Source organism: Cavia porcellus, unplaced genomic scaffold (genome assembly GCF_034190915.1).
Source record: "Cavia porcellus strain 051 isolate PalLab524CR breed Dunkin Hartley unplaced genomic scaffold, mCavPor4.1 scaffold_5, whole genome shotgun sequence".
NCBI lineage: Eukaryota > Metazoa > Chordata > Mammalia > Rodentia > Caviidae > Cavia > Cavia porcellus.
The window spans coordinates 76,420,163-76,492,251 of NW_026947488.1; the positions used below are offsets into that span (position 1 = coordinate 76,420,163).

At 39.9% G+C, this 72,089-nt stretch overlaps 1 protein-coding gene across 1 annotated transcript; it reads right to left on the reverse strand.

Annotated features, from left to right (window-relative positions):
- Positions 1-10,428: 10,428 nt before the first annotated feature.
- Positions 10,429-53,620, reverse strand: Clrn1 (clarin 1). Its single transcript, XM_003476285.4, has 3 exons — positions 52,693-53,620; positions 28,140-28,319; positions 10,429-15,036 (listed from the first exon to the last, which is right to left on the reverse strand). Exons 1-3 carry the CDS (start codon positions 52,943-52,945, stop codon positions 14,771-14,773), a joined length of 699 nt encoding a protein of 232 aa, XP_003476333.1. The 5' UTR covers positions 52,946-53,620; the 3' UTR covers positions 10,429-14,770.
- Positions 53,621-72,089: the final 18,469 nt, after the last annotated feature.

The following is a 72,089-nucleotide window of genomic DNA, read 5'->3' on the forward strand; positions in this document are numbered from 1 at the left end:
ATATCTAAAAATACCTGTGGTCTTATGTTGAATTAAAAACTATCACTGCTTCAGGCCCCAGAAGCCATCTAGTCAATCTCCCTGTGCCATGTTCCTGACAGCTGGCCAGCCAGGCACCTGTTTCTCTGTGAGATCTAGTCATGCATTTGTGAGTCAGGGCATACTAGCCCAGTGTTCCTCCAACCCTTGCTGCCTTGACACCTGTCACCTGCCTTTCAGGCCTGCAGTGTATGTGGGGCAGGATAGGGGAAGAACTCCTAACAGAGAACTGAAACCAGTGGCAGAGCTAGACTTTGTGCCACTCTGGGAAGTCCTTTGATGCAAGGGCCGAGGCGCGTATGGAAACCTCTCAGCACAGCTGGTGTGTGAGCAGTCAGGTGGCTCGAGATGCTTCCATGCTCAGGTACGCATAGGAAACCTTAACTCGACATCAAATATAGTTCCAAAGAACCATAAGTTATTATTCCATAATTTTCCTTTTGGTCAGTAATGCTGGCCAAAATATGTGCTGCCTGGGGTAAACCATCCCTACCCCTAGCTACACCACAAGAGCAGCATTCAGTTTGCTCCTAAATTAATAATGGGTTATACTTTCATCAATATGTAGTTGCTCATTTAAAATTGTAAAGCACACCCCAAACCATATTAATTCCTGTTGCTTCGGATCACACAGCATTCTTAAGTGTGGTACTCATTTCTTTTGTACAAAGAAAAAACAGTCACGTGTATTGAGCCACTAACCTAAGAACCACATTCTACAAATGACAGGTCTGAAATTCACCTCCAGTGACCTGTACCCTACCCTCGGTCTCTTCGTTCCTTACCATTTTAACAAATGCTGTTTTCTCCTATTTTCCTGTATTATATAATGACACAGAGTTGTCTCTTCCCATTTGTTAAAACACCCACAACGACACCCACAACGACTCATCCTGTTGGTGTTTCTTACCTCTCCACTTGCTGATTTCAGATGTATCTTAGGGGCTGATCAGGCATCAGAAAGGTCCTGAGGCACTAAGTGACAAAATCTGGTTTGTTCACTGTGTTGTGTTATAGTACGTAAGTCACTTCCCCCTCTGGGTCCAAAGAGGTAGATATAATGCAGGCTTGGACAATGCTACCTAATCTTTGGGTAATCTTTCATGGTTTCCAGGTTCTAATTATTACCTGATTTGCAAATTCTGCCTACCTCCCCCTGAAATCTTTGGCCTAGGGCCTATGAGATCTCTTCCGTTTATAGACTACTTGTGGTTTTATACGGTATCTCACTGTCTCCTGGTACTCTGAATTATTCAGCTTCCTATGGAACCCAGAAAGCCCCTCCAGAAGCAGTGGAATTCATTCTCAGGAGCCTGACTCCAGGAGGCCGAAGCAAAGTAATGCTATCAGAGGGGGAAAGGGCAGGTGACCAGCAGCCACTACTGTAATGGACACAGTGCCTTCTTCCCCGCGGAGCCTACATGGACTCCCCCGTCATTCTGGTGCCCCTCACCCCATCCACCGCATCTGCTGGGGGTCAGTGATCGCTCTATGCAATCCCTGTTATTAGTAACAGGAGGAATAGTGTATGCAGCTTCTTTGCTTTCTCCTAAGTCCTGGCAGCTTGGCTGTGAGATCTGTGTCTATCCTACGATGGTCGATCAGGAGTTTCCTGGCTCTGGTAACTAAATATAATCAAATCGCTTACCCTCTCTATTGGGAAATAAGTTATAAATAACAAGTCAGAGCAATCTTTCATCAGCGTGGCTGTGGTTACTAGGAAACAGGCGCTACTCTCAGGCTCCCTGTTTCTATGTGTCCGTACGGTGTAGTATAAAGTGGTTCCTAGTCTTTGGCCTTTCAAATGGTCCTTGGATGTTCTATTCTTGCGCATTAAAGAATCTGTGTATTAAAAAGATCTGTGTATTTTAATGGACGAAGACTTGAGATCTAACTTGGCCTTTGTCATTGATTTGCTGTGTGCTTTTGGCTGAGCTAATTCACCTCTCTGGTCTTCAGTTTAATTCTCAGTAAAATTGATGAGGAATTTGGGCTAGATCATTGATTGACAAACTGAAACCCACAGCCCAACTTGGTTTGCCATCTGTTTATATCTGACCTGCAACTGAAGAATGATTTCTGTATTTTTTAATAGTTGAAAGCAAAATAATATTTTATGACATAAATATGCTATAGCATATACATGTTAACATATAATTAGGATAATATATAAGGTATAGCATGTGATTTTTATAATAAATTCAAGTTTGTGTGAATATGATTTTAAAAAATTAATCCATGTTTGTAGTACGTAATATTTACATTCTTCATGTCGCATTGGTTACATGTACGTAATATATCTTAATTCCATTTTTAAGTCCCCTTTCCCTCCTGTCACCCCATCTCTTAATCCCCTTCCCACTTGAGAAAGATGTTTGCTTCCTATTGTCTATCTTTTACTTTGCTCTTTATAGTTTGGATTTCTCATATAAGAGAAACCATGCAATATTTAAACTTATGTGTCTAATTTATTTCACAAACATTATGCACAAGGTGCCTCCATTTTTCTACAAATCATCCAGTTTATCTTCCTGTATGGCAGAGTAGTACATTTTGTGTAAATACATTTTCTCCATTCATCTGTTGATGGACATATAGGCCCCTTCCAAGGCGTAGCTACTATGAATTATGCTGTGATAAACCTGAATGTGCGTACATCACTGTAATATGATACCTTTAATTGGGAAAACACTTAGAAGGGGAATACCTGGGTCAAATGGAATTTCCCATTGGCATGTTGTCTACTATGTTTTTCACTCAACAGGAGAGTATTACAGTAAAGTATTTGCTCTGTGGCCCTTTACAAAAATAGTTTGCTAGTTGACTTAGCAAGTACTTGCAACTCCTTTGCAAATTGCTTAATTCCCAGCATAGATCTTCCTCAGTCTGGGAAAGAAATCCTGGGCCAGTGGTGGCCAACTATTTAGAGCTTTCAGCGATACAAATAGCCTACTGTGGCACATGGGCCACAGGTTTGTCACCACTGTGCAGGCTTTGATTCAGTTTTGGGCCACTTACAGAGAGAATGTAGTGCTTTTCCAAATTCTGAAAAGCACTGAGAAATGTCTTAGCCAGAGAAACAACTTCACAATGAATAACCTTGCTCTCCTCTGAATCAGGCAGGGTCTAGTGGCCAGGGTATGAACCTCAAGCTTGCCTTGAGAGCCAGGGCAGCAGTAGTTCTAGGCCTAGGACATCATTGCTGTGATAAAGAGGTCCCAAGATAGTAACACCTCAAGTCAGAAGTTCATTGACCTCTCCATTAAAAGCCCAGGTACCCATGTATTAAAAGAGACATATCAGTTGATTATAATGTATGAAATTTATCAGTTTTGTGTAATAAAACTTACTATGATTACATTTTTAGAATATGTTACAATATTCAGGGATGAAATGATATGATGTATAGGATTTGCTTCAAAATAATCCAGATGTGGAGGTTGGAAGTGGGTAAGGCCACACGGAAGTTGGTTGTTGAAAATTTGTAAAGGGTACCTAGGAATTGATTATACTACTTTTTTTAAAAAATAAAAGTATGTACTTATAGTCATGGTAGCTATTTTTAACAGAAAATCTGGGAATACCTTCCTCTATAAAAACAAAATTCCTCAAAGAAGAAAATTTTTGCCAAGTATTCTAAATGTTTAAAATTTGATTGATGGAATATACTTTATTAATAATTTTGTTATTGATACAAAGTCACTTAAAATTTTTGAAGGTTAAATATCATATGGTTTCTGTTAGGTGAGAAACTCAAAGTATAAATAATTTAAAGATCAAACTAAAAGATAAATGATAAGAAATAGGAACTTACAGACCTTCTGGACCTGGGAAAGGAACCTAGGGATGGAGAGAGAAGGGGAGGAGGAGGGGAAAGAGAGAGTAAAAAGATTAAGATGTACATGATATGTACATATACCAATTCTCTATGATGAATGTATTCATTACATACAATAACATTTAAAAATATACCAACCTTGAGGAAGCAAGCCCTGCCTGGGAACCAGTGCTACACACAGGCTGCTGTTGGACTGAAGACGACTAGACCCTAGTCCCTTCAGGTGCACGGGCTGCCAAACAAGAGTGATGCCCCATCCCTCGCAAGCGACCAGCTGATCCAGAGAAACACAGGCTGTGATGATAGCTATTGAGGGAAATTGCAATTGGATGCTGTGGTTCTTTGATCTTTCACTGACTTTGCAGGTCTGGGGCCAGTGGTCTGATTATAAGTTCAGAGGATAGGGGTATGCAGTGTGACATCTGGGGGATCTCCTTCTGAGGATTGTAGCCATTGTTGATTCCCTATGGTTTTGTTTTGAAGTCCTATGTCATTTTCATCATTTTGTTGGGTTGGGTTTTATTCTCTTTTGTTTTGTTTGATTATGCTAAATCTGATGGCAGGGGCAACTATTTCAAAGATAGAAAGATATAGTGTGGTAGCAGTTTTGGATTTACTGTTGGCTTGTTTGAAGTCCTTTTTTGCATTCATTGTTTTGTTTTTATTAATTCTATCCTAATCTATTCTGTTTGATTTTACTATGTCTGAAGGTATCTGCAGCTATTTTGAAGACAACAAAGGGCATTATGGTAACTATTGTTGATTTTGTAATGTTTTGAAATCCTGCATCACTTATACTGGTTTGTTTTGATTGGTTTTATTCTGTTTTATTATCCTTGATTTTGTTCTCTTTAAAATAAAAAAAACACCAACTTTTAAAAAAAGATTTCACATTTGTAGTAAATCTAAAGAATATATAAATGTATTTACATTTTTTTAAGTAAATAAGAACAGAGAAATTACTATGGCATACGTCCTTGGTCAAATACATCTAGAATTTTTCTGCTGCATTTTTAGCATATCATGATCTTGAAAACATTTAGCACCTACAAGATGCTTAAGCACGACACATAGCATTTTATTATTCATTCAAGGTGACACTGCTCCCTTCTTTCCCCCCGGCTCTGTGCTGCCTCTGTGGGCTGCCCTTGCACACTGGACTTCCCCCAGGGGCACCATGCACATCTCCATGGTGGAACAGGCAAAGTGCCATGCTCCACACGCTTTCCTTAGGCTCCGTCAGCTTGGGGGAATCCACACTGCCCTCCCTCCCTTTAACCAGAATCCCGATAAGACCTCAGCTGAAGGCAGTGATTAACTTGCCTTGGAATCTGAAGTGTTTACAGCTCGTGAGGTACTGAAGATACAGCTTTGTAATTCCTAAATAGGGAGCAGATTTGGAAAGCTCTCAAGGTGTCTGACAGAAACCTCCAGCTCCAACGTGGCTGTTTAAAAACTGTGATATACAGCTTTCACTGATGAAAGAATAATGAAAAGTAGCACTAATATAAAAGAAGAAGAAAAATGGGAAGAAAAAGAGATTAGAATTAAGGAATAGAGAGGCTTAAAATACTGACTTCCTAGTTTGCTGTGTCTTTGTTGGCTTGGGAGTCATATACAGAACAGACACATGAATTCCCCTGTGCAAGTCAGCCAGGTTAGGCCACACTCTGGCCCCTTCTGCCACCACTGCCCTTGATGTGCTCATGACCTGGAGGTGCAGTGTGCCCAAGGTGGCACTGGGCTCCTTGCAGCACTGGGCCTCCTTAGCTGGGAGGGTGGATCGCCCCTCTACACTGGACAGACCAGCAGTGGGCTCCATTCTGACTCCACAGAATATGGACTAGGGAATCTTCTAGAAGCATCGATCCAAAACTGATGAGAATTGGTAAGTGTGAGGCTTCTCCTCTTTGGTTGAAATAGGGAATTTAGCAATAAGATGCCTGGAGAGGAGAAAATAGGGACTTGTGACAAAAGAAAGCAATCATGGCATCCCCATTGCAAACAAGAGTGAGCGGCACTGAAGACAAGAGTGGGTCAGTGTGGGCAATGGGCTCGCCCCCCATTTTGTTACAAGTCTCAGAACATTCTAGAATGCTAGGCTGCACAGCACTCTTCGGGAACAATTGCTTTGCCTCCACCAAGCAGTTTTCTCATGTGGGTCTCAGAGGCAGTCAGCTGTGAGCTGTCTTTGTTTGGAAGCTGAAATGACAAACTTACTTCTGAGGATCCAGGAGGATATAAAAACTTCCACAACAAAATGGAAGAAACAGAAGGAGAGAGAAAAGATGAGGAGCAATGTCTGGCTTTCTGTTTGGAGGAGCTGTTAAGAGGCATCACGAAGGCTAGTGTGATTGTTACCTGTGTACTGGGAAGCCAGGAGATGTTTAGATGAGTGAACAGAGAAGAGGGAGGTAGATAATGCCACAGTATCACATATCTAATGAGTGGGAGAGTTTGGGCTTAAACCTGGTCTCTTCTTACTTCATCAAGCACGTTCAACTTGAATTTGCTTCTTGAGAAAACTATCTGTATTTTACACGCAACACAATTTTTGTGACTTTTGGAAACTGATTTTGAAGGATTGTGACCTTGAATTCATAGGCTATTACCCATTCATCTCTTTCCTGAAGGGCACGTAGTTGAAAGTTGGGTCAGTATATTACTGAGCCATTTGATCCAGTCATCAGAACCAGAATCAACAGCTTCCCTCCAGGGGTGTGGAAATAACTGACAAAGGATTGAGAGGATGTGGCAGAACTGAGATCTGATATCTCAATATAATCCCTTTCTTCAAAAGGAAGGGTTGGAGGCTTTAGCTAAATGGAAATTGAAGAAGCTGTAAGTGCAACCATAAACCTAACCCTAACCAAGTCCTGGCCAGGCCCGTCTGTTACCTGAACTGGCACCTTGTATGTGTGTGTGTGTGTGTGTGTGTGTGTGCGGGGGGAGGTGGCTGAGTTTAAGAACTTTAGCCACAATTTGAAGCTTTCAGGTCTCTAACTAGAAAGGATTGAAAGTGAGCCACAGTCAGTCAAGAAAGAGTTATCAAGTGTCTCACATATTAAGCAATATTCCAGGATTCAGCTGTGGGAAAAACAGAACTGACTTACAGTGAAAGAGTTTTGTGTCTCCAGTTAGGTTTTACCTATATTGCTTCTTAGTCCTGTGTAACCCTGGTATAATGGTAAGACTTGGATTTGTAAAATGTGTGTCTTACCTTGTTCTAAAAAACATGTAACTGACAGAGGTAAATGGGACTCGCAGATAGATTATAAATTGAAAGTAGAAGAGAGAGATGAATCAGTTATTAAATAAAAAAATACCAGATCTCAAACCTGAGGCAAGAACAAGATTAGCTTCTGTCACAAAATGCAGCCTTGAGATTGCAGATGCTGCAGTAAGTGAGCTGCATATGTGGGTTTAGTCTTTCGGTGACTAAACTACAGCAGTGGTAATGCCACCCACTGGAGCAAACAGACAAAGAATAACAAAAATAAAGGCAAGCGCCTTGAAGAACAATTAATCTGGAGACCGGAAGGAGATGTCTAAGAATTCTATAAAAATAGGATACTTAGTGTTATAAGACTGCATCTTGAATAAGATGCCTCTCAGCAGAGGCTGGAAAGGCTGTGACCTTGATTTAGTTGGCAGAGTCTTTGTGAGTGGATAGGGGAGTCTCCAGGCAGGGATGCCCAAGGTAGCTGAGTCCCTGTGGCTTGAGGTAGCAAAGACATTAAATAAAAGGGAAAGGTGTGGCCATTGATCCTGACTGTGTCTCCTGAGATAAAGAACTTTAACATGATTGATGGGATTTCTAGAGGCAAGGAGGGAGGGAGATAAGGCCTGATGTTGTGATTTACAGAGGAATATATGTTTGCAAACATAGTCAAGACTATCTCGGCTCAGGCCAATCGATTGACCCTGTTCTTTCTATACTTGTGCTGCTACGAAGACTTGGGAAAAGATGGGAGCATTCTGTTGAGTTTGAATAGAAGGAAATTTCTAGCAATAAAACAGCTTTGCCTAACTCAGAGAAATCCTCTACAGGTGCCTCCCCACAAGTAAGTGCTATTGTTACCTTGAATATTTATGACTGAGACACACACAGTAAGCTATATGGAAAATTACAGTGTCTTTGTGATTTTGCAAAATAATAACGAGGTAGAAATTGTGATGATGATATGGTCAGTCATTGTAAAGCAAGAAACTGAATCAAATAATTCTAGAGTGACTATTAATGTATAAGATGCAGGGTCACCATCCCCTCCCCTTAATCAGATGTGATCAACAGTTTTGTGATGCCTGCCAAACTCTTCTGTGCTATGAGCCCACCCACCCCCCATCCTTTATATCCACTCCCTGCCTCCCGATTTCATCCCTCCCTCACTTCAGTTATATGGCACTAACAACAACAATATTTATTAGGGGACTCATATAAAGGTTGGGCTATTATTCTGATTCTCTTCTTTACCACTGGAAATGAGCAACAGAGAGACAGAGGCACTGATAGCAGGTCAGGGCATGATGCTGGGCCCAGATTGGAGAGGTTTTCATTCTCATTCTTTGCAAAAACAAAGAACTCTGGATTGCAGAGAGATCTGCAGTGAGTTTGATTCAGAGATGTAGAGGTAAGCAAAGGCCAGAGGCATATATTGCCTTAGTCACACACACACACACACACACACACACACACACACACACACACGCACACACGCACGCATGCATGCACATACAAACAACAGGCGTGGAGTTACACACACACACACATGCCAAAACATGACAAGGGAGAGGAAAGAAAAATGATGGGAAAGGAAGAAAAATCTGGCTCCTACTGGCTCCCCAAGTCCTAGACCTGCTGTTTCACAAGCCCTGAACATACTACCTTAGTGTCCTAGCATTACATGAGATGACACTGTAACTGTGTGTCTAAGATAGCTTGGGTTTTTGTTTCTCATATTAAATACCCCTGGCCAAAACACTAAAAAGAATAGGCAACTTTTCTTTTTTTGTGGTAAAGGATAGAGAGGTAATTAACATGACGTATTTAAGGGGGAGAAGCTGTGAAGTTTGTCTTCAAAATCTGAAGAAAAGATTTCTCATTTAGTATTAGTATTTCACTGATTCTTTTTTTGTTGTTGTCATTTTTGTTTTTTGTTTGCTTTGTGACACAAGGTCTCACTCTGGTAGGTCAGACTGGTCCTGAACTCACTATATAGCCCAGTGCTGGGATTACAGGCATGCGCCACCACGCCTGGCCTTCTCTGATTCTTTTGTTTTAATTCTCCATTCCCCAATGCTTATTTCACTTCACTGATACTCCACAAATCTCTGCATAGCCCAGATAGCTGAAGAAAAGGGAGTGAGTCAGATTCAGAGAACAAAAGCGATTTTTAAGTTTAATCATTATTAGTTAGCTTCCTAGTACTATAAGAAAGTATCTGAGGCAATTAATATATTTTAAAGAAAAGAAGATTTATTTTGGCTCATGGTTCTGGGGGTTTTAGTCAAAATCAGGTGGCCCCATTGCTCTGGCCCTCTAATGAGAATGACACGTCATGGTGGGAGTATATGTGGGGTAAAATCCCACTTACATCATGAATCAGGAAGCAGAAAAAGACTGAGAGCCAAGAGTCTCACATCTCTTAAAGGGCAGGCCCCCAGTGATCCAAGAACCTCCCACAGGGATCCACCTCGCAGTAGCACCCACCTGGGGAACAAAATCTTTAACCCAGGGGTCTTATACTCTCCACACCGTAGTCCCTGGTGCAGCATAGGACAGGGTCACTTACATTATTGTAGAGTGAGTTTGGTTTTGTCTTCAAACTACCTAGAAATTCCAAGGGCTGAGGATGATCAGGAGGGAAAGAGTAAACTGAGAATCTGCCATATCAAGGACCAGTTTTCCCAGCCCTAGAAAGCACAGAGGCCACTGTGTCAGTGCCTAGTACCTCTGTGCTGTTTTTTAGCTGACAGCAAGGAGCCTTCTAGACACCTGCCTTGAGGAAGGACCCTTCTCTGGACTTGAAATGTAGTCTGATTCAGATCTGTGGGAAATCTACCATCCAAATACTGACCTTCAGAGGGACTCAGGAGTAGCCTTATGTCTTAGAGAGAACCAGGTGCAATCCTCAAATCTGTACAGTGATGGCAGGCTCCTGATGCCCTGACAGCTCTTTCAGATTCATTTTTAAACTCCTTAGTATTATTTAATTAAATAGAAGTTCTTAGGAAAATTGAAACTCTAGAATAACTTTTAAATGATTTATATAATTAAAGTTTTTTTACAGTATTTTTTTCCTGGAAAAAAATCAAACTATTTAATAATAAATTGAAGTTTTAAAGAAAATAGGGAATCTTGAAGGATATTTGCATCTGCTTTCAACCAAAGATAAAAAAAAAAAGTTTTTTCTGACTCTTGTACTAACCTCCTCTAATCTTCAGTGCCTTACAGTTACATCACTAGTAGATGCAAGATATGTCCTTCTTGAATAATGAAAAAGCATACATTAATCCACATATGGAAAGAATCCCGAGGGACACCAGCAACATATGCAAAAACATTTTATTTACTCTTTAGATATTTTTTGCAGAAAATCTGCTCTTCAATCTCCACTTCAGTAACTGATGGATAATGTGGCCAGAGGGTCCCACACATTGCTGTGGCATGGGACTGCATTAAGTAGGGAGCTTGGGGGAGTGGAAGTTGTACCTGGCCTCCTATTGTATCTTGAGGAACCTGGACATAAGAAGAAGAACTCTGAAGAGCTGGGCTGGTCAATCAGGCTGAGGTAAGCTAATCTGCAATAACTAATAACCATCAAAGCACAGTGGTTTGCCAGAAAAAGTTTATTCCCTGCTCTTATCTCACTCCAATGCAGGTCAGGAAGCCTGCCTCTCCCCTGCAGTCTCCTACCTGGAGGCTGTAGCCCAGGGCAAGAGAGCTGGAGAATTGCATAGGGCATTTTTCAGAGCCAGGCCTGAAACTGGCCTAAGTCCCCATTGAAACAGCCTCTCTCACATGGCTCTAAAATTGAAGGATGCTGAGAAATGAAATTTAGCTGTGTGCAAAAGCAGGAAACTGGGTGAGCACGTAGCACTGTGTCTGCCATGGAGTCAAAGGGGAGAGTGGAACAGCAAAGAGAGGGATTCAGGGAGGCGATAAATGTTGGCACATGAAGGGTTACACACCAGCTTCCCCAGGGGCTGGGGCCTGGGACATGTGACACCTGGCATCCTCTCAAGGCACACCATGTGTTATACTTAGCTACATGGAAAGACTGCACTAAATGCAATTGAGTCATCTGTGGCATCCTGGGATCCATGGCTCTGATTTAGGTACATCACACTTTTTTGTGAAGGTGAGGTCCAGGATACAGTGGAACCTAGAAGCTCACAAGGAGAGGACGAGCAGCTTGTGTGCTCTGGAAACCATGTTCTTTGGGGAGCCCAGACTTCCTCCTCCGTATACCCACTAAAAACCAGACCAGAGGAGAATGGGGGCAGGGTCTCTGCTTCTTCAAACCTGGATTCATAACCTTACAACAGGAAGGGGGATTTCTACAGCTCATTCTATCTACCACTTTCTGAGTGGGTTGAAATCTGTCAGATCAAGGTTCTAGCAGAGAAACACGATCCCATAAGGCATTGCCTTTTCAGTAACAGTCACGCCCTACCCCACTCAGTTCAGACTTTACAATTGTCTGAGACTCCTCATCAGCACTGGCAGGGAGACTTTGGAGATTTCCATTGTGGATCTTTAGACTTTCCAGAGAGCCCAGTGTGCACCGGTTCCAGGTATAATACCTGCAAGTGTTCCTGGTTGTGTCAGAGGGCAGCAGCAGCAAAGTTTGTACATCAAAATCTAATTTAATTCATTTTACATCAGTGTTTTCACGAGCAAGAAGACTTTTCCTAAGGGAGAATCTTGGCCCACAAGCCAAGGCCCATGTCCTGCCCAGTATTTCCCTCTGCCCTTTAGCATTCAGGAATGAACACTGTTTTTTCTCAGCTGACCAGCATTGCTCTGTCCTGTGTCACTTGTGGGCAGCCATCAGCCTTGAATCACAACCAACTTCCATGCTGAAGGGGGAGGAGAGAGGAGACATCACTAGCGTCCACACTGCATACTGTGATAGTACAGGAACCACCTGCCAGGATCCTCTGAATTCACCCAGGTACACTTAGGTGCATGGGTAAAAGTATCAAAATGCACCGTGGTGGCAGGCAGTGAAATGGGGCAGGGATTGGGACAGGTTTTAAGTCAGTGTTTTTATAACAGCTGCACTGTCTTTAACTATTACTGGCTGTCACTGAGGCAAGCCAGCACCTTGCTCCCACTTCCTACCCTTCAGGCTTCCCTCTCCATTGGTTCTGACTTAGCTTTCTCCGGGTCAAGGTGGGATGACTGTGTATGACACCAGTCAACCATGCCTACCTTGGAGCTGGTGTACCCGAAGTTACCAATGCACACCCCCTTCCTCACCAGAGGAGGGAGGGGCAGCCTCGTTCCCCTCCCTTTCCACCTTGCGATCCCTGCCTCTGTCATCCTAGACTTACATAAATGTGTGAGTCACAGCCAAACTGATCACTTTCAAACGCCTGCCAGGTGAGGGTCAAGCCACTTCTCTGATGAACAGATGGGACCAGGGCACAAGACTTGAGAACTGGAGGTACCCAGTTATCTAAAGGGTGGGGTGCTGCCCAGTTAATTCTGTACTGCCAGTTAATCCTCCTGGGAGAACTGAGCACAGAAGCATTCAGACTTCTGTCGCACAGCATCACAAACGTTGGTATTTGGGTGTCAGGTGACAATGAGATGGGTGCCCTACCCTGGCATGGTGCTTGCCGTCCCAGAGCCAGCAGGGGGCCCCGTGTCCATGTGAGAATGCTGCCACCACGGAGAGATACTGATCACAAAATGTATGCTAGTTCTGGGCCTCTGATCCCTCAGACAGAGCCACGGAGCAGATACTGACCAGACTTCTGCTATAAGGGTCACAGAGCATTTTATCTGTGAGAAAAGGGAAGGAACCATTGTGGTTTTGCATTCTGCACAATCTTCAGGGGAAGATTGTGGGGATATCTGGACAGGCTGATTCTACTGCTCTTGGAGGAAATACTGTTGGTCTGCCTCTAGGTCAAATTAGATTTTCAGCAGCTGCTCTTTCTCTTTGTACAGAACAGAGAATAGCCAGAAACTTGTTTTCTACAGAAAAAAGTTGCTTTTAGAAGTTTTCTAAGCCTCTGAGAAAAGAGATCACGGGAGAGCTGGGTTGAGGAGAGAAGCCAGCCTTTGACCCAAAGATCCCTGTCTTGCTTCTGGGTGGCCTGGTATTTCTGGCTCACACCAATCACCAAAGCTTGGAGACCCACCATTTCAGCTTGAGGTTTGCGTGCCTACCTGCCCCTCTGCAGCCAGACTGACATGTAGATTTCTAGACAGTCTCAAATGTGCTGCAAAAGGCAGTGTGTGTGTCTACGTGCGTGCGTGCGTGTGTGTGTGTGTACAGTGCACCTGGAGACCTAGGTGTGTTTTGATGGCTGCCCGTGAACCTCAATCCACCACCTCAATCATTTAGTGGGTCTACCATTAGTCGTTTTCTTCCTTCCAAATCATTCCAAAAAGAAAAGCTATTTTGTTTTAATTATCACTTGCAAACCCCATCTCTGAGGGTCTTTAAGTAGCTAGCACCTGTGGCCAGGACCCCCCCCCCCCCCGCAAGCGTCCAGGCCCAGACCTGGCAGTGTGTTCTTAATGCACAGCACCTGTGGACGGGGCCTGCTGCGTGGCGTGTTTTTCCTCCTTTTCTGCTTTTTCCTGAGTGCTCCCTTGAGCCTGAGAAGATTGAGGTTGAGGAAGGGTCAAGTTGTGGCCTTTGGCCAACTGCAGGTCAAATTCATTGTAACTCAGAAAAAAATGTCTTCAAGTGGTGGTTTGTGACTGCTCATCCAACACGACTCCATGATATCATTGTAATCTGGTATAAATGCACTTTTTATAATGGGCAGTGAGGGCTCATGACCGTCAGCTAGAAACAGCAGCCCTGATGAGTCCTTTTGTATCATCTGTACCATCCAGATTATCCTGCATTGTTCCAGCAATTACATTCATTGAAAGTTGAGTGTAGTTTTTGATTGTAGTTGTGAGTATAGTTATGACTCAAACACAGGAGAGAAAATATCTTTCTTTTTTTGCTTGCTTTCAGAGGTTTGTAAATTTTCACCAAAGGATCGACTACGTTTTAAACCTTTTATTTTAAAAAGTAAATTAGTTCATTTAATATACTATTATTTGATAAAAGCAATTCCAGTCTGTTTTATGATATCTGTGGCAACAAATACATGGACATACAGATATAGTATTTGTCTCTAATAACATATATTCTTTGTGCCTGCCAATTCTCTTGGTGATGGTAAAGGTACCTTGTTTTTTCTTTCTTTTCTCTTTCTTCCTTCCTTCCTTCCTTCCTTCCTTCCTTCCTTCCTTTCTTTCTTTCTCTCTCTCTCTCTTTCTTTCTTTTGAGATACCATGTAGCCCAGACTGCTCTTGAACTTGTGATCCACCTGCCTTAGTCTCCCAAGTGCTGGGATTACAGGTGTGCACCAGCATGCCTGGCTGGCATCTTGTACTTTGATATGTATGCAGAGTAACAATTTGTCCATTCTAGGCAATTGTTTTGACTACCTGGGTTAAGGACTTCCCACCAGGTAAACAAGATTACAAAGAAGTTTCCCTTACTTTCCATCCAATGTCCTTAGTTCATAATTTTTAAACATTGTTGTGGAGGGTTTTGGTGCTTTACACAGCCTGAAAGGATGGATAAAATTAACTCTGTTAGAGTGGCCAAAGCAAACCCACTTCCTTCGTCGGAAAATGACAATGCTTGCTTCTCAGTACATTAAATCTGCGGCTACATTTGTTGTCTCTGCATCTTTCGATTTTGAAAAAGGAAACTGAAATCCAGCAAGTCGTATTAAAAGCCCATTCAGCAAATGAACAAAAAAGCAAATGAAAACGACCCAGAAGGAGGTGGTGTATTTTTCATTTTGCGTTTTGTATGCATAAGTCCCTTCATTATAATTTGCAATTTTTTCTGAGAGGTGGTGGATTTTCACTTCAGAGGCAAACAAAATCATGACAAGACAGCCACAGGAGCCTGCAATAGAAGGAACAAACAAGATGTTGGGAGAAATATTTCTTGATTGTAGGGTACAGGAAAGAGGACTGATGAACAAACCAAATCAACTCTGTTACCATAACCCTCATTTATACTCTTCTGCAAAAACATATTATTGCAGTTAAACCAGGTGTGGTGACACATGCCTGTAATCCCAGCACTCTCACTCAGGCAGGAGGATTGCTGAGAGGTCAAGGCCAGCTTAGGCTACATAGTGAGTTCAAGGCCAGCCTGAATTGCAAAGCAAAACCCTGTCTCAAACCCCTACCCCCAAATATAATTGCAAATGTGTCACCATGAGACTGATTTCTATGAGTGGTGGTGCTTAAGTTATGGCTCTGAGTGAGGAAGACTGGGGTGAGTAGTGAGTGTGATTAGAATCAAGCTGATCTCACAAAGACTGAAGGTTGAATGGCTGGGACACTTAAAAATTCAGCAGTAGAAGCAGACTGTAATGCAGCCATCTCTGTGACATGGCTTCAAGAGAATAAATTTCTCTGTAGTTCACAGGTGATGCAGGATGTCATACAGTGTGTGCAGTCATATATCAGTCATATAGTCACTTGTTAGAGGCTCAGGTCTTGTTTTAGAAGAATGACCACAGCCCCTCCAGCTCCTAACTGGCCACAGATGCCCTGGGTTAAGATAATCATGGATAATGTGTTGAGGTAGAGCATAAGTGTTTTCCTTGCCTTTTACTGGATTCAGATTTTTACCTGGTCACCTGAGTCCCTTGAAGAAAGACAACATTACTCAGCTGGGATTATTCAGGTGATCTCAGAAATGGATACCATGAACTATGGAAAAACAAGAAAGAATAATCTGAATCCCAGACCCCTGGAGCCGCCGGACTAGCTTTGAACTTTCACTCTAGATTTCCAAGGGTGAGCTTTAGCTCACTATTATTATTTTTCTCCATCATTTATCACTCATTACCTAAGCTTAACAACATAGCTATGATCTCTGTGAGATCTCTCTAGTACAGAGGTGCTCCCACACAGAACCTGGAGATTCTGATAGACATCATCAGCCTGAGGACTAGGGATGAGAGACTCCTGATGGGGGGAAGCCACTGGGCAAGAAGCAAGTGGCAAGAGGGACCAGATCGCAAATGCAGTGAACGACCTGACTCCACAGGCCTTCTATTCTATTGTATCCCAGATTGCCTCACTGGGCTCGCAGTTAATAGGAAATGGCTGAGATAGCTTTCTGACTTTGGTAAAAGAAAACTGGGCTCATATCCTAATTCTTTCCCTTACTATGTGAATCAACCAAATTTGAACACCCAAAGTCTTGATTTCCTAATCTAAAAAGGTGCTCACCACTAATAATGCACAATTAGCGTTTGACGTTGGAATTGACACTTATAAATACTAATGGGTAGCTATCGCTATGGTTTATATGTATTCCTTTTTGCTGGCAAGTCTTTATCATAATTCATTACCACACCCCAGGAAAACCTGACTACATTAGTGAAGGCAAACACCAAAATGTATTACAGTGCTTATTCCTCCAAATACTCTCCCATTACATTTATAACTCCTTTAGGAGGGCTAAATGCTTTTTATTCTTAAATTACAGCTAATTCAAATATCCTGGGAGTAGCAACATAGTGGCTTCAGTTCCCATTCATTAATTCACCCATTCATTTTTTCAATTAAACATGTTATGTGCCAAGCACAGGGATTGTGGTGGAGATTGAAATGTTAGAAAATATCTACATGGCTTCTGCTCTCACAGAGTGTGTGATCTAGCAGAAATGTAAAAGCAATTATAAGCCAATTACAGTGGGCATAACAGTATGATGCCAAGAAGGTGGGTAGCATGTAGAAGGCTTCTACAAAATAAGTGGAAGGAACTCCAGGAAATGGAGCAAAGAGAGGCTGGACTGTGTGGCCAGTCCAGGCAGGGCGGGGAGTAGGGGGGGCATGCCACAGGAGTTACAATGGCCCCCATGACCCTCCCAAAGTTCGGTTCCGACTGGGGTATAGTCTGATCACATGGCGGGGACAGAGGCAGGGGCAGGGACAAGCAGACAAGGTGACCTCACATTTCTTTGCTTTAAAGTTTTACCTAGTACTCACCCACCAGCCTGATCATCATCATGAACCCCCCAAATAATCAAATGATATGATTTTCTTGAGACTTCACTTCCTGCCAGCCTCAGTGTGGTAGTTGAGAATATCCCTTTGTAAGATTTGTCAGTCTATTTTTGTATTCTGAGCTTCAAACCATAGCTCTCCCCTGGCAAAATCATATTATTCTTTTATTGTTAGATCCTAACAAAAAAGGCTGCAATGCTGTTTTTTCTTTATCTTTTATTTGAAAATTGTGGAGAAAATGCCATTGCTTTTACCATAAGAGATTTCTTTGTCTGTGGAGATGGTGAATTTCAGACAAAAGTGAAACACTATTTCCTTAGTGCCTGAAAGGAAAATTCAAGTTCGGTTTCCTTTTCAAGTTGTTAAATATTTTAAAGGTACTACTTTGTTAAGAAGACAGCATCAGAGTGAGCATGCATTTCAAATTCCTAAAGTAAAAGTCACTCAGGATGTCTTGAAACTCAAAGCCTTTGGCATGCCTAATATATCAAATATGCAAGCACCCAAGATAGTCTGTGGTCTGGTCATAAAGAGGACAATCTGAGGACAGTCTGAGAATGTGCTCTGGATTCTGGGGTTGATAGTAAGGTCAACTCAGTCACCTCAGAATCAGAGGGCTGAAACCAAGTCCGAGTCCCTGGCATTTCCATGGCTGCTATAGTATGTGAAGGACAACCATGCAGTGTGACTTTGGGATATTTTTGCTTCTCTCTGTTTGTGGTCATAAAAGAGATGCTGGATTAAGGGTAACTATTTATGACTTACTATTGCAAGGGTAACTATTTATTTAATAGTTACCCTTACAAGGATAACTATTTATGACCAAAAGATGCACATTAAGACTTGTGTAGTCTGGCTGCTGGGACAGAGAAGGGACCTAAGGGAGATGAGAGATGGTCAGCACGGGGTTCTGTATATTTCCACTGGGACCCTCAGACTCCTCCAAGAGGGGCTTCTCCATTGACACCCCCAATGGCATACTCCTTTCCTTTTTAAATGGGTCTTCCTCCAACTGGCATGTGGAATCGTTGAGTTCACCGTACTTCTAGAGTCCTAGAATTCTCTCCTTAAACAGTCTTGAGTCTGTTTCCAGGGCTTGCGTGGGTCAGCCCACCCAATGGCAGACTCAGTGGCTGGTGTTACACAGCCCAAAAAACTAAGGGTGGACAAGAAACTACCATTTCAGGCTCAGACACATAGAGCAATGCTCACATACAGAGCTTGAGGGCCTGTACTAAGTGTCACACAGTCAGGCAGGAGGAGGCTGACCAGAGACCAGCTCTGATGTCACCACATGCAAGGACAGAATTCCAACTGGTCAAGAATTGTATGTTTCAATCTGGTCTTCCAGGACTTCTGGCAAAATATTTCTCAAAGTAGCAGGGTACAACACATTCTATTTAAAACTTTTATTAGCTTAAAACTTTTAAATGTTTATAGACACATTTCATGGGGTTCCCATTCATACTTTTGCCCAAGGCATCTCAAACATTGGGTCAGGGCTCCATGTCTCTCAGCTCTTTTCCCGTTACTCACACACACATCAGGGCCTGAGCTGATCAGGGACCATCGGAACCAGTGCTCACATGTCTGTGTGTCTCACTGATGCTGCTTGGCTTACCGAAAACTTAGAATAAACTAGGACTTTGGAAAGCCTACCAACCCTTGCTCAAGCTAGAATTCAGAATATAACCAGGCACAAGTCCACATTTTGCTGTCCAGAGTTGTACTCAATGACCTGCAGCCGTTTTCCTTTCATCTGTCTGATTCCCCTGCCATCTGGCTGGTGCTATAGTTGTTTCTCTCCATCCACCCCTCCCCCCTTTAATGACTTTGATTACTGAGTTAATTTCTGACTGAATAGGATAGCTGAGTTATGGGGTTGTCACGCCATGAATGATCAGTCAATTAACAAACATTTATAATGTGCTAGACACTGCATGCTCACGAATCTCCTCTGGCAGCTGGTGGGGACTGCGGAATGGGGCACCTGTCTCCTCTAGTCCTTACTACAGGGGACATAGGTCACAGGCAACAAGGGAGTTGCCACTTCATCCCTGCATAGCTCTGAGTGTAGCTGTGGGGGTTTTTTTTGTTTTTGTTTTTATTTTTAGTGCTAAGGATTGAACCCAAGGAATTCTGAACCCATTCCCTTTTAATTCTCTTTTATTTTGAGACAGGGTCTGACTAAGTTGCCAAGGCTAGATTCCAGCTTGAGGCCTCAGCCTCCCAAGAAGCTGGAATTACAGACATGTGCTACTGTGCTGGGTGATAACTGTGTTTTTATGAGTGAGAACAACCTGCCAGGATCTGCGGAGGCCAGGAGAACTGTGTGTTTACAGTCTCACAGGGGAAGAAATCTCTAAAATGTTATCCTGCTGTCACTAAGTTAATATTTTGGGAAATAATAAATTTGAATTTCAATATCTTTCAAAGTAATGACCAGTATTTCCAGAATGAGAGCATATCATCTTTTGACTCTCTTCTAGGTGACAAATATTAGAGGCCTTCCATTTCTGATACAGGATGATAAACTGATTATTCCTTCTTTAAGGGGCCTTGAGAGATGATAAAAAAGGGTGAGGAAGCCACCACTTTGAAGGTGTAGATGCAAATTTTCTTTGAAATTACGCACTCTCGCTAGTAATTGGATATGAGTTTACCAGCAATGATTTCTTTCCCAAATAGAAATGGTCTCAACTCCACACTACTTCAGAGAACTATGGTTACCATCCAGGAAGGAAGCAGAAAGGCTATGAAAGCAAGTTAACACTTAAGAACTGATTTTGAGGTCATGATGGTGAGCAATTTAGTCACATGTTTCCACAGAACAGAGGTAGAAAGAAATAATACCAGGTGAATTGATCTTTTTCCTTTCCTGTAATGGATGGTTGAAAAGCCTGTGTGTAACCTGAATTTTCCAAAGGCAATGTTAATGACAAGGATGATGTGTGCATGGAAAAAACTGTCTAAAATATTGACCTAATTTGTTTATCTAACTAGAATTAATCTTTAGAAGAATGTCATTTGTTACCTGAAAACATGCAGAGCTGCTTCTGTTTTATTCATTTGTTTAACAAATATTCACTGCACTGCCTGGGCTCTGAGATGACACTACTGAGCAAAGCAGACAAGCTGGGCATAGTGGCACACACCTAGAATCCCAGCTACATGACAGGCTGAGGCAGGGCTGCTCGAGCCCAGGAGTTCAAGTACAGCCTGGAAAACATAGCAAGACACCTGCCTCAAAATAATAGTAATAATGATAATAAATTTGTAAAAACAGATATAAACCCCTTTCTTGAGAGAGATAGAGATAGACATGCAGATAGAGAGGCAATAACAAGTAAGTGCATGCTAAGCTCATTGCGGTGTGATGTGTACCAAAGAGAATAGAATAGCACAGAAGGGGGGATTAGAAGGCTGGGGAAGGATGGCCAGGGAGACCTCATAAAGAAGGCAGCCTTTCAGTGAATCTTGCAGAAGTGAGGGAGGCAGAGGGTGGCTACTTGGGGGAGAGAATATTTCAGGGTGCCAGAAACGTTTAGCTCAAAGGAGCCAGGTGTTTTGAACAGAGAGAGGAAGGCAAAGAGCAGTTAGAGGTGAGCGGTCTGTGGGTACTTCTGGGTCATCTATGTGTGTGTGTCTGCAGTGGACACACTGAAAGAGGCTTTGGAGGCTGCAGCAGACTTGGTCTCAGACTCTCAACGAGACGGAAGTGAAGACACCCTTTCTGAGTAGGGCAGGAGTCTCCACACAGTCGGGGAGCATTTCTTTGTATCAGGTGAAAGCTGGGTCCTGCACGAAGCAGGTTAAACACAGTCCTCCTACCACACTCTTGGTGTGAGTGACCTGGAATGCAGTTCTCTCACAGCACTCTCTGCCCTTCCACTGCCGTCCTGCACAGGAAAATGGAAACCCTCGCCCACTGCCTTCGTGGGCTGTCCAATCTCACTTCTTGTTTCCTTTTGTGGGCTCTTCTCTCTGGTCCGTGCTGAGAGGAGGAGAATCTATTCATTACTGGTGTTTCCACATCTGGGCATTCTGACCCTTCCTCAAACACCTGAGCAACAGGTCAGAGGTGCAGACAAGTAGTTTTTTTTTTTTTTAAACTTCGCATCATAGAGCAGCATGTCCTAGGAATAGTGTACATACTAAAAAGGTTGGGCTGTTAACACTGACACTGATATGCAATGGAGGTGTTCTTCTAATTTTGTGCTGTTCTTCACTTTCCTGTCTATTTCATATAGGACTGTGCTTATTTCTCTTCCATATCATAGTTATAATCATTATAATTCATTAGACTCACAATAGGCACATTGCCTTTTTTAAAAAGGCAGCAATTTTACTTATTTGCCTTGCTTGGTATGGCTCAAACCAAGATGCTGTCTGTAAGAGAAGACATAAGTACAGTTGGCAGTTAAGTCCAGATGATGGCTGGGTTCATTTACCCGCAAAAGGCCAGAAGCAATATTTGTAGAACTAATAAGGGGCTCTGTCATTGCTCCATGAAGTCTTCTACAAGCAATCTGGGTAACAGCCACTGGGAAACTCTGAGACTGGAGCATCTGAGGAAACATCCCTGCTTCCTGTGAGACTGTATGTCTAGTCCTTCTATGCTCAAATGAGAATTACCTCTTCTTTGGTTCCCTCTCTTTCTTCACCCCCTCCATCTGTGAACATGTCTCTGTATTTCCCACTGTGTTACAGATTTTCCCCATCCTACCTTCCTTGCCACCTCTCTCCAGTTTATTTTCGTAGGTGGCTACCTTTCTCCAAAGCTTACCTGGTGACTGGCATTCTTGAAATGCTATCCTCTTGGGCCCGGTTCCCTTCCTCTCTGGTCACTCCCACTCCATGTGCTTGCTGGCTCGTCCTCCCCCACCTAAATCTGCCGAGCTCTTCCGGGTGGAGCCTCGGCCAGTTTTTCTGTATGTGCATTCGCTCCCCAGGTGACCTCATCTGCTTTCATTGCTCTACACAGTATTCTGCTACCACTTCAACTTATGTCTTTTGTCTAACCCTCTTTTCTGAGGCCCAGACTCATATATTTGACTCTCTCTTTGAGATCCACCTGGAAATCAAATAGCTTCTCAGATTTGACATGTGCCAAATAGGACATTTGATTTCGAGTGCTAATCTTTTCTCTTTACATTATTATTCCCTTCGATTGTAAGCCTTTTGCTCCTTTTGTCTTATCTGCCTTGGTTAATGACACCACAGTGTCTTAATTGTATAAGCTTCCTGTAGGATGTTTTGGATCTACTTTCAGAATGCTTTTAGGATTCATTCATCTCTCTCCATCTCTGTCCAGTACAATGGCATTAATTCCACCAAACATTTCTTAAAGAGGTAAGTCTTTTATCAGACATTAAAAAATTTTCCCAAAACTTCTCACTATAATTATAATCAATTAAAAATACTTACTATTGTTTTTATGGTGCAAAATTACCTGTCATCGACTCTCTCCAGTCTCACTTACTCATTTTATCTATTCATTTATTTATCTCCAACCCCCAACTGTCTACCCCATAACCACATCAGCCTTCCTTTGATTTACACAGTAAGCTGATCCTTTCCCCTGGAGTTCTCATGGATATTTTCTCCTTTACTTGGGAAGTTCTGTGAGGGTTGTGAGCTCCTTTTTATCTTAGAACTCAGCTACTTGGAGTAATCTTCCCTGATCCCTGCCAGCCTGATCCCTGCTATCATTTTCAATTGCAATCCATAACAACTTAATTATTTATGCGCACTGTCGTTGGACTCTCCCACTTGAGTGCAGCTTTGTGATAAGAAGACTGTGAACCTGACTCACTGCAGTGTCACCAGTGCCCATTGTACTGCTTGGCACATTGTGAGCACTCAGGCAGAATTTGCCAAATAAATGAAATATGTGCACTTGCATCAGTGGTGCTGGAGACTGGATACAAATGAGAATTACCCAACAGAGCTTTGAAATAAATTGAGAATGACCCAAAAGAAAAGAAGCAAACAAAAAACAGTGCCCCAAACCCACCCTAGAGACTCCATCTTAATTATTTTGGTGTGGAACCTGGCAACAGTAATTTTAGGATGTTCTTCAAGTGATTCTGGCATCACTGCCCAAAATAAACTATGGGGAGCCATTAAGGTGTTACCTAAGTCTTATATTCTCAGAACCAATTTATCAACGATAAGATGAGAAAGCACATTAACTCATTTGCATGAGTTCCATACAGCAATGACAGTGATCAGAAATGTTACATAGAACCACCTAAAATTAAAGACCCAGTCAAGAAATGTGCTAGAGAAATGAATAGATACTTCAGAGAAGAAGAAACACAAATGGCCAACAAATTTAAGAAAAAAGGTTCAATATCTCTAGACATTGAGAAATGCAAATTAAAACAACACTAAGATTCCATCTTATTCTTGGAAGAGTGACAATCACTAGGAAATCAACAAATGCTAGAGTGGATGTAGTGAAAAAGCAACTCTGAGATTGTTGGTGGGAATGGAAACTAGTACAACCATTATGGAAATCAGCATCAAGACTTCTCAAAGAATTGAAATTAGAGATTCCTTACATCCCACCTATCCTCTTGCTAGATACCTTCCCTCTTAAATAGCTAAATTATCACATACAGTGTTACTTGCACACCAATGTTTAGAACAACACAATTTGTAGTAGCTAAATACTGGAAGCAGCCTGTATATTCATTAACATGACTGGATAAACAAAAGATTTTATATATATAATGAAATACTACTCAGCTATAAAGAATGAAACACTTGAGGCATTGATAGGAAAATGGATGTGCTTGGAGAACATAATGTTTAGTGAAATAAATCAGACAAGCATGAATATTGTATGCTATTTCTCATCTCTCTTTCTCTTTTGTTTTTTAACTTTCTTTCCATACCAGGGATCGAACTCACGACTCCCTGCTTGCAAGGCAGGTGCTTATGCTGCTGAGCTAAATCCCCAGCCCAGCTATTTCTCATTTGAGTGAGGAAAAGTACAATGACAGAAAATGATGAAAGATGAGTAAAAAGGCACAAGGGGACTAATTTTGTTCAATAACAAAATAAACCAAGGGAAAAAGGAGAGGAGGGAAGGCAAAGGAGGAGGGGAATAGGAAATAAGAAGGAACCTAATAACCCCAATCAATGTAAATGTTATTAAGCCATAACACATGTTAAGATAAACAGTATCAGCAGGTATGAACAAGGTGGGTGGGATTCAGAGGAGGAGGGAGGAGGGGTAGAGAAGGGGAAGGGTATCAAACAAAACAAAACAAAACAAAACAAAACAAAGCAAACTGTAACATGTTTGTGTAATCAACCCCCAAGATGGTTGTATACTATGTGAATTACAAACATGTACTAATTTTAAAAATGGTACACAGAGAAAACAGGAATATAAACTGAGCTGGAGGCTAGAAGAAGTAGGACAAATGTCTGATTCAGTAGTGGAGCAGAATATTAGGTATGAGCAAGCTGTATGACTGGACTCATTGCTGGCTTGATCCAGTGGGTTTTCCTTTTTCCTTGCTACCACAGAATCTCTCGCATACCATCTGGGAGACATGAGCATTGTCACTCCGGGAGGTGTAGGAGGTTCTAGATGGAAAAATGAGAAGACCTCTTTTACCTTTTGTTTTCCTCCTCCTTAATGCCTCAGAATGCCAAGGTATGGATCCCTCACCTAGCAGGGAAATAAATAGTTGCAAAAAAGAGCCCTCGAATCATTTGAGCACAAGGAAAGCAGGGAAGAGCTGAGGATTCTGGAGAGAAAAGTAGGGAGAGGAACAAGAGAAGGAGGCCCAAGGAGGGAGAAAGATTAACAGAGAACGGCTGTAGAATGTGGCCACCTGGGCAGCGCAAACTGGTGAGAGAAACAGGAGGAACCTGATGGAACAGAGCTGTCCCTGGAGTCCCCAGGTAAAATGCAGTCACACCCGAGAAAAAGGATGTGTGACACTCTCTCGGGCTGCCAGTGTGAGCATTGGCTCACAGAGAATTTGTGATAAGAGGTATAAACACTACCTCATGCAATCAGGGTTTAGAGCTGGGGTCTATATGAACATTATAACTTCAGGTAAACCTTCTTTAAACTATAGGGGCTCTCGAATACCATGTGTGGATTTAAGGGAATGAGATGGTCTGAGATCTGTTTATGCCCAGAACTCGCAAACTGTCAGTTATCTGAGCCTTGAACATGTTTTGTTGTCCTATGCATTTAAAAATTATTGAAACTTTTGGTACTTAAAAACAAAGGACAAAGGCTTAGTAATAAATACTGTATAATTTGTAAACACCAAGCTTTTATCTTATGTAAGGCATAAATCTGGAGCTGGCCCCTTCCTTTGCTTTCTCCCTTTACTGATTCACAATAGTTTGTCAAGCACCTGCTTTTACTTTCTTAAGTCCAAGATGAGTAATTTAATTGTTCCCCCACATATTTGTGTGCCCAGGTTCTCCTTGCATTAGATTTGGCCAAAGGCTGAAAGAAGATCTGAGTCTTGGATTGCATCTGACATTGTCTTGACTCATTTTGTTTTTTGAATATCATTAGTTTGGTTGTCCATCAGAGCTGTCAAATAATTTGTCTTCAGATGAGCCCTTCTTCTGAATTTCATTCAGAAGCTGGAGCACCAGGTGGCTGTGCACATTAATAAGCCATGGTGTCTCAGATCAGCTCTTTTTCCCCTCTGCGCTGAGCTGCAGGGTCAAGACTCCTCAACTATTCTGCCTTGTCTGCTGCTTCCTGTTAGGCTCTACCAAATGTGAGCACCAGGGGGAGATGGGAGACAGGACAGCAGAGGGCCCACTCCATCCACTTTACTTTGTGGTTCTGCCGGCATTGCCACAGAATGATGAGCCCTTTCCCTGGAAGCAGAGTTGGGGGTTTTCAAAATCTGTTCCACACTCACTGGAACCTCTGATGGCGTCCTGAACAGGTATGGTGCCAGTTTCTCAAGCTGAGACCCAGTGCTCCAGAGCCTCTCTGAAAACTCCTAGGTTCTGGTAAACACAGCTCTTTGCTCCCCAGGTCCCAGGGAAGGTAGCTGCCTTCCAAAGCCACCATCTTTGAGTTATCTCTTCTGTCCTCAGATCCCTTTTAGTCATTGCCTGGTAATTCAGGCTTGAGCTTGAGCCAGAATCTCAAAAGGGCGTGTTAAAATGTGCTGGACCCCAGAGTTTCTCATTCAGTCAATCTGGCCTACGGCCTCAGAAATTTGTTTGGTTACCAGATTTCCAGATAGTGCAAATACTGCTCATCCGAAGATCCCAATCTGGAGTGCCACTCCCTATAATATATTCCTCTGTTGAAACAGAGTATAGTTTTCTAGCTGGACCCTGGCAGAGACAATGCTCATCACTAAAACAGTACATCTCCTTGACCCACTGGTTAGATTTTAGAAGTTTGGTGGGAGGAAGTAATCTTAATACTGTCTAACATGGTCCTGCACTCAAGATCGAGTTACTCTCTAGGTTTGTCAGTCCATAACCTGTATCTGTACCTTTTCTTCCCTGCAGAGCCCTGGGTCTTCCTTTCCCACATTCCATCCTATTTCACTCCAACCCATGTCCTACTGTGCACTCTATGGTTTGGCTCTGCTAATTTCATTTGAGTGCTGACTTTTCTAACCTGTACTGTATAGGTGACCACAGCAACATGTTTTTTCTGGGATTACTGTTCCAAGTCAACAAACACCTATTGAATTGTTGAGCTTCATATGTGTTTGGCCAGATATACGAAGATGAAGCCTTATACAGTCTTCATAGGGTAGTAATGACCATCTGTATAACTGAAAGCTGTATTATATGCTTGTGAAAGATGTAAAAAAAATCCCAACCGAATTCCTACTGGAAAGAGATCAGTTTTGGTCGGTTAAATAATTGTGTTAGCAAGATGTGGATGGGGTAAGATCCTCAGAAGTGCATGCAAGTGACAGGAAGGGGGTGTGTTGTCTTTTAAAATGAGTTAGCCCCTGCTAGCCGCAAAGCTTTATTTTCTAGAGGGGGACTTATGCAAGTTCATGGCTGGAGTAGTAGTGTATGGGAGAAGGCAGTGCTGAGAGGAAGAAGGGGCTTCATGCCTGACTCTGGGTGACTGGCAGTCAAAGGGCAACTTTAAGGCTGAAAGGAACACTGAGAAAGAATTTTCATTAGAATGTTTGCTGGTGTGAGACGCAATCTACATCACTCTGTGAAATCATCAATAAACTACTTGCTCCTCATGGTGTGACTAAATATTGAGTCATTTTGCAAGTTTAGAATCAGAGACCTCCCATAGAAGGATAGCCATACATAAATTACGTATCTACTTTTCATTCTTTATCTTTCTTCTTCTCCTTCTTGCAAATACATTGGAAGCACCCCATAGCACTGACTGGATTTTAGATTCTTTCCCATCAGCCCTGGTTATGGAGTAGCATGTGTTTATCAATGAGCTAATTGCTAGATTTAGAGTTTATTCTTGCCTGTTGCACCTTAATTATGCTACACAGAGTATCCACAGGCCTGAATATGGCAGATATATGGGTGTAATAGTGACCTTTTGTGGGTTTTTTTGAGGTCATTTATTTATTTTTCTAATTATAAATAAAATTGTAAGACTGAATATTTGGAAATATTGATAACTATGAGCAAAAATAAAAATTACTCATGGTTTTACTGGTCAGAGATAAACACAGCCAACAAACTTTCTTTCTCCATATATATATATTTATAGATAATAAAGACTATATATAAAATGTATGTATCATGTGTTATACTCTATTTATATATAGCTGAGTTCATAATAATTATAAAAACCTTTGATATCTTGATACAAGCATTCGTCTTCTTTATCACATCTGCAAAGCTATTATCTCTTCACTTTTCTACCATATATAATGATACAGTGAACAACCATGTATATGTAGTACAAATTTATATTAAGCAGACCATCTTTTGACACACTTATGTTCAGAGGTAGAATTCTGTACTTACCTGAAATGAAACTCAAAAGATACAACCCTAGTGGACCGTGCAGCGTTTCGAAGGGTTTGCCAAAAGCGTTGTACATGAAGAAGGCTGTTCCCACCATGGTCAGAACGATGAGGATCGTGGAGAAGAGAATGACATTAACATGGATGCTCACTGGAATTGCTTTAAGCAAATCTGGGAAAACTGAAGATAAACCAAGGATTAGAAGAATTTCATTATCAGTAGTCTGCAAGTATAATTTTAAAAATTAAATCCCCTTTCTTTTTTTTTTCATTTCAAAAATCACTCAAATCCTTTTGATGAATACATTCTCACTTAGTAATTTACATAGAGTTTGCGAAAAGATTTAAAGCATGGGATCATTTTATGGAATCATCAGTAAAAACTGACAAAGAGGAGATTTGAGAGAATTTTTTCTGCCCTTAATCATATGCAATTGCTCAAATAAGTGCTAGCTTCATAACTCAAAATTGTACATTTTAATGGCAAAACTTAATGACATTTCTCACCAATCACCTTTTTAAAATTTATCTATAAATTTAGAGATATCTGAGGGGCTTTTAGTAGAAAGTTTTTATATTTCATTTGTTAGAAAACATGGTTTCTAGCCCACACCAAAATTAAAGAATGGGACATTTTTAGTCAATTTCAATATTTTGATATAGCAAAAAGCTATGGGAAAATAATTTCTGGTGCTATAGAAATATTTTCCATTTAGAAAACATGCCAAATCTATTTCTAGATTTTGTGTTCAGGGAAACTTTTTCTTGTCTGCAGAGGAAATACTTTATAAATGTAAGGTTTCTCTTATCTGGTAAGGCATCAACATGCTTGCTGTCAACAAAACAGGCAGGGCCAATTTCAGGAAGTTTAGTTCAGTCCGTTTTAGTTTTACAAACATGTATCAAGAGCTGAGTTTATTTATTGAGTACCTACCAGGCACCAGACCTTGTTCTAGTTGACAGATACAGGTTATAAAACAAGACAAGAAAGATTCCTGTTCTCTCAGAGAAATTATAATCTAATGAGAAGAGACAGTTGGCAAGTAAACAAATGTGATTGCTTATCTCTGAAGATGGTCATTATCAATGACTTTCCCATTTTAAACACATATCATTTCCGGTTGTAAGGTAGACTGTTTCCTCAGTTCCCTCCAGTGTCACTAGGTCTTTGACTTCCTGACCTTTATGTGCACTACATTTTCGTTGTCATGTCATAATAGGAGAAATGCATTGTTGAGAAATGCACATTAAAACTATGAAATACTACTTTTCACAACTATGTTAAAAAAGATCAAACCGAATATCTTGTGTCAGGTGAGGTGTAGGAAAAGGGAATCCTGGTAACTTTTCTTGGAATGGAAATTGGTACAACTTCCTTCCGGTAGCTGAGCGTTATCTACAAAGCAGTAAGATGTACATACTCTTTAATTCAGGAGTCTCCCTTCTGGGAGTCTACCCTTTGGACATTTTTGCATATGAATCCAATGAAGTGCTACAAAGATATTCATCTCAGCATTTTTGGTAATAACAAAAGTTTGGAAATCTATATGTCTAGCAATAGTAAATCCACACAATGGAATTTTAGTCAGTGATTACAAAGAATGAAGCAAATCTGTAAAAGCAAATAAATGATCAAAATGTAATGTTAAATCAAAATGTTAAATGAGAAAACAAGCCAAATAAAGAGATCATTCTGCAATTTGGGGAAAAGCAAAGGAATTAATAACAATTAAGAATTTTGTCTGATTTAACTCTCTCAATAATCCAATCAGATACGTACTCTATAAAAAATGAAACAGAGACTATCTACTATCCCAAGATTTACACTAAAAAAGTAGCAGAACAGGGATTAGATCTCATATCCTCATTCTCACCACCTTGTTTCGGCAGCCTCAGGGAGTAGTGTTATGGTTAAAGACTGGTGGTCAGCTTAGCATAGCTGAATTAAATCAGCATGGTACTGAGTATAGACTGAGGAAATCTGCCACATAGAGATGTGGAGAAGAGTGAGGTATTGTGGGTTCTCCTAAGTGTTGCTGTTTCAAGCCGTTGGTTCTCCTGGAAAAGCTTGTCATATTGGCTTCTCCAATATGAATTAGGCCATTATCATCAGAGGAGCTCAGGACCTTGTTGCTGAGAGTGGCCGTGGTTCACTTTGGGGGAGCTCTGGTCCTTATGTTGAGCATCACTTCCTGGTCCTGAGGAGAAGATGTATGCTGTTTAATTTCCAGGAGAAACTTGTCATGCAGGCTTCCTGGCATGTAGTCGACTATTCTTATTGTTGGAGGAGCTCAGGACTTCATTGTTGTTGAGGATGGCTGTGGTATTTTTCAGGGCAGCCCTGGTCCTTATTTTGAGCATGACTTTTCAGTTATAGTGTAGAATTCTCAACCTACTGGCACAGATCCTTTACCCTGCTGGTATAGACTTTCTGGCTTCTACCACTGACCTTCGGCTCTTCCCAGTGCAAATCTGTAAAATAGACTGGCGTGAGTCCCTGTTGTGGACTCTAGACCTCCAGCTAGACATGTGGGAGGTATTTTCATGAACTCTAGGTCTTCATCTGGACTTATGCAGGACATTGCTGTGGCATTCCAGGCCCTTGACTGATTACTCTGGGTCTTTAGTGTTGTGGATAGATTTCCTGCACTTTCTTGTATTAACTCTGGGTGACTATCATAAATAATATGATAAATTCTGTGTCCTGTATATAATTGTTATCCTCACAACCCCTGACTACAAGTAGCATGTTGAGTCAAGGCCAAGACTGGTTACAGATGAAGCAGATAATATTGCTTGTGAGGAAAGAGACTGAGGAACATTTCACTATGTACCTTTTTCATATTGTTTGGGAAATAAAATATTCTATCTTGATACAAGCACAAATAATTATTTTTTAATAACTAAAGGATAAATAAAGATATAACAAATTTCTGTGACTATTGTGGATTAAAAGAAACTTGAGGAACATATTAAAGAACTATGGCTATGAATTGTGACTCGAACGAATCATATATATAAAAAGACAATTTTGAGAAAAACCAGGAAAAACCAAACATGAGCTGGATATTAGATAATATTTTGTAACTATTATTGATTTTGTTGATTAGGTTCATGGTATTGTGGTTGTGTTTTTAAAATCTTATCTGTTGGAAATTAGGTGGATGAATTTAAGAAAATTCCTCAGCTCTGAACAGATGGAATAGGGCTCTGTGTAAGCTGATATTCACAGATACTAAGCCCCTGTTGCCCTGTTGGCAGGGATTGCGGTGGTCTGCTTTGTCCCGTCTTCCTGGGGTATAGCAGTCTTGTACTTCTGCACATGTAGCTGGTATTATGCTACCATAACCTGCCCTGTAGAGTTCCCCATTGCTAAGAAGGTTCAACCAACCCAGACCACTATTCTCACATTTGGTGTTCACATTTATCCAGTTATTTACTTGGTTTTCAGCAGCAGTTACACAAACCTGCTTGTATTCATATTCCTACTGTAAAAAACCATCATCTCCCCAACTCCAGGGAAGTTAGGTTAAAACCTTTTGCAAAGTTAAAATTGCCACTGAATTGAAACAAATGCAGACAGAAGTTGCACTGATTAGCCTCCTGGAAAGAAAAGCCAAGAGCAAAAATAAATTGTCATGTGGAGTATTTTAATTCTTATGAAAGCTTTTAAAATTCCCACTCTTGTGAGAAAGTCACCCCGAAGGGCACTAAGCCCTGCGTGTTATATTTTGTCAGTGTTGTTGTTCTTTTTTAATCAAAAATCCCCGAGCCTGTAAGGATCTGCCAGAATGCTGGTACAAGTTCTCAGCCTTCTGACCAACACTAATGGGACTTGGCTTGGAGCGGAGGGCAGACCATTCAAATAAATATTGAAAGTGTCCCTTTAATGATCCTGGACATTGTGTGCCCAGGAGATAGATTGGTTTCATCTTTCTGTTCTTTTAGGTGTTGGTATTACAACACAGATAAAGGATTTGAACATTTTGATTGATGGAGCTACTGTCACTTTTAGCCTCCAGAAATTGCTTAATTAGCTGTTGACAAGTGAAAGGAAGATATTTACCTAAACAGACAGTTGATGCCACCTTAGTAGAATACCATTAGTCTGTGTGTTCACAATTACTGTACTTGTCCTCTCTTACTTTATCACTGATTTCCTCCTGAGTCAATGTATTGAGATCTTTGCATTCTTAAACCTCCACAAGCCTCTAGTGGCCTCTCTCTATTTTATCATGAAACATCATCAAAGCGCAATATGCAAAGAATAAGAATGGAATGACAACCAATAATTACATAGCACTTGTTATGTTCAAAGTACTTTATATATATTGCATAAATGAATAGAACACATTCAATTATTACTACACCTTGAAGGGAAGTATTTTATTTTTGATGTCTAGGGTTTTGAAAAACCAAGGCACAGAGAAGTTAAGTGGCTTGCCTAAAGTCACACAATGGTGTTGATGGCTTTGTTTTTAATCCTACCCCCTCATTTTTAGGATTAAAGTAAAATTGGCACAGCCAAATATTTGCCCCCTTTGGTTTTGCAAATTTTGACAAATGGTAAATGCATACAATTGTGTAACCACCATAGTGAAGATACAAAACAATTTTACCACTTCGACCCCCATCCTATATCTGGTCCCTGTCCCCAGCTCCTGTGTGTACTTCTTTATAAGAATATGGCAACCACTTCCCACAGTGGAGGAACCATTTCCCCTGCCCCTCAATGATTTAAATCCCAGCTGTCCCATATCCTTGTCAGCACTTGCCATGCTTTAAAACATTGTCACCACTTAATAGGCATGTAGCTTATTTTGCTGTAGTTTTAATTTCATTTTTTAAATGACTAATGAGGTTAAACATCTTTTTGTGAGTTTAGTTGCATTACATTTATCATTTTTGGCAATCCTTGTTCATATCTTTTGTGCAATTTTATTGGGTTGTTTATTACTACTGAGCGTTGAGAAATCTTTATGCATGCTGGATATAAACCCTTTATCAGATAAGAGATTCACAGATATTTTCCCCAAGTCTGTGACATGCCTTTCCATTCTCTTTTGAAGAGTAGTTATTATTTTTATGAAGTCTAGACTATCAATTTTTTCTTTTATGTGTCGTGTTTTAGATGTCAAATCTAAAAAGTCTAAAGCAAGGTTGCAAGTATCTTCTGTGTTTCTCTTAAAGTTTTTAGTTTTAGGTGTACATTTAAGTCTGTGATCTATTTTGAGTTATTTTTGTGTATAGTACAATTTTGGGGCAAGGTCAATTATTTTCTTTTTGCATATGAGCATCCAATTTTTCCAGAATTTAGAAATCTGAAAACAGACTTAGTATATAACCCAGCAATCCTATTCCAGGATTTTACATAAGAGAAGCGTACATCTACACACAAATCTATATGCATGGGTGTATAGTGGCTTTTCTCCTATTTATCAAAAGCTGTAAACAATTTAATGTCCGTCGATGGGTAAAGGGATAAATAAGCTGTGGTGAGTTCATATAATAAAATACTACTCAACAATAAAAAGAAATAGACTATTACTACATACAACAACACAGACATTATGCTAACTAAGAAACTGGACTCAAGTGACTCCACATTGTATAACTGCCCAAATGTGAAATTCTAGGAAAAACAAAATGACAAGGAAAGAAAATAAATCAATTGCGACCCAGAGATTGGGTCGGAGAGGGTACGGGCTACAGAAGGGCACCAGGGAAATTTTGAGGATGGAAGTATTTCATGTTTTGATTGTACTACTTAGCACATGCCAGGATGCATCAGTCAAAATTCATAGACTTCAATTTTTATTTATTTATTGGTACCAGGGATCAAACTCACTGCCTTGCACATGCCATGCAGGCCCTTGGGCCGCTGAGCTAAATTCCCAACAGACTTAAATTTTTAAAGAAGTGAATGTTATTGTTCATTAATTATACCTTAATAAAACTAAGCCAAAAGTAGTAGGAAGAACAAGTTCTAGAATGAGCAGGGTTTTCTAGATGTGAAAGAGAATTTTAGCAACCGTGGCCTTTTGACCCAGCATTATGGCTTCAGTGAAAGAAAAGGAATCCTGAGGCAAAGCCCAGAACCCCCAGGTTCTGGTTGTCTGTGACCTTGAGCATAGAACGAGCCTCCATTGCCCTGCCTATAAAATGAGGGTGTTCAGTGCGGCAGCCTGGGAAAGGACAGGATTTTGAAACTGGACAGTTTATATTCCAGTACCTTTTCTGTCAACTCTTGAAAGCTTTATTCCCCTATCTGAAAACAGGACTGATTTTACTTTTCTTTCAGATGGGAAAAATTCACTGACATCAATGCATGAAGTATCCAGAACATAGACGGTTCTAAAAATAGGTTCATTCTTTTTATTTTTAATATCAATTTTATTGATACACTTGTGTTATACATAATGATCACATTCGTCAAAGGGAATTTGCACCTGTCCCTGATATATCTTGATTCTTCTTTTTCCATTTGAACACTTTCTTCCTACTTTTCAAGGCCCATCATCCATGTTGGTCCTTATTTGCACTTTTGGTTTCTCACACAAGAGAAACGTGATATTTAAATGTGCTGATTGTGAGGTGCTCACGTCCACAGCCACTCGCACCACTCTTCCTGATTCATCCTTCTTACATTTTGAAAATGCTGTTGAGGATTCTTCTGTTCTCTCTGTCACATCACTGACTTCCCCTTTGCTTGAGTCCCATGAACACACAACTACAATCTTCTCACCCTAAAGAGACTTCCTGACGTTTTCTACCCGCTATTACCTCTTTCTTTACTTCCCTTACTGCAGAATCCCTCAAGGAGTGGCCTGCACTCTGAGTCTGTCTTCTCTCCAATCCCGCTCTGTTGAAACTACTGGAGTAATGCTATCATTTCCAAGGCACCAGTGAGCTCGAAATGGCCAAGCTCACAGTGATGAGCCAAGCTCACTCTTTCTGTCACTTTTCTGGAAAACCTGGTGGCCCTGCCTTCAAAATCTGAGTGCTTCTCACCATTTCACTGGTCTGCCCTGACCCAAACCACCACCGCCTCTTGCTTGAATGACTTTCAGGGCTTCCTAACTGGTCGCCCAGCCTCCACCCTTACTTCCTACTATATGCTTTTAACCTGGGAGCCAGAGGGGTCTTTGAAAAATGAACTGATTTTTTAATCAACCTCCTGGTTCAGCCTCTCACTGGGGTGTGAACCACATCATTACAAGGCCTGTAAGACCTCATATAACTGAATCTCCTGCCAAACCTTGACTTCACCTTCTGCCCAACTCCTGGCTCACTGTGCTCTAGCCCTGGCTCCCTTGCTGTGCTGTAAATCCCCAAGCACGGTCCTCCCACAGGGTCACTGTACTTCCTGGTCCTTCTGCCTGGATGTCCTCCTAGACTGTCTTTATTTCCCTGTTCTTTGCAGTATTGCATCTTGATGTCTTTATTTCCATGTCACTTTCCTCAGAGAATTTTAAACCATATTTAAAGTTGTATCCCCTGCCCGGATACCTCCACTTCTCAGCCCCTCTTTTTGCTTTTATTTTTCTCCATAGCAATTATCACATCTGAAAAACTCCATGGTTTTACTTGTTTATTGTTTATTTCTTCCATGACACGAACATGGGTATGTTGGCCTATTTTAGTTCATAGCTATATTCCTAGCCCCTAGAACTGCTTTCCATGATGTAGACCAATTGTCTGCCCACCTAACTTGACTCCTGTGTTAAGGCATCCGATCCATGGTTAGCTGGCTCCAAGTAGAAACATCATGGTGGGCTGGCACGGTGGTGCAGAGCTGCTAAGTCCATGGTTCCATAGAAGTAGAGCACGGGAACCTCCAGGAATCTTTTTAGACACTTTTCCTAACTAGCCTCTGTTATGAGTTGGATCTTGGATATTTCCCGAAGGCCATGTGCTGAAGTCTTGGCTGCTAGCCTGTGGTGCTATTGGATAGTGGCGTAATCTTTGGGAGGCAAGGCCTAGTAGAAGGAATTGGGGTTCCTGGAAGTGTGCCACTGATGGTAATATTGGGACTTTTCCCTTCCTCTGATTTCTCGTTGCTTTCCTGCCACCAGGAAGTGGGCAGGTCTGCCCCACCACATGCTCCCCACCATGATATTCTGCCTTATCCCAGACTCAAAGCCATGGGATCAAAGGAATCCTAGACTGAAATTTCTGAAATTATGCACCAAAACAAATCTTAGTTCTTTTAAGCCGATTTTCTCAGGTGTTTTAACATAGAACAGAAAGCTGACTAACCCACCTTCCCATGGAGTTTTAATCTTAACCACAGATGTAATTACATATTGTTTTCTGTTTGTACATATGTATGCTTTTTAAAGAGTAAGGAGTTTTCCTCCAAGAACCAGTTTTCATTCCTTTAGGAGGTGCTTATGGCTTCCACTGAATAGGCACAATGCAGCTCTTGGATATACAAGTGATGAATGAATATGTGTCCTGCTTGGAGTAGGACCCAGGGATAGAGTTGGCTATGCTTAGCAGGTCTAGGATTTCTTGGTGGAAGCCAGTGGATCAGACTGAAGAGAATTAACACTAGGTTGGTGGGGAGGAAAGGCTAAGAGAAGAGTAGCAGGTAGTCCTGTTGTGGCCCCATGCCAGAGAAGCAGAGAGGCTGGCAGTGTCAGTAGGGATGGGAGTTTCTGGTTGAAAACAAGAATTGGACCATTAGAAAGACACCAAGGTCAACATGTTCTGAGAGACAGTGGTGAGGCAGACAGAAAGAAGTTTGGGGAGAACTCAGGTCAATGGAAAGAAGACAGGGTAGTAGCCAGAGGGGCTGAAAGGGCACAGTATGGTTTTTTTTTTTTTTTTTCATTTTCTTTCATTTTGTTTTTATATGTTGAAAGACTTGAGTTGGCAACTGGAATAGAATTTCAAATCCCTTTATTAAATGGAAAATTTTAATCCAGCATACTTTGGGGACTGTCAACATATTACATGGGAATTCACTGCTATTTAATAGGTTTAAAGTTTAGGATTTGGAAAAAAGAGCTCATCTTAAACTTGAATGTGATAAAGTTCTTTTTAGTGGAGCAGGAGGATCAAAGGAAGGTAGTTTTTGTTTGTTTGTAATTTTGTCCAAAGATCCAACTGTCTATGTGGGGTGCTTTTTATTTATTTATATTTTTTATGAACATTGCAACAGCAAAATTATAATTATAATTAAATAGTCCTATAAACATAAAAAGCAAGAATTTCCTTTATTTTTGCTCCTTAAAGTCATTGTTTATCTTCATATTTATCTCCTGAATTCCTATAATCATCATGCAGTTTTGAGGATCATATTCTGCTCTTTCTTTTTAGAATATAAGCATTTTCTACATCATACCTGTTATGTTCGTGACTATCACTTAGGTAATAACATGAGTTAAGTTGCCTTCCACTTCTTCAGGATTAGGCTTATGGTTCAGGAACATCTTCAAGCACATTCCCTTTTCTTTCTTATCAAGGAGGTGGGAGAAGCATGGGAATAACCCGACTGGATGATTTCATTCTCAGGGAGGGGATTACTTGGGTCAAAGTGCTTCCTAGAAGACTGTTAGATATGGCTACAAGATAATGTAAGCTTTGCAGCTACAAGATAACGTAAAGAACATGAACCGTGTTTCATAACATACATATCAGACTCGGCCTTTTCTACCCTAGTTCAAAGCTGCATTTGCTCTCCCTGAAGTCTGGGAAGAGATCCTGACAAAGAACAGAGAGCAGCAAGAAACCAGTCCCTGGGCTCACTTTCCTAACAGCAGAATGGAAAGCACCTAAGTCACAGGGGCCAGGGGGTCAAAAAGGAACCCATGCTGCATGCCATGGAGTGCAGAGGAAGCTGGTTCACCTTTCATACTCAGGCAGACCCTCATGAAACAGAGCTAAGGCACCGTGAAACACCAGCACAGGGCTAACCTGTGCTGGAAACCTGTCCTCCTGCACACTCTGGGCTCTGCCCCGCTCCTGCCCACATGGTGACCCCTTCAATCTCTGACCTGTGCCCCTGCCTCACCCGTCTTTCCCTGTTCGTCCCTGTCAGATGTTGTAATCCCCTACTCCTCAACTCCTGTCTCCTCCATTTCTCCAGTTGTGCTTGGCTTACAAAGGGCTTGTTAGGATCTTGTGAGCTGAAGTCTCCCATTTCACAGAAAATACGGAGGTCACCAGGAGAATCTCTCAACATTTCAGCACCCATGACCACCCACACCTTCTCTGTGGTACATGCCCAACCTCTGCTATATTTTTATTTTTATTTTTATTTTTTTTCTTTTAGGATTTTTGAGACAGGCCCTCACTGTGTAGTTCAGGCTGGCCCTGAACTCACTATGTAGCCCAGGCTGGCCTCAAACTTGAAGCGATCTTTCTGCCTCTGTCTCCTGAGTGCTGGGATTGCAAGCATACGCCATCACTTCCAGCTTCCCCTTTCCTTTTAGTGAAAGAAATGCTTTATTATCCTGTTCAAAGGATGGCAAATTTCCTCTGTTCTCGGATCCATGTTTTTTCACCTTTGCAGGGATCTCGCTAATCCGTTAGGTAACTACCTCTCCTATCTGTCTTTAGCCTTCCCTTCCCTTTGGCTGGATCTTCTCAGTAAAGAAGACCTTCCCTTTGTGAACGCACACACACGTGCACACACACACACGTGCACACACACACACACACACACACACACACAGAGAGAGAGAGAGAGGGAGAGAGAGAGAGAGAGAACGCTTAGCCTGGCCTGGCCTGGCTTTAGATTTCCTCCATTTCCTGACTTCAGTCTTTTCCTTTATACCCACTCCCTAACCCCGCAACATCCTCACCTGCCATCACTTCCTCAGCTCCTGCAAGGACTTTCTCTCCTCATCACACCACCAGAGCTGCTTCAGAAAGGTTCCTTGTGTCTTTCTGTTGGTAACATTCTAAGTACTATTTTCACTGATGCTCATTTGACATCTCTGAGGTGTGTAAGCCTATAATTATTATTTCCGTGGTGAGGCTCTCTTCTCCTTTTCTCCCCCTTCCATCTCGTGGACTCTCCCTCCATCTCCTTTGCAAGGCCCCTACCTCCACAGATATATTAATGTTTTCTAGGACACGTCTTGTTTATCTTCTCATTCAACTGCCATCCTTTGGAAAACTTACCTGCAGTTATGGCTCCAAACCCTGCCCCTGATGCAGGTCTAACCCAGGCTTTTCTCTTAACGTCCAACTTTGTACATGGGAGGACAAAACTGTGTTACAGTAACAGACACACTGCCATTAATCCTCCTCAAAATACTGCCTTTCACTTCCAACACATTTATTCTGTCATTCTTGATTCTTTGTAAAGCAGTTCTAAAAGTCCTCTATCATGTTTTACAAGCTGTGGGGAAAAAATACAATAAACTCTATGCTGAATACCAACCAATGAAAAGAAAGGTTTGTTAAAAACATTATAGTGTGTCCTCATCTGCCTTTTACACTGAATATGGCTGTTTTTCAAATTCAAAATGACCATGAAAGGTAAACATTTCCTTCATTTGGATGAAGAACACTGAACCAGACACTGCATTGTAAAACATAATAAGGACTTCCACAACTACTTCAGAAAGTGGCCAGAATAACAGAATAAATGTGTTCAAAGTTAAGGAGAGTATTTCAATGAGGATTAATGGCAATGTGTCTTTTACTGTAACAATTTTTTTTAAAAAAATTAAACATTCATGATATTTTTTTATCACACCTCACATAACTGCTGGGCATCTCTTGTTCATGCTCCACAGGTGGAAACACATTTTCAGCATGATCAAAACAAATTCCATTTTCTTACCTTTAAAATCCTTCCATATGTATTTATAATCTCAGTGAATTTTAATAAGTATGCTTCCAGCAGACATCTGGGGTTTGTGCTCTGTCTCCAAGTTCTGTTGGTTTTCACATTTGAGGATTTTGGGAAGAGCTCCCATCCTTTCTATTCCTCTGTCAGTGCTTTGGTTTGGAACGCCAGATTCCACCGGCCTCTCAGACCACCCTGCCACCCGCCATTTGCACTTCTTCACATTCATCTTCTCTCCTACCACACACTTTAACTTCCTTAAATGGTTTCACACCATCTCCAAAATGTAAACAACTGCCTTGGTAGAACTAGAGTTCTCACCTCCTGGCCACTGCTTTGCTGTCTGCTAAGGCTACGTTCCGGTTCCAGGACTGTCCTCCTCCTCCTCATTCTCACACGTACTTCATGCTCTGGCCTCCGTCCACTCTTTACACCTTTACTTGGAAAGCTTTTTCAGTGTAATCTAGCTACCACTAGTGTTATCATTGAGATATAAAATGTGTACCCTCTTCCAAATTCTTATACATTTAGAGGCTGGGAATACAGAAAGTGATTGGATCATGAAGAGACTAACTTTGTCATGGATTAATCCACTGATGGATTCATAGTTTGAAGGATTTATATTGGAAGACGATGGAGACTTTGATGGGGGTGTGTCATGGGTGTGATCTTGATAACTATATCTGGTCACTGACCCCTTCCCGTTGGGCTTTCTCACTCTGCGTTTTGGCTGCCAAGGGGTGAGCAGTTTTTCTCTACCATGCCTTTCTATCATGATCTTTCTGTCTTGCCGCAGAGTTTAAGGCAATGGAGCCAGTGGATCATGGACTGAAACTGCTGAATCTATAAGCACAAATAAATCTTTCTCCCAGTGTTGGATAAATCTTTGTCCCAGTGTTTTGTTGCAGAGATGAGAATCTCACTAGCACAGCTAGCTGATTATCTGAGCTTTTTTTGTGATTTCCCTGTGCCTTGCCCTCACAGAGTATAACTCTCTTTCTTGCAACTTTCTGAAAAAAAAAATACAATAATTGAGAAAATAATAAGTGCTATTCAACCATCGGGGCTTTGGTTCTTCTTCATTCTGAATTCACAGTAGAATTATACATCTTGGCCCCACAGAGGTTAGGTGTGTCTGTGAAACCTGCCCTGGCTAATAAAATATAAGTGGAAGTAGCGTGTATGAGTTCCAGGTCAGAGAATCTTAATTGTCTGTGAAATGACCTTTGTAACTTTTTCTTTCTGTTATAACAATCAGCATTCCAGATGGTAGCTGTGTCCTGCTTTAACCTACAATGTATCTCTGAAAAAAATGTATGTATGATGAACAAGAAACACATTTTTTGTTTAAATCTATAACATTTGGGCTTATTTGTTTTTAACAGTTCTCTCATGTGATTGGTTACTTGAGAACACTTCTGCTAGATTTGCAATTGTTGAACAAGCATCTTTTAAAATTCTTATCGTTTGTACACATTTGCATGTAGCAGAACACAAAGGCACATAACAGTCACTCAGTAATCATGTGGGGAGAAATGTAGGGGGCATGTGTACTCTCTTTAATTTGGATTAATTTGCAGATAATTTGTGTCTTCCATGTAAAACTGTGCTACTTTCAAAACAGATCATTGGAGGATAATAAGAATGTTGTGTTCTAACTACTAAATATGTTCCTTTACTTCTTGTCATTAATTCATGCCTCCTTTGATATACCTAACTGTATGGCTTTCATTTCAGTTGTCTTAAAACTTATTTCATTTCTATCCACTGGATCCTTTTGTTGAGTTTTACCCTGAAACTTTGATCCTTTATTCTATTACTGTTTCCAGCTGAATAGTCATGTCTTTTAACCTAAAATTCTTAAAACAGGGACTGCTAACGTGAATTTTAATCTATACTTAATAGCATTAAATAGAATAACAGATGATTGAATTTTCATCAAAGCAGGAAGGGTAGAATTGTTGGTGGAAGGGAAAACAAACAGCCACGCATTAGCTGAGAGGTAACACCACAGGTTGGACAGAACATAGCTTTTGTAGTTAGGAAAGCTTGGGTTTAATCTGGTTTTGCTATTTATGATGCATATGGCTCTCTGTACATCTGAGATCTCTTATCTGTAAATGTGAATAGTAAAATAGCTGATATCACTGAAGCAGAGAGTAGAATAATGCTTATCAGAGCCTGGGGTAGTAGGCAACACTGGTCAACAGGTACAAAGGTACAGTCAGATCGGAGGAATACATTCTTATACTCTGTTGTACAGTAGGTGACTATAATGTATTATATTCTTAAAATTTATGTAGAAGATAGCACTCAGGAGGCTGGAGGCAGTAGGATCACTGCTAGTTCACAATCAGCTTGGTCTACAAAGTGAGCTCAAGGCTAACCTGAGCTGCATAGTGAGATTCTGTCTCAAAAAACCAAAAAAGTAGTTATTTAAAAGAAAGAATTTTGCACATCTTATCACAAAGACAAGAAACCTGTATGAGGTGCTAGATACACTAACTACTTTGATTTGATCATCATAAAATATACATGTATTAAAACATCACATTGTAGCCCATGAATATATGTAATTATTATAGGTCAATTAAAAGTAAAAATTAAAAAAATAAATATCGCAGAGAAATGCCAATGAGATCATTTATGTAAATTTGAAGTAATTGCCTAAACATTTTTTAACCTGATGAGAACAGCAGGAGGGCTGTACTTCCAAGAGGTGAGAAAAATGTGGATCTCAATGCATCTTCAGGTTTGAGACTCAGTCACTGGGGTTGGATAAGAGCTGTTTGGCCTGTAGGTGGTCAGAGAACATATGTACTTTGGGGTCAGAAAGCCCCACCTCCCAGGAGTCTTTGCGTGGAATTCAGGCAACGTTCAGACTTGTAGCTAAGATTTTTTGACTCCCCCCCATCAGGTGGTACTGTTGCTATAAATAATCCTGGAACTTTAGATTTTAGTTAATTACTTATTTGATACCTGTCACATGCTTTCCTCACTGTCTGATATATTGTTCCCACTCTCATTTCTATCTCTCTCGTGCAATTTCTTGGACATTCACTGTCCAAGTGAATGATATTGTGACTGATACCGTACCTCTAGAAGGGACCCTTGGTAATCTTTTTGGAAGGAGAAGAGCCCGCCCATTCATGGGAGTCAGGCAGATGGAGGAAAAGACATTAGCTTCATGTCTGACAAAATGTTTGTCATTGAGACAGAATACGGCTTAGATGCTCCCCAAAGGACACAGAGGCCTGGCGGCAGGAGGCTGACCTGCCAAGGACAGAGGTGAGTCCCCTCACTCAGCCAGTCATTGAACAGGTTTCTGTACCTGACGAACAGATTTGCAAACAGCAATCTGTGGGTTTGAGAGCTAAGTATGCTGTTGCTTGTTCATTTTCTCTGAGGCCAAGTGGGTGTAGATAAAGTATAGGGTCCTTCACAGAATTATGTAGCTAAAGGGATGGAAACCAAGATCTTGGCTTGAGTTTGGCCAGTCAATCTCCACGTGTGGAAAAGCAGTCCTAAATTCTGTTTCTCATGTCTGCCTGCCTTCTGGTGGCCTCCCTCACCCCTAACAGTGAGGGCCTCTATCTCTTGGCTTCCCCTGCTTCCACCTGTCTTGGCCACAGTCAACCACCTTGGCCATTCTCAGCCTTGGCTGTGTGCTTGAAACAGCTGGGGAGCTTCTAAACATTTCAGTGCTCTGGCCTCACCCCTGAAGATCCAGATTCAATTGGTCTGGGATGGAGCCTGGCATTAGTAGTCTTAAAAGCTCCCCAGGTGATTCTAAATCACAGCCAAGGTCATGGGCCACTGATCTAATAGTTTTGGTCTCATCAATTCTTCTTGCTTTCATCTGTCCAGATGTGCAGTTCAGATGATGCCATCTGTGAAGCCCTCAGAACTCAGGCAGCCTCTGCTAGTGAGATCAACAATGGTGCAGTGACTCCTTCCCAGATTAAAGGCACAAAGGTAGTTTTAGAGTTCCTGTTTTCTTCTCAACTTATCTTTCTCCATACGAAAGAATGTGTGTGTGTGTGTTTTTTTTAAAAAATAAGTATGTGGCCTCTTGCTGCTCAGCTATTAATTTTTTTAAAATAGAATGAGAGAAGAGTCCTTTCTTTCACAGAAATGCTCTTGATCTGACTTCCCCCTCAGCCCATCTGCAGCCAGTCATTACGAAAATCCAGTATAAGACATTCCCTGACATGAGCTTGCTGCATTCATCTCCTTTAATATCGCCCATAATCTCACACTCAGGTATTGAGCCAGGCTTCTGATGGCTATGTGGCTAGGCAAAATGAAATCCATGACCCCAGCATTTAAAAGGAAGGGACCCGATGATATGATAGAACCATTTAAAATACAATTTTCTCAGCATTCTCACCTGAATTTCTCTCAGCTGAAGTGTATCCACCTGACTCAGGCCCACTCAGATGCAACCATTAGTGAGTCTTAATCACCACCGGTGGCTTGGGGATGGCAGCTGCTGTGGCACATATGTGTCTCTGATAACAGGAGCCATTTAACTGCTCCTGATCCACAGGGGTATGATTATGTTGGGGTAATAACTCCTGAGAATGGTTTCGCCACAGTTATGACATGATGAGAGGAATCAAAATATGAACTCTGGGTAAATTAGTCTATCAGCTGCAAAATTTGCTATTGGCCAGTCCTACTATACCTGTAATACCCCATCTCAGTATCTAAATGCATGACTAGATGGGAGGCAAGTTTGTCATTCTTTAATGTGCATGAATTTTGTTTAACAATATGCCTGTAGCTTTATAAAACCTCTAATATATTTCAGAGACAAAAACACTTTTGTTTCTTAACTTTTTAAAAAGAAGACTTTAATTCATGCTCTGATTCTATTCCATTGATAAGACACCAGTTCTTAAAATGAATAAAGTGTTCACACCTGTTTTTCTTTTGGTCCCTGGCTCAGCTTTGAAATTGTTTATGTCACCACAGGAAAGCCTGCCATTTTGTTAATTGCTGTGGTGAAATCATTGCTGTTGTCAAAGTAACTGACGGATGATTGTACCATAAAGTCTTTAGTTGGTAGTAATTGTTACGGCTTATGTTTACATGTCCCCCAAAAGCCTCCTCCTGTAGTCATAGGTGGGACTTTTTCAGAGGTGGCTGGATCTAGAGTGTGTGATGTTGGATTTAATTCATGGGGCAATGTTAGGATCAACGGAACCAGGATTTAGGGTGTGAGTGCTACCTACCCTACGTAGCCTGGATAAGCTATAAGGGGTAGAAAGAGCTGTGGTCATCGTTTTTGTTTGCTACCTTCTGCCCGCCATGAACTGTTTCTCTTTTGTGATGCTGTCTGTCATGCCAACCTGCCTTGGAGCCAGTCGATTAAGGACTAAAATCTCTATAAACTGTGAACTAAATACATCTTCTCTTTAACTTTGGGTGATGGGTATTTTGTCTCAGCAATGAGAAAAGTGACTAAGATAGTGATCTTCAGTCAGCTAAACACACGATAAAACAAGGCGGTATCAATTATATAACCTAGAGGTTAGAACAAAGCATGTGATATGAGCAACCTAAATCATTCAACAATGTGACTTGACCATTTTGCCTTCCAAAGATCAAAGACTAGGGTTTATATAGCATGACATTGAAATCTGAAATAAAGAAATAATGAATGATTCAAACTACATGGACACATAAGAACCAATTGTTGTGAAGTGTCATTTTTAAAACAGATGACAAGGGTTGATGATGATGCTCAGTGGTGGAGTGTATGTACACCTAAAGCAGTGTGTGTAGAACCTAGTGCCACACCACACACACACACACACACACACACACACACACACACGGAGAAATCGAAGGCTAATTTACATTGTCTTCATCTTTTGGAAGCCTTTTTTGCATATGCTAAGTAGGCAAGATTTGGCAAGGGAAAGAGTATAATCTTTTATATGCCCTTAAATTTGAATTTAGGTCTCCTACCTATAGGCTCTGTAACTTTGAGAACATACTGTAATCTCTTTCCAGTATTGTAACCATTTCCAGTTTTCAAGTTTGTCCAGGAGTTACTAGTCACAACACTGGTCATGCAGGGATTAGAAGAATATATGTAAAATGATTGACATTTATGAGGTACTCAGTAAATGGACAGTTGAAATAAGTAATTTTTTTCCTTGTAAAGTGTCTGAAAATCCTTGGAATAAATGAATTACCTTAGAAATTAGAAGAGAAGGTGGAAAGTGTGAGAACAGATTTGCAGCCATAACCTAATAGGTGAAGTCATACTATGAGGCTGAGTTTCAAAGCTTTCAGAACCATCATTATGTTAAGTGAAATAAGCCAGGCACGAAAAACAGATACCTCATGATCTCATTCAGGTGGAATTTTAAACAACTGACCTCATGAAAGTTGTGAGTAGAATCATGGTCACTAGGAGCTGGAGAGAACGGAGGAGAGATAGGAAAGGGGAAAATTTGGTCAGTTACAGTTACATGGGAGGAAGAAGTTCTGGTAGCCTTTGCTTAGCAGGATGACTATAGATCTAAGTAATGAACTGCATATCTTAAAAAGCTGAAAGAAAGGATTCTGAAAGTTTTCATCATGAAGAAATGATAAATGTTTGAGGAGATATGTATATATATATATATATATATCCTGATTTAAACATTATACTATATATATATATATATATATATATCAAAGCATCACATGGTACCCCATAAAATTGCATTTTATGTATCAATTAAAATTTGTTTAAATTTCAAAATTTTGTTAGTTTCCAGGTGTTAAGGGCAATGATCAAATTATTTTACTTATTAGCTTAGGGTGTGGTATAATTTAACGGGAAGAAAGGTGTGTGTGTTGTGTTCATGTGTGTGTGTGTGTGTGTGTGTGAACATGCATATCCAAAAGTGGTGATTCTTGAACAAGCCTGATTCTGCAAGACTTTGTTTTGTTTTGTTTTGATGCAATCATTGAGGGGTAGTTATTAGGAATAGGGAGAGATAAAAAATCCTTTCTCTGGACTGAAAAGAGACAGCCAGAAGTTTCTTTTTTCAAAAGCTTTCCCCTCACATTTCCCACTGCTCAGTGGATAATTTCTGTGAAGTTCCTCTCTTGGGTAAAGAATATTCTAGGAGTGTTAGACACACTGATCATTTCTGACTTCTTACATCCATCAGCTTAAGAAATTAGACTTGAGGAAGTGGATTTTTTCTTTAGTAAGGATGAGTGAAGACTTTAGGGAAACGGGAAGAGTATGAGGTCAGCTTACCTTTCTTCTGACCCTTTCTTTTTTGGTTTTCTTAACACCATTTCAGTTGTTTGGGTATTTACAGTGGAATGTCCCCATAAGGCCTCATGGGGCTTTCAAATGGTGACAGGATTATTTGAGTTTTACAGTAGGCTTGTTACTAGGAGGTGGGGCCTGGTCAGACCAAATGTGGCCCTTGGCCTGGGAAAAGTTTATCTGGCTCCCTGATTCCTCTTTTGTCTCTGTTTCCTGGATGTTGTGGCATGAGCAGCTATTCCTCTGTGTTGCCCTGTCCTGCCTTGGAGCCAGCAGATTATAGACTGAAACCTTTACAAACTGTGAGCCAAAGTACACCTCTCCTCCTTTAATTTGTAAATGTTGGCTATTTTGTCCCAAAGACAGAAAAGTGACTAACACTGTTATGGAGGGAATCCACTAATTTATCTCCCAGAATTCCAAAGTAGCCCATTCCTCATTAACTCCTCATTCACTGCGGTTTTCCATACAAAAAGTAAAAGACTGTGACAGGGAAGAAAATAATATTCTCTTTGATAATGAAATTTGTCTGGGTCCTGATAAATAGCAGATGTTTCAGAATACATTAAGAATCGTGAGCTTTGAGGACCAGAGTAAAAGCACTCATAACTCACTGCGTCTAATAATGGTGGCTAAAATCTGTCAGTGGAGGGAGACTTTGAGTGACAGAGACTAAAAGGATCATATAATTTTAAAGCTAGGAGGACCTTGTCAAGAATAGCCAGCCACATATTTTATAGATCACAGAGCATTTGAACTGAAAGAGATGTTAAGAAATCACCTACTTTCAGTTCACTTTTATGGATGCAAGACTTAAAAATCATTCAAGTGATGAGATTTGCTCAAGGTCCGATCCCTAATAAGTGGCCAGTTCACCTGCAATCCAGGTTGCTTCATCTCATCAGTGTCATCTTACTAAACACTTGTTAGAACCTCTTTGTGCCCTGACTGTTTTAGGCCCCAGTTTGAGGGAGTACCAGGACCAGTAATACTCATCCCTTGTCTTCTTGAGGATTAGAATATTCTTGCAGAGAAGAAATACACATTCTCAAACACTTCCAGGTATTTTGAGGTAATGGAGAGGACATGAAAATCTAGAGTGTACAAAATAATACCTGGCTGAGCCAAACTGAAGGTTATTGCTTCTCACATGTTACTATCCTTCATTCTATTAATTACATTTGTTGTAAGGAGGAATAAAGTCTCTGTATGCTAGACTTTTTTTTAAACAGATGAAGAGACTCACAGTAGTGTCCCTAAGTGAAAAGGTAGAAGGCCTATGCTGATTAGCTAAAAGTGGCTTCCTGCTGTTTTCTACTATCAGGTAGACTTCCAAGATCAATCCCACAGGCTCCCTGCAGCCTTCTCTCCCACCATGCCTGCTTTCACACAGGCCCTACTTTTAGGCATGGTAGTTGCATCAAAGACCTTTGCTGCTCTGCCATGGGCCAGGCAATAGCAGAAATGCAGGTTGTATAGGATGGTGACAGCTGAGTTTTCTAGGGAACCTGAGATGAGCAGAAGACAAGAGACAGAGTTGAAAGAGACCATGGAGATGGAGAATGCCAATCTCAGTGATAGGCAGAGAGACCTTGGGTCCCACTGCATTACTCTCTTCCAAAAGATGTTCAAGAAGCCCCTTCTTGCTCACAGAAGTAGTTTCGGCATCTTCTCTGCAATCTAGGTCATACGCCTCATTTGGTAAAGAAGCTCTGCTTTTCTAAAATATGAAGTAAGCTAAATCTCTTTTAAGCTTTTTACAAATTTTCTATGATAAGATCCAAACTAAAATGCTTTACAAAGTATGACTAAAGTTACAAGCTGTGACACATGACTGGTTAAATTTTATTTTTCACATTAGAAAAAAAGAATTCCATATGTTTTCCCAGCTCATGGAACTGTCTTGGCAATGACTAGATCAGTATATCTAGGAATGATTGATGCCATATGATTCTTGGTATCATATTTTGATGATGTTCTGAAATGTGTCAAACCACTAAAACAGAAACCCACCCACATACCCTGAACTAGCAGTTTTTGTCTTATTGGTTACATCTAGAGTTTAAACATCATCATTAAAATTTTACAAATGACATATCAGGGAAAATTAAGTCCACCAGTTGTGTTGTCTTGAAAGGGAAACCTTCCTCATTATAATGAATGAAATTGTGTGCTAGGTACGAATGTTAGTGACCTCTAGAAAATGAACCACTGACCCATAACTGCACAAGAATCCTCCAGAGTAAATGAGGCAGAAATTTTCCCAGCATAACTCTGCATGCTAGCAGGGCAGATTCTTGTTATAATTAACAGAGATAGAGTGGTCAGTGGGGAAAAACATGACCACATCGCCGAACTATTCTGGTGCAATCCTCATTCTCATGTTGTGCCACGTATCTAGGTATTAAAAGTGACGTAAACACTGCACATAAAAATAACATACATAGATGTGTACAGCAGAGCCACTGAAATGTCATTTAGAACATGGAAACCATCAATGGCTAATTGACTCAGAGTGAATCTCCCTCTAAATCTGTACTGTCTAATCCAATAGCCATTAACATGAACACTTGAAATGTGGCCACTCTGCATTAGGCATACTGTAAACATAAAACACAATTTCAAAGCACTAAAGAAAGCAAAAAAATGGAACTGTCTCAATAAGTTTTATATTGATTACATGTTAAAAATGATAGTGTTCTGAATGTCTTTGTTAAAGAAAATATATTGTTAATTTACCCTGCTTTTTGCTTTTTCTTTTTAATGGGGCTTACTAACATATATTAAAATACATATGTGCTTTGCACTTATGGTCTGCTTTGTATTTCTGTTGGCCACTATGCCATTGTGCCTGGCAGTGATGAGTATCTTGACATTTCCTTTTCCATTCCATTCCACACTGGAAAGTTTCTGCAAATCCAAATGTTTGCTTAGTGACTTTTTTAGAGGAACAATGAAAAAGGAGAAAGTTCTGGAAAGTGAGTTGTGTTCTAAACATAAGTTGGTCTCTGGGAGAAAGAGAAAAGAATCATCTTCCTGAGTTCTCTGGAGGCGCTCAAACAGTTTTGTCAAAGCTAAAACTGAGAGCAGTTAGGCCTTCTATTCTTTTATAGTAGAAGGGTTTATACTTTTCTATCAGGAAGAATATCAGAGGACTCCTACTTCAGGGATACACTGATGAAACCTTATGACAGTATCGTGGTATTTGGAGTAAGAAAAACGAACCACACATATTGCAAGGGGACTGGAAGCTTTAAGAGCACCATATATCCCGAAGGCATGAGGAGGTTTTAACATTAACAAGAATGTTTATTTAAATGAGCATTATGCTCTTTGGGGAGTCCCTTGGACATTTTTTTCCCTCAAGTTTTCCCAACATTTTATGATTAATTAAAAGAGTTACTTCTATGCTTAGGCAGAAAAAAAATCATATTATTAGTATACTTCTCTGGCCTCACCAAAATGAGTGAAATTTTAACACGTATATATCCATGTAACATAGATAATGCATAGTATGTATTGTCTGTGGTACATAGAGATGGTTGTTATCACAAAACAAACAGGTGAGTAAAGTGTTCTTCACTGGGTTGGGGAGATGTTTGGGGTATTATGAAGACTGATGCAATTCTGGGGGGTGGGGTGTGAGGATGTTGTTTAGCCCCGCCAGCTCTGCTGCCCTCACAGAACACAAGCAGAGGGACACTTGATTAGAACAATTTTTCTTAGGTGGATCCAGCATAGGAGGAAATAAACACAAAAATTATTCAGTGACCTACAAGAGGAAAGAATGTGGTTCCATGAAGACCAAATAAAACAAACCACACAAAGTGCTGTGTTTGCTAAGTGTTCAGAAACATCTTGTTACTGTTCTGAAACATGTCCTACGGCCCAAGTTGAGTTTACCTCCATTTCTCTGTAGTAAATGCCCAGGCCTCCTGAACTGTACATGCATGCTTTTGTTTAAATTCATCTGCGCGCAGCTATTCACGCTGTCATTGCTGTGACTCATGGTTAAATCATTTCACCCATCTTTATTTTTCCTTTTTTTATTTTTCACTAACCTTGCCAATTGTGTAACATTCTGCTTCGCTCCCCTTGTCCCTCTAAGGTAAGCTGAGCAGTCCTAGCAGCCCCAACAGCTTAATGAACTAAAAGCATTCAGTGAAAAGAGTTGTAGCCACTTAATCAAATCTCCTGGATGATAATTTCTTGAAAAGCTGAAGATAATTCTTGGGGATTTTTCTAGAGCCCTATGAAAATTCATATTTGTAACCTCTGTGAGTTGAAGATTGGTGCCCTGTGACTACTAAGAAGATATAAGAAATGTTGCAGAAATATAAATAGACCAGCATTGCAATTTAATTAGATGCTGCATATGTTAATAATAAATTCAATTAATTTCACTTTCTACCTATACAAGAGGAGAAAAGAAATTCAGGCAAAATAATAATTCATTTTAAATGCCTCAATTGGTAACCTCCTTTCCCAAAGAGTGATTTATGCAGTAATTTACTGACTGTGTCTTCATAAGATTGTTCCGAACCAGCCCTTCTGAAATAATAATAACTTCTGAATGTGTGTTGTGAGAGATATAACAAATGACTTCTTATTAATTTTCATTTAATGAGTTGCCTATTCACATGGTAATTTTTTTAAAATTCCCTTCTTAAGATAAACAGGTTATAAATACTGTGGATAACGTTTCCATTTCACAAAAATCACAACAGGAAAATCTGTCTCATAGTCTCTACATGATTTGAAGATAAATCAGTCGCAGATTTTCTATACTAAGTAGGCATTTAATTCTTTCTCAGTTATGCCAGATCATTTAAAATTTCTATGGTCAAGTTATTTTAAATAGGTTAAAAATGAAAGCAGGTTATCAGCACCAAAGGTCCTGGCAGGAATAAAGGGGGTGTGGGACAGAACACACAGGTGATGGGAAAGGAAGAAAAACAGGATTATCTAAGGACCCTGTGACAGCGGTCCTTTATTAAAGAACAAAAGGCATAAAGATCATTTCTTGCAGCTTTTCTACTTTCCAAGTTCCCTTTTTCAAAAGAAAAAAAAAGACTCCATGATTTCCTACATGAATAGTGATACTTAACATTCTTTTTTTAAAAAAATACTTAGCACTTTATTTTCGCTATATTCATAAAGAACAGATCTTCAAGGTTTGTTTTTTGATATTTAAGATTAATTGCTTATGTTTTCAAAGTGTTCAATTGCATAACAACCAGTGAACTACATGTTATCATAATAAAAATAGTAAGAATGAAACATTGATAAAATAAAAACAAAACAAAAACTAGAAAGAAGAAATTACTCTGAGTCTTAGGCATTTCAAATCGTTCACACCAGCTTAAAAGTCCTGCAACAGAGAAGTAGACCCTTAACATAATTCCTTACAACAGTTGGGTGAGCATTCCTAAAGTATTCAATAATTCAAACACAATTGTTACTTACATGAGAACCGAAAGGGCCTGGCTCCCAACCCACACTGCCTTACGCCCTCTCCGTGGAAAAGCCCATACTGCATCTCGCCCATGAACTTGTCCAGCTCCTGTCCTGAGGCATTGACAAGCAGAGCTCCTGTTTTGCAAAGGATGGTGGCTTTAATCCACAGGGGTGTCCCCAGAGCTGTCACAACCCCTAGAGCGCACACAAAGCTTAACACCCCAGCCATGCAAAAAATGATTTTCTTCTGTTGGTTGGACATGATGGGAAACAGCTGTGGTGAGGGTGCAGTTCAGAAGAAAGACTTTTGTGTGCATGGAGAAGAGGCTGCCTCTGTGCCTGCGTTTATTATAGAAACCAAAGGGATGGGTGCCGGCTGAAAAGGCAACTTCACCATGGACGGTCGCTCTTGCCGGGTCGAATGTCAGCCTATGAAGTTTTCTCCATCACTCATACTTGGATTCTTTCCTCTCGTGCTGTTTCTTCTTTCTGAATTGAAATCTTTGAACTAAGAATCTGTAAAATGAAACTCTTTCAAACTACCTTAGAGTATGTCCTCTTGAGTCACTTGGTAACAAAGGTCTAGGATAACAGATGGAGTCCTCCGTGTAACTTGATAAATGCCTCCTTTCTGTCAGCCTGTTGTCTGATTGGGTGAGTTGAAACTTTCAGAAGCAGGCTTGACTCTTACGGTAAATTTTCAGCAGCTTTAGAAGTTTATCTCTTGATGTGTTTTTAGTTTGCTTTTGTTTCTGGTGGGAGAAAAAGAGGAGATTTGGCAGAAGTAGAAAGAAGTTGTGAAATAGTAATTAACTGAGTTTGAAATTTTTCAGTTGTAGCAGGATAAAAATATTGCACTGCACTGAGTCTTGCATGGAAATGAATCACCCCGGTGAAGCACAGGGGCTTGTGCTCCTACCTCCATCTCTTAGACCTGTGGCTCAGAAGTGATGTATCAATAGAGAAAATGATTCAAATTCTTCTTGGCTTGGCAGAATTTGAAACTATGGAGATGCAGGTGAAAACATGGATTTCTAAATGCTTTCCTTTAAAGCATTTGACTGCTTCAGTATGACAGAAAGGAAATGTGGCTCTGGGTCTAACAAATACCAGAATCAAGCAGCAAGGCAAAGACAAGGAAGGGCATTCTAATGGAAAGGGATTGCAGTCATAAAAAAATTCACCACAGAAGAACAAGGAAGATTAGCTTTGAGGGAGACAAAAGACAAAGTCGTGATTAAGATTGTGTAACAAAATGGGTTTGTTTAAATTGTGAAGACCTGAAAACTGAAGCTCAGAATTCAGTGACAACTTCTTTATTCTGCATGTCCCATGAGATTCCTGTCCCTACAAATAGATACAGGATTGCTCTGTGTGTGTGTGTGTGTGTGTGTGTGTGTGTGTGTGTGTGCCAAGTACATGGGATTATTCACTGAACATCTCCTGAACGGCATGTTATTGTACTGAGCTCTGACCTACAAAGCTAATTTTTAGTATTTAGTATGTCTGATTGCTTGCTAGGGGTTTTACTTGAATTATCTTATCTAATCCTTATAATTATATAAAGTGATGCACAAGATGATAATTATGTTCTCATTTTATTTTTTAAATTTTATTTTAAAAAGAAAAAAGATAAAGCAAAATTTCAAAACCAGATAATAGAAGAGTAACAATGGTTAGTACATTGCATATTGTTATCTTTAATTTAGTTACTCAGAGTACAAGACATAGGCATTTACTTGTCCAAACAATATTATATTCCCATTTTATAGATAAGGAAAACGAGGCCTGAAAGATCAGGCAACTCACTGAAAAGGATAGAACATCTGGGATTCAGATAAACTTCTTGGAAATCTGAGGTTTATGTGCTTCTCTACACAAAGCCCCTAACCTTGAAAAGGTGGCAAGCATTTTGGTTGGGACTGAGTTGGGCAGAGTAGCTGATGTCAGTTATACTTCTTGGGTTTCTGCAGAACACAGATATGTGCAAATAGAACTTTCCAGTTGGCCCAGAGTACATATTTATTCTAGGTCCTATCCTCTCAGTCTATCCCTAAGCATATTGGCTGAGAAGAAATGAGTAAATGAAGATTTATTTCACACCTTTGTCAAGCACAGATGAGTCTCTATCATACACAATGTTGAAGGGAAGTTTGAGGTAGTCTTGGAGTACGGGTGAGCTTCACCGCACAGCTACTCTCTCTTAGTAGTTGCTAATGTCTGAGTTTTAAGAATAGACAACTGGTTGTAGACTGATCCAAGAATGCCAACACCAGTGTACCTTCAGGGAAAGAGAAGTGCAACATAAAGCATGATCACAGAAGAAATGGACGAATAGAGCCCAAAGAGACACTAGAAATAAGTTTAAAATACAAGTCTTTTTATTTCAAGACTTAAAGTTTCTCCGTAACTTGATGCACATAAAAATAACTCAACTCAAATTATTTGGCAATCCAGTGATTCTTCCCCTGCATTTAGAGTAATGGTCATCATAGCAAAATTAGATGGCACCAGTAACCCCCAATACTTCCTTATTTAGAGATATATGTGTTCTACCCGCTTTAGAAAACTTACTTCAAGATGTCCAAGAAGAGTTAAACTTACTAAAGCAACACATTTGGTAATTGGAAAAGACAGCCTATTTCTAAAGCCAAGGAGGAAAAATTACTTACAATTTAATAGTATTAATATCTCTACAGAAAGGCTACGGCAAAGAGGAATAGTTAGCATAGGATAGTAATTTAATTAACCAAAACTCAGTCAAGTGTGTCTGAAGCTGTCCAAAGAGGAAAGCTTTGAGCATGGATATAGAAAGCAATTTGATCACATCTGTTCTTAGGTTTGCATTAGTCTGTAGAGAAATGATCACTCGCCTATAGAGCTTGAGAAAAATAAATATAACTTAGTGAGTTAATCTTGCATCTTGGAGTTATATCCTTTCTTGTCTTTCTATGTCCTATGATTGTTAAAATTTCCTTTCTTCAATGAAATAATGGTAGCTGAATTGTTAATGTCCTTACCTAACAACTTGAAACTTGTCCAGGCCTCACCCTTTGCTCTACCCCAGTGGTTCTTAGCTTTGATTGTTCATTGAAATCACTTAAGATTTAACAAACACTTAAGATCTAAAAAAACTGACATTTGCATCCTCATCCCCAGGAGTCAGATATATTTGATTTTGGATTTTGGCCTTAGCATCGAAGCAGCCCTGATGCTTGCAATGTTTGGGAAGGTTGAAAGTCGCTGCTCTTCCCCACATAGCTGCCTGCTGATTCCTGTTCTAAGCTTTACAAGTATTTCATTGCTGGGATGCACTGAATACAAATATCCGGGTCACCAGAAAGGAGTATTCTCATAGCACATTAATAAGTGGGTGCCAGCATTAATAGCTCAAACTTTCCTGAAGATTTTCAGCAACAAGAGCATGACCTCTTCTAAACGTTTTCATGGGTCAGGATTCAGCATGTCCAAGACAGAAAGCCAGACGTTGAATCACAACGTTGCCCCGGAATTACCATGTGAATGCCAGCAGTGATGGATCCTGGTGATGTGAGGCAGCTCCCCTTGGGTCCCGCGCCCACTTCGCCTCCCCTCTGTGCAGCTTCCTTTCAAACTTCAGCATCAGCCGCCCACAGGCTGCATAGTAGTGTGTGATCCGCCTTCGGAGGATGATATAATGGAACCTGGCAGTCAATATGCCTGACAACCTTCTTTTGAAATTTCATCTTAAATGGCTTGAATGACAGTGATGACACCATTTTCCTTGCACTCTCTCTGAGAATTTGAGTCATTAATGTCAGCAAGTTTTCACCAAGTATCCTCCTGAAATCTTCACTTCTTTCAATCTTAATAGGAATACATTTGGTGACATAAGAAAATGGAACTAGGCCTCCCCCTCTCCCTTATAACTCCGCTCAGGTACTAAAGAATGGTGCAGTTTTCCAGAGGGACTAAAAAGACTACGAGAAAGGAGCACAATGCAGACTTTACTTTTGTTTCTGGTGTAGCATTCTAGCCTCTTCTCATGCTAATTTTTTTCTTTATGACCATTTGAAAACAAAAGCAGAAAAAAAAAAGTTTAAAAGCTTAAAAAATAAAAAAGCAGGTATCAAACCAAAGGCTGGTGAATTCTTGCCTATTGTTAAAGAACGGTAGGTATGGAATGAGATAAAGGGTCTGTTTGGGGTCTGTCACCCAATCAAAAATGGCTCTATTTTTCTGGCATTCATTTTCTATATTTATGAAAATAGTAGTCAGGGCCACGTAAGTGATTCTCAAATCATTTCAAAGCAGAAAAACCACTGCTTCAACAGGTCCTTAGGTGAAATGAAACAAAAACTGAGCTACTATATTGGAATGGGTAGCGAATCTGTCACTGGACCCCATAATCCTTACTCTCTGTGTCTGACACTAAAATAAGCTCTGGGAAGCACAGTTTGGATCCTTTAATTGTAACTAAAGAATGGGCAAGAGGGCAGGGACAGGAGAGAGAGAGAGGAGGGGAGAAGAGAGTTTAAAAATTACCAAGATTTTTTATGTGTTTGTGTGTGTGTGTGTATGTGTGTATACCAATACCCCAAAATGAAAGTAAATGTTATGTACTGCAAACATACATGAGAAAACATACATGTAAAAATTGTAAGTTATGGAACTAAAATTTGTCCATTTGCTAGATTATTTGTCCCTTTTCTTTGGTGTAGTAACCTATTAACTACTACAGAATATTGCATTGCCTAGAGACACTGCACGGTTGATTATTCCAGTGATTAATTTTCAGATCATTTAATGAGAGGGTCTATATTTTGTCTGATTTGTCACTAGTACTACTGATTTTGATTTTCCTCCAAATGGATCATTATACTCCAAGGCCTCTCTAACAGAGATTCAAGAAGGGTCTATCAAGCTTCCTAAGACAAGAGGTCTTTGTAATCTTTCCCATTTTTCTCATCTTTAAAGCAAAATCTGGCAAATTTGATTGACGTTCCTTGACTAATTCAAGTTGCTGGTGATCCTCAAGTAGCATTGTAATTCTCTAATGACTGTGAGGGGGAAAAACACTCCATGGGAAGAATTGATTGATTTATTAGAGGGAAAATTACCACATGTGCTAGACCTTGATTGCAGCTAATATTTGTAGAGTTAATTGCTTGAACTACAGGATTAAAAGGATTGAGGGAAGGGAAGAAAAAGAAAACAAAGTTCCCTTGGCATACAGATGAACCCACAGTGGATTTGGAATGAGAGGGAGATTTCAGGGCACGGATTTTCAGAGCTGCTGCTGGTTGTGGGGACATTTCAAGAAAAAAGAAGTGTTGAGTCTAACAGCAGTTACAGAGGCAGCAAGGATGGAGGAAAGAAGCTGCCGATGTAAGCCATTGAATAAGATGTGATGTGATGCCTTTAGATGTCTAAATTTTGTCTTACCATCTCACAGCAAGGTTATGCTGTCTGAGCATAACCCACAGAATGTCTGCGCTGTTCCAGGAAGGCAGGAATGGTCCTTAACGCACAGAGTCATTGTGTGAGACTTCCTTTAACACTAACAGATGAACCAGATTCTTAGAAAAGAGAAAGAGATAACAATTTTCCTCATTGATATAACCCGACATAGATGTACCGTTAGGGCTGTAACTAGATGTGACCTTAGGTGGGGCTATTTGGAGGCGGCTGGATCTAAACTGTGTGATGCTAGGATCAAGGATGTGATACTGGGATTGATTCATGGTGCGATGGTAGAATTAAGGCTGCCCCAGCTTGGGTGTGAGTGCTATCCATACTAAGGGTGTGTAGCCTGGATAACATATGAGGGACAGAGAAAGAGTAGCTGCTTATCACCTGCCACTTTTGATGCCTTCTGCCTGCCATGAATTATTTCTCCATTGTGATGCTCCTCTGACACCCCACCCGGCCTTGGAGCCAGATGATTATGAACTGAAACCTCTGCAAGCTGGAATAAATCTTTCCTTCGTTAATTTTGAGTGTCAAGTATTTTGTCTCAGCAATAAGAAAAGTACCTAAGACAGTTAAGATGATGAACTGTGGAGTAGTTTGATTCTGTCATTTCCAAATACTATTAGCACATAAATGTTTTCCTTTGTGTTCGTATGTAATATTTAAAATACTGACAAATTTTTTGATGACATACCAAAATAACAGCAATATTAATGAAAATTTCGTACATGTGGTAGCTTACTGTTAGTCAGCTCTATTCTGGTGCTGTATACATATTAACCCATTTTTTCCCAGAGATCCTGGGCAACTATTGAATTTCCTATCTCCTTCTCTGAGATGTTCTAGTTACTATGATAGTGTAATCTTCAGCCAGCTTAGGAAATTTCCTAAACTATTCTTATGGTGAAGAACTGGAAAATAGTACAATTAGATTTACATCTTGTCAAGTCTCCAGAAATAAAGAGTGTTGACTTAGGGAGCAATGCCAGCTGGGAGATGTTTTAACTAATTCATCCCTACATTTTTATCAGTGACTTGCATAAAAACATTAATTATATTTCATTCAAAATGCAGGCTAAACCTTTAGGAGAGCATTATAAGCAGACAGCTAAAACTAATAAATGACCAAATGGAGATTTGATATTGTCCTAAAAGTTATTAGGACGAGAGAGAAGCAACAAGATATATTCAGATTTTAAAAAGGTGATCACCTGGAGAATGCTAGTTTGGTAGACTTTCACATGAAAAGTCAATTAACTAGACCACAAGCTTGACAGGAGGCAGCCATGTGAGACAAGGACTGCAAATGCTAATACAGTGTGACACGCATCTTCGGCGTGTCTATTCTCAGTCCCTTTCTTGAAGAATTCCTTCAATTTCCACACATAAAAACTCTGGCTGCTACATTTGAATCGCACAGTTTCCCCTCCCTAGCAAACTCTAATTAGTGTTAGACATCTGGACCAACCATATTATGCCTCAGGAACATTCACCAGTGCTATTGGGAGACACAAGTCAAAGGATTGAAAACCAGTCTGCCGAGAAAAGGAGGCAGTCTTTGCCCATGAATAAAGCTTTGAATTGCCCTTTGTTGCCCAAATTGCTCTTTTTTTTTTTTTTCCCAAATAGCTGCTACCATTCTTCTTCTTGGCAGCGAAATGTAATTTTCTGTTTTCAAAGTTTTCTTAGTCTTTTATTTGTTTGCTTTGCTTTCTTTGGAAAACTTTTAGGATGCACTGATTTCTCAGCTCTCTCCAGCATCTGCGTCTTGGCGCATCGGCTACATGCATGGAGCTGGCTGCAGCATCTGCCTGAGTGACGGCCGTGTAGTAGCTGCTCAGACTCTGTGTGGGGTGCGTGACGTGTGCACGTTAGCGTCGAGTATCCCCAGACACAGTCCCTGTGCCCAGCACTGCTCCAGCTTGGTGAGAGCTTTAATCAAGCCGGCCTCATTTGATCTCCTTCTTCAGGGATGAGTATTGCTTTTTATGCTCGTGCTCCCCTCATTAGAAAGAATCCCATGTTCCAATTTTGGAGGGATTACGAGAGCCCTGCATTGCTAAACATCCTGGGATGTTTATGAAGCATAGAAGTGGATGGAGAGGTCTGAACTGAGTCCTGGCTACCAATGGGTACCCTTTCCATGAGGCACCGACTGACAATACACTGGATACCGTCAGGACTTTATCTTACTGGCTCTGGCTACCAGAAGGACTATGTAGGTACAGTGACCTGGATTTGGCTTCCATTATAGATTCTAACTCCAGTTCATCTCCCAGTGCACCTTGCCTTGATTAGGTCCTTTCTTTTCTCCTCTCTTTCCAGAATATAGTGTTCTGTAGCAAATCTGCATTCGGCAATGAGCGCCCTGCTCAGGTCTGCCTCTTTCCCCACTGAACTCCTAGGGTAAATGTAAGGAATCAAACATATAGAGAAGCGTGAACACAGATGGTGGATCTTTCCTTTTATGGTATTTATGTTGTACCATAACCGCTCTAGACAGGCGCGCTTGTGCCTGCTGTCACATTTGCTTTTTTGCTTTCTCCCCCTTTGGCTTAATTAGCAAGAATCAATATTTTGACATGGATGAGAAAATGAAAATCCTTAGCAAAGTGCATAGTATGTTCCTTAGAAAAACAATGGTATCCTTCTGGATGGTAAAATAAACGGCACTAGGGCAGAGGAATATTAAAGCTCAATATTTTATATTTGGTGGCCAATATGGCTTATTAAACACCAGTGAAGCAAAGTAAAATTTCTAGGTGCAGAGTTCTTTCTAGGTAACTCATACTGAAGTGAATATAATACGTTTATTAGGGGTGAGAGAGTAGCTCAGCTTGGTAGTAGAGTGCATGCTTAGCTTGTAGAAACCCCTGAATTGTATGTCCAGTGCTGTAAATTAATATTTTTATTAATTTTTTGAGCTCTCTGTGGATATTCTATGTGCATAGTCCTTGTTTGAATAAACTACAAGTGTAGACTACAGTCCAAGCAACCTAGAGGGATCTGAAGAATGCCTTCCTATAAACTCTCCTTCCATGACAAACAGAAATGTATTATACACCTAAGTGTAAAGCTTAAACATAAAAATTCTAGAAGAAAACAAATATAAAATCCTTGCATTTGGGGATTAGATAAAGATTTCTTAGACAAAGAGATGAACTATGCAATAAAAACTAATTGATAAATCAGAATTTCTCTTTTATAGACACTGAAAAATAAAGACAGACTGCACACAAATATATGAAAAATACATTTTTTATTTTAAAGAGGGAAAAACAAAACAAAACAATACAAGCAAAGCAACAAACAAAAGAGACAAATAAACAACAATAACAAAAACCCCCAAACAATAACAATATAGGCTTTTAAAACAAGGTGGTAGGAACTTAACAAAAGTTATTTTGTAGTTATCTTCAAAAGAATTACTCTGATTAGCAGATATAAACATGCAAAATTGATCTAATCCTGAGTGTTAACTGTTTTCTTCCAAGAAATAATAGATTTGGTAGCACAATCAACTTCCCTATCTGAAGTGTATATATATAAATTTACATCTTTTTTCTTTTCCCTTTTTTCTTTTTCCTTTTCCCTGAGTTACTTTTTCCCCTTGAGCTATTTCTCACCCTTTCACAGTATTTATTGCAGATTTTGTATCTTATTTACACTTTTAGTTTCTTATACTAGGGAGACAATACAGTATTTACATATGTGAGTTTGATTTATTTCACTCGTGAGTATGGTCTCAAGTTGCATCCATTTACCTATCAAAGCCTCAATGTGATCCTTCTTTATAGCCGAGTAGTACTCCATTGTATAAAAATACCATATCTTTTTGTTCATTCCTCTGTGATGGGCATTTAGGTTGTTTCTAAGATCTACTTATTACAAATTGTGCTGCTATAAACATGGGTGCACATATATCACTGTGGTATGATATCTTCAGTTCTGGGAATATACCCAGAAATGGAATAGCTGGGTCAAATGAGACTTCCAGTCCCACCTTTTTGAGGAACCTCCATACTGATTTCCACAGTTGCATCAGTCTATACTTCTACCAACAGTGCAGGAGAGTTCCTTTTTCCCCACAGCCTCTCCAGAATTTGTTATTGGTGTTTTTCCTAATCCTGGCCATTCTTTCCTGAGTGAGATGCAATCTCAGTGTGGTTTAATTTGCATTTCTGTAATAACCAAGGAAGCTGAACATTTTTCATGTATTTATTTGCCTTTTGTATTTCTTCAGCTGAGAACTGTGTGTTCATTTCAGATGCCCATTTATGGATTGGGTCTTTGAATTTCAGGGGTCTGATTTTTTAAAATTCTCTATATGTTCCAGAGAGAAGTTCTTTGTCTGAGGGACAGTTGACTAAGATTTTTTTCCCAATTTGTTGGTTTTCTTTTTACTCTTGGAGATTTCTTTGGACATGCAAAAACTTTTTAATAAGATGAGATCCCAATTATTGATTATGGGAAGTATTTCCAGTACAGCTTGATTTTTGTTCATGAATTCTCTGCATACCCCTATGTCTTCAAGATTTCTATCTACTTTGTCTTCCAGAAGATTAAGTCTTCTGTTTAATATTTAGATCTTTGATCTATTTTGACTTTAGTTTAGTGCATGGCGATAGGCATGGGTCTAGTTTTAGTTTTTGGCATATGGAGAGCCAGTTTTTCCAGCACCACTTATTAAAGAGGCTATCTTACTTCCAGCAAACATGCCTGGCCCCTTTATGAAAGATAAGGTGGTTGAGTGTGTTTGTAGTTGTGGTTGTATCTTCTAATCTATTCCATTGATCTTCAGGTCTGTTTTTATTCCAGTACCGTGAAGATTTTATCACATTGACTTTATAGTATAACTGCAAGTCAGGAATTGTGATGCCTCCTGTCTTGCCTTTGTTGCCCAGAATTCCCTTTGGTATTCTAGGTCTCTTCTGGTTCCAAATGAATTTGAGGAATGTTTTCTCTAGATCTGTGACATATGCTAATAATATTTTAATTGGTATTGCATTAAATCTGTATAACAATTTTAGGAGAATGACCATTTTATTTTTTTTTTTGAGTGTTTAGAAATTTATTTATTTAGAGTGCTTTTTACATCTAACACATTTCCTGTAGTTCCTATTTTCTTCTTTTAAAATTTTATTTAAAGAAAGACTACACAAAACAGAAAATGGGTAGAAATAATACATATTTTCAAAGAAAAAATAAACAGTAAGAAATCACTAGTTGATGATTACATATTGTCCTCTTACAAATAGTTGTTCAAAATACAAAAGTGAAACATATAAAGTGAGGATACAAACAGTGAGACTGCAAACAATTCTGTTCAACTATCCAACAAAAACTTAGTAATATGGTTATCAATCCTACATCCTTAAACATACACGCAGTTATCCGTATTTGTTCATTTTATCATGTGTTAAAAGATCAATTCGCATAAACTGTTTATAGGTTCTATGCATGCATGGGTCTTAACATGTATTTCTATCCTTTTTGTATTAGAGGGAGAGACAAAACAAAACATATTCCTATAAACACATGAAATAAAAAGACACTAAAACTACTGTACAAGGGATTCTACCATGGTTACTGTGTTGTCTCTTGTTATCGTCAATAGAATTGGCTATATCATCAGACATAGCATATTTGAATATAGCACTACATAACAATATTAATAAAAACACAACTTTGTAGATAGTGTAAAATTTTAAAAACAAGTGGTAATCAAACCAGAATAGCTATCATAGTGAATCTTGCATCTTCAGTGTAGTTGCCTATACTCTCAGACTTGATACTATCAATCATAAAAGTTTGAATAAAATCTGTCCATACCAAACAGCAATCAAACAAACCAGATTTAACTAATATCATTCATGATAAAACAGTATAAGTTATACAGGGCTCCAGATTAAGTTAATAAGTAACTAAAGATGATTGCTTTACTATATCCTGATATTTTTGGGATAGCTATCTGTGCTCTCAGATCTAGTGCAAATAGACAAAGTGGGACAGAATAAAAATCTATCTAAGCAGAGTGGTGTGAGTAATATGGGTTTTAAATCCTGATACACTACTAACAATATCTTCTGCCATATTTTTTAAGACTATTCCTCCCGGGTGCACTGTGCATTTGGTCTCACCAACACTGTTGGTTTTTAGATGGGGGGACAACCTGCTATTTAAGTGGTTCCGAACCTTCTTCCTCCTCGACTTGATCTCTGTTGTATTCCTTTACCTGTTAAAGCTTGTCTTTTCAACCTATCCACAAATACTGGTCTAGTTGCCCCTATTTCTCTCTGGTTCCCTGTCACGTAGAGCATTGTTTTCACATATTTGATTTTCGGTCCATATACCCTTTTTCAGGTTAATTATATTTTCTATAAAGAGCATCTCAGTGGACCCTACCTCCTGATCTACTCTGCCTGTGTTTCTCTTTTCTTTCTTAGTATATCAAGGACATCTATATTGGAGATTATAGCCAACTTCTCTGTCTCATTTCTGTTGTGCTCTTTTTGTGCCATTACTTGTCTGCTTTTTTTTTTTTTTTTTTTGGTCTTTTTCCTTTTTATCGGTACCGGGGATCGAATGACTGCCTCCTTGCAAGGCAGGTGCTTATGCCGCTGAACTAAATCCCCAGGCCCAAGTTGTCTGCTTTTCTTCTTCATTCTGCTTTCTGCTCCATTCATTGAGGCCTCTCTGTCACTGTTCCTGGAATCCTAGTACTTTTCTCTCTCTCTAGAATGTCCTGCAGAATTATTTGTAGAGTTGGATTAGAGGTCATAAATTCCCTCAGTTCCTTTTTGTCTTGGAAGCATGTTGTTTCCCCATTAATTTCTAGAGACAAATTTTCAGGGTACATCAATCTGGGCTAGAGATTACTTTCTTTCAGAGCTTGGAATACTTTGCTCCAAGCTCTTCTTGATTTGATGGTATGTGTCAAGAAGTCTGCCATGATTTTGATGGGTTTTCCTTTATAGGTAATCTGTTTCTTGTCTCTGACAGCTTTTAATATTCTGTTCTTATATTGAATTTCCTGGATCTCTATTATATGCCTGGGTGTAGCTCTGTTTTGGTTGTAGGTGGCTGGAATTCTGTATGCCTCATATATCAGAATATCATTTCCTTTTCCTATGTTTGGAAAGTTTTCCTTAATTATTTCTGTGAATAACCTTTATAGTTCCTTTGTTTGTACCCCTGCTTCTTCATTCACATTCTTTATTCTTAAGTTATAGATCCTCTTGTCATCTTCTAGCCCTTGTATTGTTACTGCCTGTTTCCTTGTTATTTTTAAGAAGTGTTTCATGATCCCCATTGCAAATGTATCCTTCAGTTTGGATAATTTATCCTTAGTATCTTTCAAGAAGTTTTGCCAGCTTTCAATGGAGTTTTTTATTTCCTGATGATCTCTTTGAACGTGCTTCATGTATTCTACGTTTTCTTTGTATTCTTCATCAAACGATTCTTTTCTTTTTTTTTTTGTGCTCCTCCCTTCTCCCACCTGTGTCTTCTTGAGAGGTACTTAGCATTTCTTTTATTAATCTACTTATATCTTGCTTTACTTGGTTAAATATTTCACTTTTGAATTTATCTATGAGGCCCTGAAGATATCTCTTTATGTCCACTGATGCTATGTCTGATAGTGCATGTTTTCTGTACTCAATCTCTTTTGTATTTACCTTTACTGGATCAATGTTCACTGGATTGGGGCCTGGGGACTTTTTCTTGTTGCTTCCTCTTCTCATATTTTTTGTTTCTTCCATACAGACATATAGAGGAGGCCCCAGTCCCTTTCTTTTTTGGTTACAGTTCTTCTGAAGCATGCTGGCTAGGTGATCCTGCACACTCTAGTGTGCTATTGAGGTGCAAACAGGGACAGTGTATGCTGGCCCCTCCCCTCTTGGTCAGTCAACCTGCTGAGGCCGCATGTAGGGAACTGGTTTGGGACAACTTATCGGGTCTCAGCCATGAGCATGACCCACGCTAAACATATCCCACCAATCTCATCTGGGAAGGGAACAACTGACTGAAGCCAGTGTTCTTACTTGTTCTTGCTAGTCCTGCCCTATTCCAAAATGTCATCCCATTGGAATGACACCCTTCTCCGTGGAAGGGTTTTATTCCCGGCACTCACCACAGGTTGATGCTGGTCCCTTGCCAGCTCTGTTCTTTGTTGGGTTCACAGACCTCTGACTGCAGTGCGACTGCACTTCAGTGTGTCTGCAGTTCCAGTGAGTCGAAGCAGTGTAAATTTGGGCATCTCGATGAGTCATGGCCGTGTGAATTTGGCACCAGGAGCCCCAAATCTTAGCTAGTAGCACCAGGACTGCGTGCTTGACTGGTTCTTTTCACTTTAGTTTCATCCTGGGTTAAGAGGATTCATCTCCCTCTGTCTGGACTCCCTGTGCTGTGTTATTTCGGCATCTAAGTTGACTGTCTCAGGGAGCCTCTGTAATCTGTTCTTATCTATCCACCATCTTTACTGGAAGCCCCGAGAATGGCCATTTTCACAGGTGATTTGTTCTTTTTGTGCATGAGCAAAGGATGTCTTTCCATTTTCTGAGATCCTCTTCTATTTCTTTTTTCAGAGTATTGTAATTTTCACTGGATAGATCTTTTACTTCTTTGTTAGATTGATTCCTAAGTATTTCTTTCTTTTTGGATGCTATAGTAAAGGGTGTGGCTTCTCTTATTTCTCTCTCAGTGAGTTTGTTGGTTGTATAAAGGAATGCTATTGATATTTGAGTGTTGACTTTGTATTCAGCTACATTACTGCATTTAGTTATACCTAGGAATCTTTCAATTGCATTTGGGGGCTCTTCTATGTCGAGTATCTTCTATGTAGAGTATGATAAGTTAACTTATCTCTTTCCTATTCTTATTCTTTTTATTTCTTTCTCTTGTCTAATTGCTCTGGTGAGTATTTACAGCATTATATTAAATAGGAGTGGTGATAATGGTCATCCTTGTATTGTTACTGATTTTTGAGTGAAAGCTTTCAGTTTTTGACCATTTAATGATGCTGGCTGTTGGTTTGTCATAGATGGCTTCTTTCAGATTGAAGTAAAGACCATCTATTCTGATTTTCTGTATGGTTCTTATCATGAATGAGACTTTATCAAAAGCTTTTTCTGCATCTATTGAAATGATCATGTGATTCTTATCTTTGGCTCCATTGATATGGTGTATTTGTGAATTCTTGGGATGAATCCTATGTGGTCATGTTGTATAATCTTCTTGATGACTTGCTGAAATCTGTTTGCTAGTATTTTATTGAGAGTTTTTGTTTCTATGTTCATTGGAGAGATTGACGAGTATTCTCTTTTTTGGTTGGGTCTTTCTCTGGTTTTGGTATTAAGGTAATACTTGCTTCCAGGAATGAGTTAGGGAGAATTGCTTCCCTTTCAATTTCAATGAAGAGTCTGAGGAGTGTTGGAATTAAGTCTTCCTTGAATTTCTTGTAGAATTCAACAGTGAATCCATGAGGACTGGAGTTTTCTTTGTTGGTAAGGTTTTAATTCCATTTTCAATTTGATTAATTGAAATTGGGTTATTCAGCAGTTTCACATCTTGTTGATTCAGCTTTGATAAGTTATAAGTTTCCAGGAATCTGTCCACTTTCTTCTGTGTTATCAAACCTATGAGACTAAAGGCTTTTGAAGTAGGTAGTGATGATCTTTTGTATTTCCACAGGGTCTGTAGTGATTTCACCCTTTTCATTCTTTATTCCTTGAATTTGAGTTTTTTTTTTTCCTTTGTAAAAAGAAGATTGGTTAGGGGTTTATCAATTTTATTTATTCTTTTGAGGAACCAACTCTTTGATTCATTGATTGTTTATATTATTTTCTTAGTCTCTATTGCTTTAATTTCTGCTCTGATCTTTATTATTTTCTCCTTTCTTTTGGCTTTGGGCTTGACTTGCTCTTCTTTTTTTAGATGTTTGAGGTATAGAATCAGGTTATTTGGGTTCATTATGTTATCCTGATGTGGGAACTCACCTTGATAAATTTCCCTCTGATGACTGCTCTCATTGCATCCCACAGGTTCTGGTAAATGTATTTGTATTTTCATTTGCTTGTGGATTTTGTTTAATTTATTCTTTAATTTCCTATGTGACCCATTGATTGGTCAGGATTATTTATTAAATTTCCATGTGTTTATGTAGTATTTGCAGTTTCTTTTGTCACTGATTTCTAGTTCCTTGGCACTATGATCAGATAATATGCCTGGGATTCTTTTTCATTTACTTAAGCATATTCTATAGGCTAGATTATGGTCTGTTTTAGAGAATGTCCTATGTGCAGCTGAGAAGAATGTGTATTCTGATGTTGGTGGGCAGAATACTGTACAAGTCTACTAAGTCCATTTGTTCACAAATTTGATTCAGTTCTGTTATTTCTTTGCTAACTTTTTTTCTAGTTGATCTATCTCTTTGTGTCAGTGGGATGATAAGACCTTCCATTATGATTTTGCTATTGCTTATTTGATTTTTCAGGTTTTTTTGGTCTTTTTCCTTATTATTGGTACTGGGGATCGAACTCACAACTGCCTGCTTGCAAGGCAGGCACTTATGCCGCTGAGCTAAATCCCCAGTCCCTGTTTATTTGATTTTTCATGTCTATTAATATTTATTTTGTATAGCTGGGTGCTCCCATATCTGGTGCATATATATTTAAGATTGTTATCACTTCATCTTGAAGTTCTCTCCTAACCAGTAGGTAGTGATCTTCTTTAACTCTTTTGATCCTTCTTGGTTTGAAGTTCACACTATTTGCAGACAGAATAGCTACCCCTGCTTTTGGGTGGGGGGAGTTCTGTTGCATGGAGTATTGTTTTCCATCTTTTGATTTTTGGTCTATGAGTTTCCTTTTGGGTTAGATGTGTTGCTTGTATACAGCCTATGGTTGAATGTTGTTTCTTGATCCATTCTGCTAATCTGTTTCTTTTAATTGGTGAATTGAGGCCATTTAACATTACTGGCCATAAGTGATATATATTGGCTTATTTTTGCCATGTTATATTTCTGCTGTTGATTCTTTACCTTTCCCCTTTGTTTATTTGTTTGGCTTGGCTGTTGGTGTTCTTGAAGTTATAGTTATTTTAATGTCTATCTAGAATATCTTTGAATATTCTTTGTAGGATTGGTGTGGTGGCATGAAGTTCTTCAGCTGTTCTTTGTCATGGCAGGATATTATTTCTCCATCAATTTTAAAGGACAGTTGTGCAGGGTACATAAGTCTTGGTTGAAAGTCATTTTCCTTTAGGATTTGAAATACTTCACTCCATGCTCTTCTTGATTTGATTGTTAATGTTGGAAGTCTGCTGTGATTCTCATGGGTTTTCCTTTATAGGTGATTTGTTTGTTTTCTTTAACAGCTTTTAATATTCTGTTCTTATGTTGAATTTCTGGAATGTTGATTATTAATATATCTGGGTGTAGATTTATTTTGATTATGCTAATTCAAATCCTATATGCTTTACTTTTCTGGTCAGTTTCCATGCTCATGTTTGGGAAATTTTCTGCTATTACTTCTATAAATAGTCTTTTTATATCATTTGCTCTGTCACCTTTTTCATTTACACCTATTAATCTTTGCATCATCTTGCAAATGTTGCATTGTTGTTTCCTGATTCCTTGTTATTATTAAAAGATCTTTCCTTTTCTGTTCACTAGCTGCAATCTTGTCTTCAAGATCTAAAAGTCTATGTTCACTTTCATTCAGGCAGTTTTGCCAGCTTTCAATGGAATTTTTGATTTTTTGGATATCTCTTTAAATCTGTTTCATGCATTCTAATTCTTTCTTATATTATTCACTCAAGATCTGCATTGTTTTGCAGAGCTCCTTTATGTTTTTAAACTATGTCCTTTTTAGATGTGTTCAGCATTTCTTTCATTATGTTTATTAGTTCTTGTTTTACCTGAGAAGTTATTTCTGATCTGAGTTGTCTCTTTACTTCAGTTGCTGTCATTCCAGAAGTTTCAGGTGTTTGACTTACACTTTCTTCCATGTCCATATATCCTTGGCGTGTTTGCGATGGGCTGCAGGTTTGAGACTGCATTTTGCTCTTTCTTTTTGTCATTTTCCTTTATTCCCCTAGTGCAGCTGAAAGCAAAGTCTCAGTTACTCCCTGGGTTAAGGATAATTGTCTGTACTGGAGGGAGTTTCCTCAACTGAGTAGGGTTGATAGGCAGGCCTTATCAGATCCTGAGCAACATATGGAGACCCATGAATGGGTGGAACACACTGGGTGCACACCCCACACAGTGCACCAAGGCTCTCTGGCTATTTGGAGTTTCTGGGTAGGGCCCTACCAGGTTCTAAGTGGCCACCAAGCCTTCATGGCTAGATGAAGTATGCTGTGCAGGCCTTCAATTTGTGCTATGCTGCATACCGATGCTCCCTGGCTGCTTGGGGTCACTGAGTGGGGCACTACCAGGACCTGAATGGTGTACCAAGACTCCCTGGCTGCTTGGGGTTGCTGGGCAGGGTCCTACCAGGTTCTGAGCAGTGTACCAAGGCTGTACAGCTAAGTGGAATATACTGTTCCGGCCATCAGCTCATGCCATGTGGTGCACTGAAGCTACCTGGCTGCTTAGAGTTGTTGAGTGAGACTGAAAAATACATTCTTAATAAAAGACTTACATGCAGAACCTATGAAGAACTCTCAAAATCTAACTATAACAAAGCAGACACCACAATAAGAACTGGGAAAAATATTTGAACAGGTACATCATCAGTGAAGAGACATGAAGGTAAATATGCCCATGAAAACATGCTTGTTAGTCAAAATAAAACTATGATAGAGAGTCAAGGATGGTGGTACTTGCCAATCCCACCTCCCAGAAGTTGAGGCAGGAGGATTACAAATTCAAACCCAGCCTGGGCAACTTGGTGAGACCTGTCTCAAAATTAAAAAATGGAAGAAGATCTGGGATGTAGCTCAGTGTACAGGCCCTCAGTTCTAACACACACACACACACACACACACACACACACACACACACAAGCACACACACATGCACACAATGTAATTCCACGATCTGTTTATTAAAATAACCAAATTTACATGACTAACAACACCGAATTATGGCAAGGAGGCAGAGCAATTGGAACTCTTGAGCATGTTGATGGAAATACAAAATAGCATAGTCACTTGCGGGATACATATTGCAAAGTCTTTTAAACATGACCCAGTAATCCTACTCCAATTTACAAAAGAGAAAGGAAAGTACATTTCCAGGCAAAAACTTGGATACAAATGTTTATAGTGGTTTTAATTCATAATTGTGCCTGACTAGAAACAACCCAAATGGTCAGCAACTGACAAACTATGGCACATGTGAACCATGGTGTATTACTCTGGAGTCAAAAGGAACAGACCACTGACACAGGCACCAAAGTGGATGAATCTCAAATGCTTTTTTCCCCACACAAAATCAGCTGTACTCAAAAGGCTGCATATCATAAGATTTCATTTACATGACATTTGAAAAGTGTAAAACTGTCGCAACAAAGATTATATAGAAAATTGTTGAGTGTTTTAGGAGAGGGTATTGATTAATCATGGGCATGGGACATGTCTTCCAACATTACTTGCCTGAAGACATTGGTTAAAATTCCAGAACTGTACATTTAAAGGGGATAATTTTACTATTTATAATTTATACCTGAAGGAAGAAAAGAACAATTATAGTATTTGGAAATGTTGCTAGTCAGCATTAGCTTTCCCAAAATTTTCTCATGAAAATGAATTTAACAAAAATACCCTCTTTAAACATCAACTGACCTCTCTCTCTCTCAGAACAGAAAGGCAGGATATTCTTAGCAATTAAACATTTTGTTTAACAGAGTTAACATATATACTGTTACATTCAGGGATCATTGTTTTTGAAAGGAATTAGAATTCAAGAAATGCTTCTTCCAAAAATGTTTATATTATGAATATTGAATGCATTT

What these genes read in the sequence shown, in the direction of transcription:
- Clrn1 (XM_003476285.4), bottom strand. Translation starts at nt 52,945, where the DNA reads ATGTCCAACCAACAGAAGAAAATCATTTTTTGCATGGCTGGGGTGTTA. An exon ending in CAGGCCCTTTCGGTTCTCAT is followed by an intron (nt 28,320 to 52,692) that starts GTAAGTAACAAT and finishes GTTTATCTTCAG; the next exon opens with TTTTCCCAGATTTGCTTAAA. An exon ending in TCTTTTGAGTTTCATTTCAG is followed by an intron (nt 15,037 to 28,139) that starts GTAAGTACAGAA and finishes CTTCTATTGCAG; the next exon opens with GCTCCTGTGGCTGTCTTGTC.